Consider the following 71085-nt stretch of genomic DNA (forward strand, 5'->3'; position numbering starts at 1 on the left):
AGCCCCCTGCCATGCCCAGGGTTGCCCTGGCAACTGTTGCTGGCCCCCAAAGCGGAAGTGGGCGGGTTCAGGCCCCCTTGAGCCCCCTGCCATGCCCAGGGTTGCCCTGGCAACTGTTGCTGGTCCCCAAAGCGGAAGTGGGCGGGTCCAGCCCCCCTTAAAGCCCCCTGCCATGCCTAGGGTTGCCCTGGCAACTGTTGCTGGCCCCCAAAGCGGAAGTGGGCGGGTCCAGGCCCCCTTGAGCCCCCTGCCATGCCCAGGGTTGCCCTGGCAACTGTTGCTGGCCCCCAAAGCAGAAGTGGGCGGGTCCAGGCCCCTTAAAGCCCCCTGCCATGCCCAGGGTTCCCCTGGCAACTGTTGCTGGCCCCCAAAGCGGAAGTGGGCGGGTCCAGGCCCCCTTGAGCCCCCTGCCATGCCCAGGGTTGCCCTGGCAACTGTTGCTGGCCCCCAAAGCGGAAGTGGGCGGGTTCAGGCCCCTTAAAGCCCCTGCCATGCCCAGGGTTGCCCTGGCAACTGTTGCTGGCCCCCAAAGCGGAAGTGGGCGGGTCCAGGCCCCCTTGAGCCCCCTGCCATGCCCAGGGTTGCCCTGGCAACTGTTGCTGGCCCCCAAAGCGGAAGTGGGCGGGTCCAGGCCCCCTTTAGCCCCCTGCCATGCCCAGGGTTGCCCTGGCAACTGTTGCTGGCCCCCAAAGCGGAAGTGGGCGGGTCCAGGTCCCCTTGAGCCCCCTGCCATGCCCAGGGTTGCCCTGGCAACTGTTGCTGGCCCTCAAAGCGGAAGTGGGAGGGTCCAGGCCCCCTTGAGCCCCCAGCCATGCCCAGGGTTGCCCTGGCAACTGTTGCTGGCCCTCAAAGCGGAAGTGGGCGGGTCCAGGCCCCCTGCCATGCCCAGGGTTGCCCTGGCAACTGTTGCTGGCCCTCAAAGCGGAAGTGGGCGGGTCCAGGCCCCCTTAAAGCCCCTGCCATATCCAGGGTTGCCCTGGCAACTGTTGCTGGTCCCCAAAGCGGAAGTGGGCGGGTCCAGGCCCCCTTGAGCCCCCTGCCATGCCCAGGGTTGCCCTGGCAACTGTTGCTGGCCCCCAAAGCGGAAGTGGGCGGGTCCAGGCCCCCTTTAAGCCCCCTGCCATGCCCAGGGTTGCCCTGGCAACTGTTGATGGCCCCCAAAGCGGAAGTGGGCGGGTCTAGGCCCCATTAAAGCCCCATGCCCTGCCCAGGGTTGCCCTGGCAACTGTTGCTGGCCCCCAAAGCAGAAGTGGGCGGGTCCAGGCCCCATTAAATCCCCATGCCCTGCCCAGGGTTGCCCTGGCAACAGTTGCTGGCCCCCAAAGCGGAAGTGGGCGGGTCCAGGCCCCCTTAAAGCCCCCTGCCATGCCCAGGGTTGCCCTGGCAACTGTTGCTGGCCCCCAAAGCGGAAGTGGGCGGGTCCAGGCCCCCTGGAGCCCCCTGCCATGCCCAGGGTTGCCCTGGCAACTGTTGCTGGCCCCCAAAGCGGAAGTGGGCGGGGTCCAGGCCCCCTTTAAGCCCCCTGCCATGCCCAGGGTTGCCCTGGCAACTGTTGCTGGCCCCCAAAGCGGAAGTGGGAGGGTCCAGGCCCCCTTGAGCCCCCTGCCATGCCCAGGGTTGCCCTGGCAACTGTTGCTGGCCCCCAAAGCGGAAGTGGGCGGGTCCAGGCCCATTAAAGCCCCATGCCCTGCCAGGGTTGCCCTGGCAACTGTTGCTGGCCCCCAAAGCGGAAGTGGGCGGGTCCAGGCCCCCTTAAAGCCCCCTGCCATGCCCAGGGTTGCCCTGGCAACTGTTGCTGGCCCCCAAAGCGGAAGTGGGCGGGTCCAGGCCCCCATTAAGCCCCCTGCCATGCCCAGGGTTGCCCTGGCAACTGTTGCTGGCCCCCAAAGCGGAAGTGGGCGGGTCCAGGCCCCCTTGAGCCCCCTGCCATGCCCAGGGTTGCCCTGGCAACTGTTGCTGGCCCCCAAAGCGGAAGTGGGCGGGTCCAGGCCCCCTTGAGCCCCCTGCCATGCCCAGGGTTGCCCTGGCAACTGTTGCTGGCCCCCAAAGCGGAAGTGGGCGGGTCCAGGCCCCTTTAGCCCCCTGCCATGCCCAGGGTTGCCCTGGCAACTGTTGCTGGCCCCCAAAGCGGAAGTGGGCGGGTCCAGGTCCCCTTGAGCCCCCTGCCATGCCCAGGGTTGCCCTGTCAACTGTTGCTGGCCCTCAAAGCGGAAGTGGGAGGGTCCAGGCCCCCTTGAGCCCCCAGCCATGCCCAGGGTTGCCCTGGCAACTGTTGCTGGCCCTCAAAGCGGAAGTGGGCGGGTCCAGGCCCCCTTAAAGCCCCCTGCCATGCCCAGGGTTGCCCTGGCAACTGTTGCTGGCCCTCAAAGCGGAAGTGGGCGGGTCCAGGCCCCCTTAAGCCCCCTGCCATATCCAGGGTTGCCCTGGCAACTGTTGCTGGTCCCCAAAGCGGAAGTGGGCGGGTCCAGGCCCCTTGAGCCCCCTGCCATGCCCAGGGTTGCCCTGGCAACTGTTGCTGGCCCCCAAAGCGGAAGTGGGCGGGTCCAGGCCCCCTTTAAGCCCCCTGCCATGCCCAGGGTTGCCCTGGCAACTGTTGCTGGCCCCCAAAGCGGAAGTGGGCGGGTCCAGGCCCCATTAAAGCCCCATGCCCTGCCCAGGGTTGCCCTGGCAACTGTTGCTGGCCCCCAAAGCAGAAGTGGGCGGGTCCAGGCCCCATTAAAGCCCCATGCCCTGCCCAGGGTTGCCCTGGCAACTGTTGCTGGCCCCCAAAGCAGAAGTGGGCGGGTCCAGGCCCCCTTGAAGCCCCCTGCCATGCCCAGGGTTGCCCTGGCAACTGTTGCTGGCCCCCAAAGCGGAAGTGGGCGGGTCCAGGCCCCCTTAAGCCCCCTGCCATGCCCAGGGTTGCCCTGGCAACTGTTGCTGGCCCCCAAAGCGGAAGTGGGCGGGTCCAGGCCCCCTTGAGCCCCCTGCCATGCCCAGGGTTGCCCTGGCAACTGTTGCTGGCCCCCAAAGCGGAAGTGGGCGGGTCCAGGCCCCCTTTAAGCCCCCTGCCATGCCCAGGGTTGCCCTGGCAACTGTTGCTGGCCCCCAAAGCGGAAGTGGGCGGGTCCAGGCCCCCTTGAGCCCCCTGCCATGCCCAGGGTTGCCCTGGCAACTGTTGCTGGCCCCCAAAGCGGAAGTGGGCGGGTCCAGGCCCCCTTTAAGCCCCCTGCCATGCCCAGGGTTGCCCTGGCAACTGTTGCTGGCCCCCAAAGCGGAAGTGGGCGGGTCCAGGCCCCCTTGAGCCCCCTGCCATACCCAGGGTTGCCCTGGCAACTGTTGCTGGCCCCCAAAGCGGAAGTGGGCGGGTCCAGACCCCCTTAAAGCCCTGCCCAGCGGAAGTGGGCGGGTCCAGGCCCCCTTGATCCCCCTGCCATGCCCAGGGTTGCCCTGGCAACTGTTGCTGGCCCCCAAAGCGGAAGTGGGCGGGTCCAGGCCCCCTTTAAGCCCCCTGCCATGCCCAGGGTTGCCCTGGCAACTGTTGCTGGCCCCCAAAGCGGAAGTGGGCGGGTCCAGGCCCCCTTGAGCCCCCTGCCATGCCCAGGGTTGCCCTGGCAACTGTTGCTGGCCCCCAAATCGGAAGTGGGCGGGTCCAGGCCCCCTTTAGCCCCCTGCCATGCCCAGGGTTGCCCTGGCAACTGTTGCTGGCCCCCAAAGCGGAAGTGGGCGGGTCCAGGTCCCCTTGAGCCCCCTGCCATGCCCAGGGTTGCCCTGGCAACTGTTGCTGGCCCTCAAAGCGGAAGTGGGAGGGTCCAGGGCCCCCTTGAGCCCCCAGCCATGCCCAGGGTTGCCCTGGCAACTGTTGCTGGCCCTCAAAGCGGAAGTGGGCGGGTCCAGGCCCCCTTAAAGCCCCCTGCCATGCCCAGGGTTGCCCTGGCAACTGTTGCTGGTCCCCAAAGCGGAAGTGGGCGGGTCCAGGCCCCCTTAAGCCCCCTGCCATGCCCAGGGTTGCCCTGGCAACTGTTGCTGGCCCCCAAAGCGGAAGTGGGCGGGTCCAGGCCCCCTTTAAGCCCCCTGCCATGCCCAGGGTTGCCCTGGCAACTGTTGCTGGCCCCCAAAGCGGAAGTGGGCGGGTCTAGGCCCCATTAAAGCCCCATGCCCTGCCCAGGGTTGCCCTGGCAACTGTTGCTGGCCCCCAAAGCAGAAGTGGGCGGGTCCAGGCCCCATTAAATCCCCATGCCCTGCCCAGGGTTGCCCTGGCAACTGTTGCTGGCCCCCAAAGCAGAAGTGGGCGGGTCCAGGCCCCCTTGAAGCCCCCTGCCATGCCCAGGGTTGCCCTGGCAACTGTTGCTGGCCCCCAAAGCGGAAGTGGGCGGGTCCAGGCCCCCTTAAAGCCCCCTGCCATGCCCAGGGTTGCCCTGGCAACTGTTGCTGGCCCCCAAAGCGGAAGTGGGCGGGTCCAGGCCCCCTTGAGCCCCCTGCCATGCCCAGGGTTGCCCTGGCAACTGTTGCTGGCCCCCAAAGCGGAAGTGGGCGGGTCCAGGCCCCCGTTAAGCCCCCTGCCATGCCCAGGGTTGCCCTGGCAACTGTTGCTGGCCCCCAAAGCGGAAGTGGGCGGGTCCAGGCCCCCTTGAGCCCCCTGCCATGCCCAGGGTTGCCCTGGCAACTGTTGCTGGCCCCCAAAGCGGAAGTGGGCGGGTCCAGGCCCCATTAAAGCCCCATGCCCTGCACAGGGTTGCCCTGGCAACTGTTGCTGGCCCGCAAAGCGGAAGTGGGCGGGTCCAGGCCCCCTTAAAGCCCCTGCCATGCCCAGGGTTGCCCTGGCAACTGTTGCTGGCCCCCAAAGCGGAAGTGGGCGGGTCCAGGCCCCCTTAAAGCCCCCTGCCATGCCCAGGGTTGCCCTGGCAACTGTTGCTGGCCCCCAAAGCGGAAGTGGGCGGGTCAAGGCCCCCTTTAAGCCCCCTGCCATGCCCAGGGTTGCCCTGGCAACTGTTGCTGGCCCCCAAAGCGGAAGTGGCGGGTCCAGGCCCCCTTGAGCCCCCTGCCATGCCCAGAGTTGCCCTGGCAACTGTTGCTGGCCCCCAAAGCGGAAGTGGGCGGGTCCAGGCCCCATTAAAGCCCCATGCCCTGCCCAGGGTTGCCCTGGCAACTGTTGCTGGCCCCCAAAGCAGAAGTGGGCGGGTCCAGGCCCCCTTAAAGCCCCCTGCCATGCCCAGGGTTGCCCTGGCAACTGTTGCTGGCCCCCAAAGCGGAAGTGGGCGGGTCCAGGCCCCTTAAAGCCCCCTGCCATGCCCAGGGTTGCCCTGGCAACTGTTGCTGGCCCCCAAAGCGGAAGTGGGCGGGTCCAGGCCCCCTTGAGCCCCCTGCCATGCCCAGGGTTGCCCTGGCAACTGTTGCTGGCCCCCAAAGCGGAAGTGGGCGGGTCCAGGCCCCCTTGAGCCCCCTGCCATGCCCAGGGTTGCCCTGGCAACTGTTGCTGGCCCCCAAAGCGGAGGTGGGCGGGTCCAGGCACCCTTAAAGCCCCCTGCCCTGCCCAGGGTTGCCCTGGCAACTGTTGCTGGCCCCCAAAGCGGAAGTGGGCGGGACCAGGCCCCCTTGAGCCCCCTGCCATGCCCAGGGTTGCCCTGGCAACTGTTGCTGGCCCCCAAAGCGGAAGTGGGCGGGTCCAGGCCCCCTTAAAGCCCCCTGCCATGCCCAGGGTTGCCCTGGCAACTGTTGCTGGCCCCCAAAGCGGAAGTGGGCGGGTTCAGGCCCCCTTGAGCCCCCTGCCATGCCCATGGTTGCCCTGGCAACTGTTGCTGGTCCCCAAACCGGAAGTGGGCGGGTCCAGCCCCCCTTAAAGCCCCCTGCCATGCCTAGGGTTGCCCTGGCAACTGTTGCTGGCCCCCAAAGCGGAAGTGGGCGGGTCCAGGCCCCCTTGAGCCCCCTGCCATGCCCAGGGTTGCCCTGGCAACTGTTGCTGGCCCCCAAAGCGGAAGTGGGCGGGTCCAGGCCCCTTAAAGCCCCCTGCCATGCCCAGGGTTGCCCTGGCAACTGTTGCTGGCCCCCAAAGCGGAAGTGGGCGGGTCCAGGCCCCCTTGAGCCCCCTGCCATGCCCAGGGTTGCCCTGGAAACTTTTGCTGGCCCCCCAAAGCGGAAGTGGGCGGGTCTAGGCCCCATTAAAGCCCCATGCCCTGCCCAGGGTTGCCCTGGCAACTGTTGCTGGCCCCCAAAGCAGAAGTGGGCGGGTCCAGGCCCCATTAAATCCCCATGCCCTGCCCAGGGTTGCCCTGGCAACTGTTGCTGGCCCCCAAAGCAGAAGTGGGCGGGTCCAGGCCCCCTTGAAGCCCCCTGCCATGCCCAGGTTGCCCTGGCAACTGTTGCTGGCCCCCAAAGCGGAAGTGGGCGGGTCCAGGCCCCCTTAAAGCCCCCTGCCATGCCCAGGGTTGCCCTGGCAACTGTTGCTGGCCCCCAAAGCGGAAGTGGGCGGGTCCAGGCCCCCTTGAGCCCCCTGCCATGTCCAGGGTTGCCCTGGCAACTGTTGCTGGCCCCCAAAGCGGAAGTGGGCGGGTCCAGGCCCCCGTTAAGCCCCCTGCCATGCCCAGGGTTGCCCTGGCAACTGTTGCTGGCCCCCAAAGCGGAAGTGGGCGGGTCCAGGCCCCCTTGAGCCCCTGCCATGCCCAGGGTTGCCCTGGCAACTGTTGCTGGCCCCAAAGCGGAAGTGGGCGGGTCCAGGCCCCATTAAAGCCCCATGCCCTGCCTAGGGTTGCCCTGGCAACTGTTGCTGGCCCCCAAAGCGGAAGTGGGCGGGTCCAGGCCCCCTTAAAGCCCCCTGCCATGCCCAGGGTTGCCCTGGCAACTGTTGCTGGCCCCCAAAGCGGAAGTGGGTGGGTCCAGGCCCCCTTAAAGCCCCCTGCCATGCCCAGGGTTGCCCTGGCAACTGTTGCTGGCCCCCAAAGCGGAAGTGGGCGGGTCCAGGCCCCCTTGAGCCCCCTGCCATGCCCAGGGTTGCCCTGGCAACTGTTGCTGGCCCCCAAAGCGGAAGTGGGCGGGTCCAGGCCCCCTTTAAGCCCCTGCCATGCCCAGGGTTGCCCTGGCAACTGTTGCTGGCCCCCAAAGCGGAAGTGGGCGGGTCCAGGCCCCCTTGAGCCCCCTGCCATGCCCAGAGTTGCCCTGGCAACTGTTGCTGGCCCCCAAAGCGGAAGTGGGCGGGTCCAGGCCCCATTAAAGCCCCATGCCCTGCCCAGGGTTGCCCTGGCAACTGTTGCTGGCCCCCAAAAGCAGAAGTGGGCGGGTCCAGGCCCCCTTAAAGCCCCCTGCCATGCCCAGGGTTGCCCTGGCAACTGTTGCTGGCCCCCAAAGCGGAAGTGGGCGGGTCCAGGCCCGTTAAAGCACCCTGCCATGCCCAGGGTTGCCCTGGCAACTGTTGCTGGCCCCCAAAGCGGAAGTGGGCGGGTCCAGGCCCCCTTGAGCCCCCTGCCATGCCCAGGGTTGCCCTGGCAACTGTTGCTGGCCCCCAAAGCGGAAGTGGGCGGGTCCAGGCCCCCTTGAGCCCCCTGCCATGCCCAGGGTTGCCCTGGCAACTGTTGCTGGCCCCCAAAGCGGAAGTGGGCGGGTCCAGGCACCCTTAAAGCCCCCTGCCATGCCCAGGGTTGCCCTGGCAACTGTTGCTGGCCCCCAAAGCGGAAGTGGGCGGGACCAGGCCCCCTTGAGCCCCCTGCCATGCCCAGGGTTGCCCTGGCAACTGTTGCTGGCCCCCAAAGCGGAAGTGGGCGGGTCCAGGCCCCCTTAAAGCCCCCTGCCATGCCCAGGGTTGCCCTGGCAACTGTTGCTGGCCCCCAAAGCGGAAGTGGGCGGGTTCAGGCCCCCTTGAGCCCCCTGCCATGCCCAGGGTTGCCCTGGCAACTGTTGCTGGTCCCCAAAGCGGAAGTGGGCGGGTCCAGCCCCCCTTGAAGCCCCCTGCCATGCCTAGGTTGCCCTGCAACTGTTGCTGGCCCCCAAAGCGGAAGTGGGCGGGTCCAGGCCCCCTTGAGCCCCCTGCCATGCCCAGGGTTGCCCTGGCAACTGTTGCTGGCCCCCAAAGCAGAAGTGGGCGGGTCCAGGCCCCTTAAAGCCCCCTGCCATGCCCAGGGTTGCCCTGGCAACTGTTGCTGGCCCCCAAAGCGGAAGTGGGGCGGGTCCAGGCCCCCTTGAGCCCCCTGCCATGCCCAGGGTTGCCCTGGCAACTGTTGCTGGCCCCCAAAGCGGAAGTGGGCGGGTCCAGGCCCCTTAAAGCCCCTGCCATGCCCAGGGTTGCCCTGGCAACTGTTGCTGGCCCCCAAAGCGGAAGTGGGCGGGTCCAGGCCCCCTTGAGCCCCCTGCCATGCCCAGGGTTGCCCTGGCAACTGTTGCTGGCCCCCAAAGCGGAAGTGGGCGGGTCCAGGCCCCCTTTAGCCCCCTGCCATGCCCAGGGTTGCCCTGGCAACTGTTGCTGGCCCCAAAGCGTAAGTGGGCGGGTCCAGGTCCCCTTGAGCCCCCTGCCATGCCCAGGGTTGCCCTGGCAACTGTTGCTGGCCCTCAAAGCGGAAGTGGGAGGGTCCAGGCCCCCTTGAGCCCCCAGCCATGCCCAGGGTTGCCCTGGCAACTGTTGCTGGCCCTCAAAGCGGAAGTGGGCGGGTCCAGGCCCCCTGCCATGCCCAGGGTTGCCCTGGCAACTGTTGCTGGCCCTCAAAGCGGAAGTGGGCGGGTCCAGGCCCCTTAAAGCCCCCTGCCATGCCTAGGGTTGCCCTGGCAACTGTTGCTGGCCCCCAAAGCGGAAGTGGGCGGGTCCAGGCCCCCTTGAGCCCCCTGCCATGCCCAGGGTTGCCCTGGCAACTGTTGCTGGCCCCCAAAGCAGAAGTGGGCGGGTCCAGGCCCCTTAAAGCCCCCTGCCATGCCCAGGGTTGCCCTGGCAACTGTTGCTGGCCCCCAAAGCGGAAGTGGGCGGGTCCAGGCCCCCTTGAGCCCCCTGCCATGCCCAGGGTTGCCCTGGCAACTGTTGCTGGCCCCCAAAGCGGAAGTGGGCGGGTCCAGGCCCCTTAAAGCCCCCTGCCATGCCCAGGGTTGCCCTGGCAACTGTTGCTGGCCCCCAAAGCGGAAGTGGGCGGGTCCAGGCCCCCTTGAGCCCCTGCCATGCCCAGGGTTGCCCTGGCAACTGTTGCTGGCCCCCAAAGCGGAAGTGGGCGGGTCCAGGCCCCCTTTAGCCCCCTGCCATGCCCAGGGTTGCCCTGGCAACTGTTGCTGGCCCCCAAAGCGTAAGTGGGCGGGTCCAGGTCCCCTTGAGCCCCCTGCCATGCCCAGGGTTGCCCTGGCAACTGTTGCTGGCCCTCAAAGCGGAAGTGGGAGGGTCCAGGCCCCCTTGAGCCCCCAGCCATGCCCAGGGTTGCCCTGGCAACTGTTGCTGGCCCTCAAAGCGGAAGTGGGCGGGTCCAGGCCCCCTGCCATGCCCAGGGTTGCCCTGCAACTGTTGCTGGCCCTCAAAGCGGAAGTGGGCGGGTCCAGGCCCCCTTAAAGCCCCCTGCCATATCCAGGGTTGCCCTGGCAACTGTTGCTGGTCCCCAAAGCGGAAGTGGGCGGGTCCAGGCCCCCTTGAGCCCCCTGCCATGCCCAGGGTTGTCCTGGCAACTGTTGCTGGCCCCCAAAGCGGAAGTGGGCGGATCCAGGCCCCCTTTAAGCCCCCTGCCATGCCCAGGGTTGCCCTGGCAACTGTTGCTGGCCCCAAAGCGGAAGTGGGCGGGTCTAGGCCCCATTAAAGCCCCATGCCCTGCCCAGGGTTGCCCTGGCAACAGTTGCTGGCCCCCAAAGCAGAAGTGGGCGGGTCCAGGCCCCCTTGAAGCCCCCTGCCATGCCCAGGGTTGCCCTGGCAACTGTTGCTGGCCCCCAAAGCGGAAGTGGGCGGGTCCAGGCCCCCTTGAGCCCCCTGCCATGTCCAGGGTTGCCCTGGCAACTGTTGCTGGCCCCCAAAGCGGAAGTGGGCGTGTCCAGGCCCCCGTTAAGCCCCCTGCCATGCCCAGGGTTGCCCTGGCAACTGTTGCTGGCCCCCAAAGCGGAAGTGGGCGGGTCCAGGCCCCCTTGAGCCCCCTGCCATGCCCAGGGTTGCCCTGGCAACTGTTGCTGGCCCCCAAAGCGGAAGTGGGCGGGTCCAGGCCCCATTAAAGCCCCATGCCCTGCCCAGGGTTGCCCTGGCAACTGTTGCTGGCCCCCAAAGCGGAAGTGGGCGGGTCCAGGCCCCCTTAAAGCCCCCTGCCATGCCCAGGGTTGCCCTGGCAACTGTTGCTGGCCCCCAAAGCGGAAGTGGGCGGGTCCAGGCCCCCTTAAAGCCCCCTGCCATGCCCAGGGTTGCCCTGGCAACTGTTGCTGGCCCCCAAAGCGGAAGTGGGCAGGTCCAGGCCCCCTTGAGCCCCCTGCCATGCCCAGGGTTGCCCTGGCAACTGTTGCTGGCCCCCAAAGCGGAAGTGGGCGGGTCCAGGCCCCCTTTAAGACCCCTGCCATGCCCAGGGTTGCCCTGGCAACTGTTGCTGGCCCCCAAAGCGGAAGTGGGCGGGTCCAGGCCCCCTTGAGCCCCCTGCCATGCCCAGAGTTGCCCTGGCAACTGTTGCTGGCCCCCAAAGCGGAAGTGGGCGGGTCCAGGCCCCATTAAAGCCCCATGCCCTGCCCAGGGTTGCCCTGGCAACTGTTGCTGGCCCCCAAAGCAGAAGTGGGCGGGTCCAGGCCCCCTTAAAGCCCCCTGCCATGCCCAGGGTTGCCCTGGCAACTGTTGCTGGCCCCCAAAGCGGAAGTGGGCGGGTCCAGGCCCCCTTGAGCCCCCTGCCATGCCCAGGGTTGCCCTGGCAACTGTTGCTGGCCCCCAAAGCGGAAGTGGGCGGGTCCAGGCCCCTTAAAGCCCCCTGCCATGCCCAGGGTTGCCCTGGCAACTGTTGCTGGCCCCCAAAGCGGAAGTGGGCGGGTCCAGGCCCCCTTGAGCCCCCTGCCATGCCCAGGGTTGCCCTGGCAACTGTTGCTGGCCCCCAAAGCGGAAGTGGGCGGGTCCAGGCCCCCTTTAGCCCCCTGCCATGCCCAGGGTTGCCCTGGCAACTGTTGCTGGCCCCCAAAGCGTAAGTGGGCGGGTCCAGGTCCCCTTGAGCCCCCTGCCATGCCCAGGGTTGCCCTGGCAACTGTTGCTGGCCCTCAAAGCGGAAGTGGGAGGGTCCAGGCCCCCTTGAGCCCCCAGCCATGCCCAGGGTTGCCCTGGCAACTGTTGCTGGCCCTCAAAGCGGAAGTGGGCAGGTCCAGGCCCCCTGCCATGCCCAGGGTTGCCCTGGCAACTGTTGCTGGCCCTCAAAGCGGAAGTGGGCGGGTCCAGGCCCCCTTAAAGCCCCTGCCATATCCAGGGTTGCCCTGGCAACTGTTGCTGGTCCCCAAAGCGGAAGTGGGCGGGTCCAGGCCCCCTTGAGCCCCCTGCCATGCCCAGGGTTGTCCTGGCAACTGTTGCTGGCCCCCAAAGCGGAAGTGGGCGGGTCCAGGCCCCCTTTAAGCCCCCTGCCATGCCCAGGGTTGCCCTGGCAACTGTTGCTGGCCCCCAAAGCGGAAGTGGGCGGGTCTAGGCCCCATTAAAGCCCCATGCCCTGCCCAGGGTTGCCCTGGCAACTGTTGCTGGCCCCCAAAGCAGAAGTGGGCGGGTCCAGGCCCCATTAAATCCCCATGCCCTGCCCAGGGTTGCCCTGGCAACAGTTGCTGGCCCCCAAAGCAGAAGTGGGCGGGTCCAGGCCCCCTTGAAGCCCCCTGCCATGCCCAGGGTTGCCCTGGCAACTGTTGCTGGCCCCCAAAGCGGAAGTGGGCGGGTCCAGGCCCCCTTAAAGCCCCTGCCATGCCCAGGGTTGCCCTGGCAACTGTTGCTGGCCCCCAAAGCGGAAGTGGGCGGGTCCAGGCCCCCTTGAGCCCCTGCCATGCCCAGGGTTGCCCTGGCAACTGTTGCTGGCCCCCAAAGCGGAAGTGGGCGGGTCCAGGCCCCCTTTAAGCCCCCTGCCATGCCCAGGGTTGCCCTGGCAACTGTTGCTGGCCCCCAAAGCGGAAGTGGGCGGGTCCAGGCCCCCTTGAGCCCCCTGCCATGCCCAGGGTTACCCTGGCAACTGTTGCTGGCCCCCAAAGCGGAAGTGGGCGGGTCCAGGCCCCATTAAAGCCCCATGCCCTGCCCAGGGTTGCCCTGGCAACTGTTGCTGGCCCCCAAAGCGGAAGTGGGCGGGTCCAGGCCCCTTAAAGCCCCCTGCCATGCCCAGGGTTGCCCTGGCAACTGTTGCTGGCCCCCAAAGCGGAAGTGGGCGGGTCCAGGCCCCCTTAAAGCCCCTGCCATGCCCAGGGTTGCCCTGGCAACTGTTGCTGGCCCCCAAAGCGGAAGTGGGCGGGTCCAGGCCCCCTTGAGCCCCCTGCCATGCCCAGGGTTGCCCTGGCAACTGTTGCTGGCCCCCAAAGCGGAAGTGGGCGGGTCAGGCCCCCTTTAAGCCCCCTGCCATGCCCAGGGTTGCCCTGGCAACTGTTGCTGGCCCCCAAAGCGGAAGTGGGCGGTCCAGGCCCCCTTGAGCCCCCTGCCATGCCCAGGGTTGCCCTGGCAACTGATGCTGGCCCCCAAAGCGGAAGTGGGCGGGTCCAGGCACCCTTAAAGCCCCTGCCCTGCCCAGGGTTGCCCTGGCAACTGTTGCTGGCCCCCAAAACGGAAGTGGGCGGGACCAGGCCCCCTTGAGCCCCCTGCCATGCCCAGGGTTGCCCTGGCAACTGTTGCTGGCCCCCATAGCGGAGTGGGCGGGTCCAGGCCCCCTTAAAGCCCCCTGCCATGCCCAGGGTTGCCCTGGCAACTGTTGCTGGCCCCCAAAGCGGAAGTGGGCGGGTTCAGGCCCCCTTGAGCCCCCTGCCATGCCCAGGGTTTCCCTGGCAACTGTTGCTGGTCCCCAAAGCGGAAGTGGGCGGGTCCAGCCCCCCTTAAAGCCCCCTGCCATGCCTAGGGTTGCCCTGGCAACTGTTGCTGGCCCCCAAAGCGGAAGTGGGCGGGTCCAGGCCTCCTTGAGCCCCCTGCCAACCCAGGGTTGCCCTGGCAACTGTTGCTGGCCCCCAAAGCGGAAGTGGGAGGGTCCAGGCCCCGTAAAGCCCCCTGCCATGCCCAGGGTTGCCCTGGTAACTGTTGCTGGCCCCCAAAGCGGAAGTGGGCGGGTCCAGGCCCCCTTGAGCCCCCTGCCATGCCCAGGGTTGCCCTGGCAACTGTTGCTGGCCCCCAAAGCGGAAGTGGGCGGGTCCAGGCCCCTTAAAGCCCCCTGCCATGCCCAGGGTTGCCCTGGCAACTGTTGCTGGCCCCCAAAGCGGAAGTGGGCGGGTCCAGGCCCCCTTGAGCCCCCTGCCATGCCCAGGGTTGCCCTGGCAACTGTTGCTGGCCCCCAAAGCGGAAGTGGGCGGGTCCAGGCCCCCTTTAAGCCCCCTGCCATGCCCAGGGTTGCCCTGGCAACTGTTGCTGGCCCCCAAAGCGGAAGTGGGCGGGTCCAGGCCCCATTAAAGCCCCATGCCCTGCCCAGGGTTGCCCTGGCAACTGTTGCTGGCCCCCAAAGCAGAAGTGGGCGGGTCCAGGCCCCATTAAAGCCCCATGCCCTGCCCAGGGTTGCCCTGGCAACTGTTGCTGGCCCCCAAAGCAGAAGTGGGCGGGTCCAGGCCCCCTTGAATCCCCCTGCCATGCCCAGGGTTGCCCTGGCAACTGTTGCTGGCCCCTAAAGCGGAAGTGGGCGGGTCCAGGCCCCCTTGAGCCCCCTGCCATGCCCAGGGTTGCCCTGGCAACTGTTGCTGGCCCCCAAAACGGAAGTGGGCGGGTCCAGGCCCCCTTTAAGCCCCCTGCCATGCCCAGGGTTGCCCTGGCAACTGTTGCTGGCCCCCAAAGCGGAAGTGGGCGGGTCCAGGCCCCTTAAAGCCCCCTGCCATGCCCAGGGTTGCCCTGGCAACTGTTGCTGGCCCCCAAAGCGGAAGTGGGCGGGTCCAGGCCCCCTTTAAGCCCCCTGCCATGCCCAGGGTTGCCCTGGCAACTGTTGCTGGCCCCCAAAGCGGAAGTGGGCGGGTCCAGGCCCCCTTGAGCCCCCTGCCATGCCCAGGGTTGCCCTGGCAACTGTTGCTGGCCCCCAAAGCGGAAGTCGGCGGGTCCAGGCCCCATTAAAGCCCCATGCCCTGCCCAGGGTTGCCCTGGCAACTGTTGCTGGCCCCCAAAGCGGAAGTGGGCGGGTCCAGGCCCCCTTAAAGCCCCCTGCCATGCCCAGGGTTGCCCTGGCAACTGTTGCTGGCCCGCAAAGCGGAAGTGGGCGGGTCCAGGCCCCCTTAAAGCCCCCAGCCATGCCCAGGGTTGCCCTGGCAACTGTTGCTGGCCCCCAAAGCGGAAGTGGGCGGGTCCAGGCCCCCTTGAGCCCCCTGCCATGCCCAGGGTTGCCCTGGCAACTGTTGCTGGCCCCCAAAGCGGAAGTGGGCGGGTCCAGGCCCCCTTTAAGCCCCCTGCCATGCCCAGGGTTGCCCTGGCAACTGTTGCTGGCCCCCAAAGCGGAAGTGGGCGGGTCCAGGCCCCCTTGAGCCCCCTGCCATGCCCAGAGTTGCCCTGGCAACTGTTGCTGGCCCCCAAAGCGGAAGTGGGCGGGTCCAGGCCCCATTAAAGCCCCATGCCCTGCCCAGGGTTGCCCTGGCAACTGTTGCTGGCCCCCATAGCAGAAGTGGGCGGGTCCAGGCCCCCTTAAAGCCCCCTGCCATACCCAGGGTTGCCCTGGCAACTGTTGCTGGCCCCCAAAGCGGAAGTTGGCGGGTCCAGGCCCCCTTGAGCCCCCTGCCATGCCCAGGGTTGCCCTGGCAACTGTTGCTGCCCCCCAAAGCGGAAGTGGGCGGGTCCAGGCCCCCTTGAGCCCCCTGCCATGCCCAGGGTTGCCCTGGCAACTGTTGCTGGCCCCCAAAGCGGAAGTGGGCGGGTCCAGGCCCCTTAAAGCCCCCTGCCATGCCCAGGGTTGCCCTGGCAACTGTTGCTGGCCCTCAAAGCAGAAGTGGGCGGGTCCAGGCCCCCTTGAGCCCCCTGTAATGCCCAGGGTTGCCCTGGCAACTGTTGCTGGCCCTCAAAGCGGAAGTGGGCGGGTCCAGGCCCCCTTGAGCCCCCTGCCATGCCCAGGGTTGCCCTGGCAACTGTTGCTGGCCCCCAAAGCGGAAGTGGGCGGGTCCAGGCCCCCTTGAGCCCCCTGCCATGCCCAGGGTTGCCCTGGCAACTGTTGCTGGCCCTCAAAGCGGAAGTGGGCGGGTCCAGGCCCCCTTGAGCCCCCTGCCATGCCCAGGGTTGCCCTGGCAACTGTTGCTGGCCCCCAAAGCGGAAGTGGGCGGGTCCAGGCCCCTTAAAGCCCCCTGCCATGCCCAGGGTTGCCCTGGCAACTGTTGCTGGCCCCCAAAGCGGAAGTGGGTGGGTCCAGGCCCCCTTTAAGCCCCCTGCCATGCCCATGTTTGCCCTGGCAACTGTTGCTGGCCCCCAAAGCGGAAGTGGGCGGGTCCAGGCCCCCTTGAGCCCCCTGCCATGCCCAGGGTTGCCCTTGCAACTGTTGCTGGCCCCCAAAGCGGAAGTCGGCGGGTCCAGGCCCCATTAAAGCCCCATGCCCTGCCCAGGGTTGCCCTGGCAACTGTTGCTGGCCCCCAAAGCGGAAGTGGGCGGGTCCAGGCCCCCTTAAAGCCCCCTGCCATGCCCAGGGTTGCCCTGGCAACTGTTGCTGGCCCCCAAAGCGGAAGTGGGCGGGTCCAGGCAGCCTTAAAGCCCCCTGCCATGCCCTGGGTTGCCCTGGCAACTGTTGCTGGCCCCCAAAGCGGAAGTGGGCGGGTCCAGGCCCTTTTGAGCCTCCTGCCATGCCCAGGGTTGCCCTGGCAACTGTTGCTGGCCCCCAAAGCGGAAGTGGGCGGGTCCAGGCCCCCTTTAAGCCCCCTGCCATGCCCAGGGTTGCCCTGGCAACTGTTGCTGGCCCCCAAAGCGGAAGTGGGCGGGTCCAGGCCCCCTTGAGCCCCCTGCCATGCCCAGAGTTGCCCTGGCAACTGTTGCTGGCCCCCAAAGCGGAAGTGGGCGGGTCCAGGCCCCATTAAAGCCCCATGCCCTGCCCAGGGTTGCCCTGGCAACTGTTGCTGGCCCCCAAAGCGGAAGTGGGCGGGTCCAGGCCCCCTTAAAGCCCCCTGCCATGCCCAGGGTTGCCCTGGCAACTGTTGCTGGCCCCCAAAGCGGAAGTGGGCGGGTCCAGGCCCCCTAAAAGCCCCCTGCCATGCCCAGGGTTGCCCTGGCAACTGTTGCTGGCCCCCAAAGCGGAAGTGGGCGGGTCCAGGCCCCCTGAAAGCCCCCTGCCATGCCCAGGGTTGCCCTGGCAACTGTTGCTGGCCCCCAAAGCGGAAGTGGGCGGGTCCAGGCCCCCTTGAGCCCCCTGCCATGCCCAGGGTTGCCCTGGCAACTGTTGCTGGCTCCCAAAGCGGAAGTGGGCGGGTCCAGGCCCCCTTTAAGCCCCCTGCCATGCCCAGGGTTGCCCTGGCAACTGTTGCTGGCCCCCAAAGCGGAAGTGGGCGGGTCCAGGCCCCCTTGAGCCCCCTGCCATGCCCAGAGTTGCCCTGGCAACTGTTGCTGGCCCCCAAAGCGGAAGTGGGCGGGTCCAGGCCCCATTATAGCCGCATGCCCTGCCCAGGGTTGCCCTGGCAACTGTTGCTGGCCCACAAAGCAGAAGTGGGCGGGTCCAGGCCCCCTTAAAGCCCCCTGCCATGCCCAGGGTTGCCCTGGCAACTGTTGCTGGCCCCCAAAGCGGAAGTGTGCGGGTCCAGGCCCCCTTAAAGCCCCCTGCCATGCCCAGGGTTGCCCTGGCAACTGTTGCTGGCCCTCAAAGCGGAAGTGGGCGGGTCCAGGCCCCCTTAAAGCCCCCTGCCATGCCCAGGGTTGCCCTGGCAACTGTTGCTGGCCCCCAAAGCGGAAGTGGGCGGGTCCAGGCCCCCTTGAGCCCCATGCCCTGCCCAGGGTTGCCCTGGCAACTGTTGCTGGCCCCCAAAGCGGAAGTGGGCGGGTCCAGGCCCTCTTAAAGCCCCCTGCCATGCCCAGGGTTGCCCTGGCAACTGTTGCTGGCCCCCAAAGCGGAAGTGGGCGGGTCCAGGCCCCCTTGAGCCCCCTGCCATGCCCAGGGTTGCCCTGGCAACTGTTGCTGGCCCCCAAAGCGAAAGTGGGCGGGTCCAGGCCCCCTTTAAGCCCCCTGCCATGCCCAGGGTTGCCCTGGCAACTGTTGCTGGCCCCCAAAGCGGAAGTGGGCGGGTCCAGGCCCCCTTAAAGCCCCCTGCCATTCCCAGAGTTGCCCTGGCAACTGTTGCTGGCCCCCAAAGCGGAAGTGGGCGGGTCCAGGCCCCCTTGAGCCCCCTGCCATGCCCAGGGTTGCCCTGGCAACTGTTGCTGGCCCCCAAAGCGGAAGTGGGCGGGTCCAGGCCCCGTTTAAGCCCCCTGCCATGCCCAGGGTTGCCCTGGCAACTGTTGCTGGCCCCCAAAGCGGAAGTAGGCGGGTCCAGGCCCCCTTGAGCCACCTGCCATGCCCAGGGTTGCCCTGGCAACTGTTGCTGGCCCCCAAAGCGGAAGTGGGCGGGTCCAGGCCCCCTTAAAGCCCCCTGCCATGCCCAGGGTTGCCCTGGCAACTGTTGCTGGCCCTCAAAGCGGAAGTGGGCGGGTCCAGGCCCCCTTAAAGCCCCCTGCCATATCCAGGGTTGCCCTGGCAACTGTTGCTGGCCCCCAAAGCGGAAGTGGGCGGGTCCAGGCCCCCTTGAGCCCCCTGCCATGCCCAGGGTTGCCCTGGCAACTGTTGCTGGCCCCCAAAGCGGAAGTGGGCGGGTCCAGGCCCCCTTTAAGCCCCCTGCCATGCCCAGGGTTGCCCTGGCAACTGTTGCTGGCCCCCAAAGCGGAAGTGGGCGGGTCCAGGCCCCATTAAAGCCCCATGCCCTGCCCAGGGTTGCCCTGGCAACTGTTGCTGGCCCCCAAAGCAGAAGTGGGCGGGTCCAGGCCCCATTAAAGCCCCATGCCCTGCCCAGGGTTGCCCTGGCAACTGTTGCTGGCCCCCAAAGCAGAAGTGGGCGGGTCCAGGCCCCCTTGAAGCCCCCTGCCATGCCCAGGGTTGCCCTGGCAACTGTTGCTGGCCCCCAAAGCGGAAGTGGGCGGGTCCAGGCCCCCTTAAAGCCACCTGCCATGCCCAGGGTTGCCCTGGCAACTGTTGCTGGCCCCCAAAGCGGAAGTGGGCGGGTCCAGGCCCCCTTGAGCCCCCTGCCATGCCCAGGGTTGCCCTGGCAACTGTTGCTGGCCCCCAAAGCGGAAGTGGGCGGGTCCAGGCCCCCTTTAAGCCCCCTGCCATGCCCAGGGTTGCCCTGGCAACTGTTGCTGGCCCCCAAAGCGGAAGTGGGCGGGTCCAGGCCCCCTTGAGCCCCCTGCCATGCCCAGGGTTGCCCTTGCAACTGTTGCTGGCCCCCAAAGCGGAAGTGGGCGGGTCCAGGCCCCATTAAAGCCCCATGCCCTGCCCAGGGTTGCCCTGGCAACTGTTGCTGGCCCCCAAAGCGGAAGTGGGCGGGTCCAGGCCCCCTTAAAGCCCCCTGCCATGCCCAGGGTTGCCCTGGCAACTGTTGCTGGCCCCCAAAGCGAAAGTGGGCGGGTCCAGGCCCCCTTAATGCCGGGTCCAGGCCCCCTTGAGCCCCCTGCCATGCCCAGGGTTGCCCTGGCAACTGTTTCTGGCCCCCAAAGCGGAAGTGGGAGTGGTGTAGAGGAATAGGGAGTGAATGTGGCACAAACAGGGGGACTAGGGTGTATATGTGAGTAAAGCTTTATAGGGGGTCTGTGGGTGGAACAGGGTGTTTGTGGTGGGGATAGAGGGTTATGGGGTGTATGTTGGGGGACAGGGTGTTTGTGGTGGGGATAGAGGGACGTGGCAATGAGGTCTCTCCTCTTATATGGAATCAGTATGGGAATTCTGTAAGGGGCAGTAATATGGGCAATGTTTAAGGGGCACTACGAGGGGAATTATGTGTAAGGGACATTACGCCGGAAGCTGACTGGCTGCCGCACGGAGCCAGAGAGGTGAGGGTTGGGGAGGTGATTGTGGGCTCCTGGGCAAACTAATTTGGGGGGGGGGTCCAGTGAACTAGGTTGCCCAGGGGCCCTTCCTAATGTTAAGACGACCCTGCCCGGGACTATGTAAAAACTGGACCCGGACTAAACCTCGGACCACCGGCGCTTGTAGTGTCTGGTCTGGGGGTGTCTTGTCCGGGGGGGTCCCTGATATAGCTATCACCAGGGACACAGGGAAGGGGAGATAACCAGTGGCGTATCTCTAAAAATTTTGCTCCCCCCTGCCAAAACGTTTGTGGCGTCCCCCCCCCCCCCCCGCCCCCCCAGCTCCTCTCCAGCGTGTTTTCCCAGCGTGTGACGTCACACACATAACGGAGAAGCTGAAGCAGGAGTGAGGAAGAGAGACCAGCAGACACTGCTGCTTCCCTTGGCTCCGACGCATTCCAGGCCACCCTAGCACGCCCATCCGCCCGCCCTTCCTGTACACAGTAGCCAATAACTGGCTCTGTGTACAGTCAATTGAATCAGTGGGGGGATTTGTCGTCTCTGCCATGGCCACACCCACACTGCAGGTGACTAGCCTCCGGTGCTCAGTCAATGGGTCAATGGGCAGCGGCAGGCAGCAGCATATCAGTGCATTGAGACAGGTGCCGGCGCCCACACAGACCCCGCTGCTGCTTGCTCCCCCAAGCGGCTTCTGGGGCTGCCTTAAAGTGGTTACGCCACTGGAGATAACAGCCATTTTTGCTACATGCCCAGACCACACAGGGAGGCTTTATCCTACCCCTCCTCCTCTCCCTGGTGACAGGTGTCACAGGCAGCCCCCCAAGACAGGACACGCCCCCGGACCAGACCCTACAAGCTCCGGACTGCAGATTTTGTCCGGTCCGGCGGTCATGTCCTGGTCCGGTTTTTAACCCATACCCAATTGTTCCTGATGTTATGCTCTGTCCAAGCAGATGCATTGGCTGATATTTGACTTCTTCTTTTTACTATGAAACAAATGAGCATGGTGAGAAAAAGCAAACGTGTCACTACATATGGCAGCAGATTGTCAGGGCCGAAATAAAAACCGGATCCGGACAAGACCCTGGAACGCCGGATCGGACATCAAACTCTGCATTCCGGAGCTTGCAGTGTCCGGTCCAGGAGGTGTCTTGTCCGGTGGGATGCCTGTGATAGCTTTTGCCAGGGACATGGGGAAGGGGAGATTACAGCCTCCCCATGTGGTCCGGACCATTCCGGTTTTTGCTACATGCCTGGACCATACAGGGAGGCGTTATTCTCCCCCTCCTCCTCTCCCTGGCGACAGCTGTCCTTGCCATTGAGAAAATGTGGTCCTAAATCATGAAGATTATACAGTTGATTTTACAGCTGTGATATTACACTGCAGTGACACCCTGTGGACAAGCATTGCAAGTGCTGCTTGTACTCATCATATTGAGCACTGTGCTGTGAGCTGGCATGTGTCCTTCAAAAAGTGGCAGAGAGCGAGCTGCACTAAGCCAACACTGGAAAAGTACTGAGGTCAGTTGCGGCAACTGTAAAGTACTGTGTCCAAAGCAGTGAAGCAGACTTTATGTCATACCTCTGCTTTCTTTTTCAGAGTAAAGAAATGTTCTGTAAGGAAGAAATTTTTTACTTTATATATATATATAAGGCGGCACTCGTCAGACTTCGTTTGCAGTGAAAAAAAATGTAGTTTATTCCGACATATGTTTTGGGCTGAGCCCGTCGTCAGGGACAAACAATGATACAAACAGTGCACATATATATACACATCCCACAACCAAGACACCTCCCCTCATTAACCCCAACAGATCACAGCTGGGTCCCGACACGCCGATCACCTCCACGTCCGCCACTATGCGTCCAATCCTGACGTCAGAGGCTAGCAGCGTCACTAATTTGTCACTATTGGTTCACGAAGTCACTTTTCAAGTTTACCATTTTTTCTAGTTATTATTGCTTATCGCTAAACCCATTGGAGTAAACCAGTACAGACGTTGGGTATTAGGATATTTGGATGCGGCCTAGCAGTAGTAGTGTCTTATTTGTGTAGTATGTTATCTGTGTTTTTTGTACCATGTATGTTGTTTTATATGCACTTTAATAAAGACTGAATTAAAAAAAAAAAAAGAAAAGGTGACCCAGGCAGCAGTTGATATATTAATTACCGAAGGGAAGAGAGAAAGGTGGGGGATAGAGCAAGAGAGCAGAGTGAGAGCATTATATTATATTAAGCAGTCTTCAACAAAATGGCCACAACAGCATACAAAGACAACAAAATTATACACCATAACACCAATGTGAGTAAAAAGAAAAACACACTCCCACAATTTGATAAAAAGTAATTATTTTAATGCAATTCCAGAGATTATATGTATATGAGCTTCATTGTTACAGGTTGCATAATACTGGTAATAAATGAATACTACACCCAAAAGGGTGATGTGCAGCATAAAATGATCCTTCCCACTTCCTATTCTCCCCCCTCAGTTCCCATACAAATAGCTGTGTGACATATACACAAAGTTCTGTCATGCAGCCGTTCTGCATAATGAGAGTTTTCACAGAAGAAGAGCATTATGGGTAAATGTTACCCTTTCATACCAAGGGGGTTGTGCTTTACCTATAATCACAATGAGGGTCTATGATTTGTTCCAGCAAATAGCCCTCATATGGAATGTGTCTGGACTGTACCGAGGGCGCATGCATTGCAAAGCCAAGTGAGCGATATGCTTGCTGCTCTAGCACCACCTGTACCCAGTTTGTGTGGCAACATGACTGGCACTCAGGCACATTTATTGGGCATGGAGAAGTGATAGTGTCCAGTGATAATGCATTGGACACTATCAGCTCTTAACTGGCAAGTAACAGGCTAGTTTGATCATGACAGTAAGGAGCTGATTGGCTGTGTGTTATCACAAGACACCTTATCACTTCTACAGGCTTAATAATAAATCTGCCCCTCAGTTTCCTGCATCTTGCCTCATCCCCTGCTGTAACGCCATGGCATCACATGCGTTGGGGATGCCCTGGCACGGCATTGGAATATGTAACATAAGTCTAATAACTACACAGGTAATAGTTTACACAATCACATGCATATTCTCATAATATAGAGGAAGCAACCTGTGGCTTTTAAGCTGAGTTCCAGTTCCACATAGCTGTATAGCTGCAGGTAGGGGTATGGGGGAAAACCCGGACTGGACAGCACCCCGGAACACCGTAGTGTCCAGTCTGGGGGGGGGCTGCTGTGACACCTGTCACCAGGTAAGGGGAAGGGGGAGAATACAGCCTTCATGCATGGTCCAGGGATGTAATAAAAACTGGAACGGTCCGAACCACACAGGGAGGCTGTAATCTCCCCTTCCCCATGTCCAGGTGAAAGCCATCACAGGCATCCCACTGGACAAAACACCCCCGTTCCGGGGTCTTGTCCGGGTCCAGTTTTTACTTAGTCCCCTGCAGGTAGCTCAGAGTAGGTAAAACCAGAACGGAACATCTCCCTGCAGCAAACTCTGCCATTCTGTCAGTTGTAGTGCTTGTCCCCATCCGTCTGTGTCTGTAGGGTGTCCTGTCCAGGGGGGGGTGCATGTGACATCTGTCAGGGAGGAGGAACGGAGGGAGAGACTACAACAGTGGTTCCAAACCCTGGTCCTCAAGTACCCCCAACAGTGCACGTTTTCCAGGTCTCCACACAGAATCGCAAGTGACATAATTAGCTCCACCTGTGGATCTTTTCAAATGTGCCTGAATTATGAGTGCACCTGCAGTGACCTGGAAAACGTGCACTGTTGGGGGTACTTGAGGACCAGGGTTGGGAACCACTGGACTACAACATCCTTATATGGTCCGTACTGCTCCAGTTATTACCCCATTCTCGGACCATGTGAGGGGGAAGTAACCTCTTCCTCCCTGCTTCCCCACAGACACCCACAGGGACAGGACACTGGTCGGATGAGGATGAGCACAGCACAAGCTCCGGAATGGCAGAGTTTGCTGCGGGAGCAGATCCGGTCTAGCGTTCCGGGGACCAGACCATTCCGGGTTTTACCCAATCCCCATGTTGCTTAGAGATGGTCCATATATATCATGTACTAAAGCAGCCTTAGGTGAGATTAGTCTAGCTGTGGTTGAATTACAAGTCTCAATATAAGAAACCAGGTTAAAGGTCTCTTCTCTACATTATTATATATCGCAGTGTATGCAACAGTATTACAATCATCCAATAAAATATGGCACAACACTTTAGTTGTGATAATAACAGCTACAACACTCTTGTACGGAGTCGGCAGACTTCCAACTTTCTGATACATAACATACAGACGGAGCCATGGTTATCCCAATGCGATTAAGCATAATGAAAGCCATCTAAATCCTATTCTCATCCAGGAGTTAGGCCAGGGCTGTTCTGAAAGCATTGTGGTTGCTGAGCAAAGCAATGCACCTGGGACCCTACAGATCCATTCATGGAAATAAATATATATATATTTTTTAAATCCTTACTCCTCCTGCACCCTCTCTCCACATGCTTCCAGCGATCAACCAATCAGCATGCTTAAAGCCATTCACTGTCTGGCTGCAGGGAGTGTGGCAGGTAGAGAACTAACTCGACACTCTGATGCAGGGGCACCGACAGGTTGGAGTCCAATTGAATATTCATGTGCGTTAAAGCCTGAGGCTGCCTCCTGTTTTCACCCATGGTACTTTACTCCGGATAACTGAATATTGCCCTCTGTGGCATATCTAATAGCCCGTACGATGCAGGTATTGGCAGCTTACCAGTGAGTCTGTCCATCGTTTTAAAGCACAATCTTTAAAAACAGAGTCACCGTAAACTTGACATCTGCATCCGACAGGCTACAACCTTTACTGCTATGTGTATTGTACAAACTACACTATAGGGATGAAAGATCCCCATCTTTAGAATCGCACATGGTTGAAGACCTTATTCCCACCTATGTCATTTACATACTTTCTCCCTCAATGAAAGCTCATGAAATGTAATAAAAACATTGCATTCAAATAATAAGCAATGTGCCCATTCACAGTGTCCTTTGCATTTAGCTTGTGAGACCTTATTAGAGTGCATTGTAAGTATGTAGACATATTCAATAACTGCCTGTGTTTCATTTCATTACAGAAAACATGAAAACCCATAGGTGGGTATAGACTAGATTCACTTCAGTATGGCTTGATACGCACTATGTGATATATCAGTTGTTACAATCACTGAGCGATATATCGCTTGTGTATTGGCTCATGCGTCATTCCAGACATATCGTGTCGGCCCTGCAAGATGGTAGATGCCGACATATCTTGCATATATAGTGGTACAACTGCCTGCATGTTTGGGTAGCTGCTGGACTGTACCATTATGCTTGCTGCAGGGAGCGTCAACAATCACAAACAGCTGGGAAGGTCAATTTAAATGCCCTCCCAGTTGTTATGTTTGGCCAGATACATTGAGCAGGCGATTGGTACGTTTGTATAGCTTACCAATTAGGTCTGTGGTTTGGTTAGTTGGCCTGTCAGGGATGTACCAAGCATATGTGAAGACTGGAGTGTATATAGTAAGGGTGGACAAAGCTGGAGTGCAGTCAGCAAGTGCAGTTGAAGGAATGCTGCAGTCCCTGCCCTAGAATCAAACATTCCAAAACCTCTACCATGTAAGGTAAGAGAAATGGAAGGTACAGCCGCAAATTGTCCCCTTGCTTATTAATTGGTATCTACCAATGAGGAGGAAGGGGTGTGTGCAGACATAAAAGCACTAGGGCCCACTGTCATAAGTAAATGCAGGTGGGGTTTACAGTTGCCCTGAAACCACTCGCAGAGCTGGGAACTTGATTGTGGAATGGTGCCCACATCCGAAAAATAAAACATTCAGCTCAGGTGTGATTGCCCTACTGTTGCACCTAGCGGCTTGCTGTCATCACTATATATATATATGTATTACATATACTACATTATATGAAGTGTGACGTATGCCCGCTTCCTGCGCTGTTCACATTAAAAGCAAGCATTTGCCCCTTTCTGTTATATGAGTTCTACTGAACTGATATAATGCCCAAAAGGGAAATCACTGCCCAAAGCTTTTAGTTTAGTTGCTCCGCCCAGGGCCGCCGAGAGGGGGGGAATTACTCTGGCCCGGGCTTGCTGGAGGGGCCCAGCTGGGGTCCTGGTCCACCCCTCTCCCCGTCCCTCCCGGGCAGCAGCAGCACACACCTCTACAGCATGTTCTGTGCTGACAGCAGGCTCAGCATGTGCGTCTCACTGACAGCGTGAGTTTATGCTGAGCCTGCTGTCAGCACAGCACATGTTGTAGGTCTGTGCTGCTGCTGAGGTGGGGACAATTCACCCCCCTCTAAACATTTTGGGGGTGTGGCCTAACTAGGGAAGTGGTCACACCTCCAGCAATTAGGCCACCCCCCAAAGTTTTAGCGGGACCCGACATACCTCTCGGTGACCCTGGCTCCACCCACACTATGCCCATGGTTGGGTTTGTCACATATGCAGCTGTTACTGAATGATCTCTAAGGAGTTAAGTATTCTTTATGCATTGTACATATTTATCACTGAGAACAATAATATTTGTACCATATAGAAGGCGCTAAGTCCACATAGAGTAGCTATAACCTCAGGTCCAGTTGTATTTCCACACGTACACCCACACATTGTGCTCTCGTATATTCACTAGACCCCCACAGCAGGAACTTGAGTGGTATCAGTCGTTCTGGAGGTCCTGGTTATGAAACTGCTAGGACTCATTGGGATAGAAGCCCAGTTTGGCCACTGACATCTCACGGCGGAGTCTCATGATCTCCCAGAAAATTAGCTCCGCTATGGGGGTGATAAAAAGGGTGATTTTTAGCATGCATATATTTTATATAATATAATAATAATAACAACAGAAAAACAATTCTATATCATTATTTTGGTAGTCCCCCATGCCCACGGAAAAGTGTGTACTTCTACTGCATCCCAACCCAGTGAAGCAGACAGGTCGTGTAGAAAACCTCCTTATGAAGGAGATAGGTCAGTAAGCCCCGCCCCCTGCCACCGGACCTGCAAGTCTTGGCATGTGTTCCTAGGTGGGGGTGGAGCTTAATGACGTGTTAGCTCAGCCGCACCCCAAAGTGGCTAGCATCACCTCTCCGGGGCATATTATAGGGAAGGATATCTTTCCTCATTACTGCCCTGAAGCAAGCAAACGTGTGTATTTCATCATAATGACCTGTAATGTTTACCTTATACAGGAAATATCTTTTCTTACATAACATTTTTTATTTGAATTTATATAACAAATGTGAGTGATGCTGGCACTTTTTGTGGATATTTTGCCCATCTCTCACAGAGTTAAACTATTTTTACAGCTTACAAATACTGGACTGTATCCTATATGCAGGATAAGTCGTGGTAATTTGCAGCTATAGTTACATACAGGATACTGGGAATTATAATCAGCATAATTATGATTGGCTGAGTGCTTCCCAATGATACAATTACTATTTTATATCCTATTGTGTTACAGTCAAACTGCGAATGGCTCATTAAATCAGTAATGGTTCCTGTAGTGAACTGTACTTTTGTGTTATGGAAAATGTCATCTATTTACATTAATACAGTGATATTTGCAATTGATCCGCAGAAAGAAAGCAACGGATGTTTGATCTTAATTAGTCATTTCATTTTCTATTGCCACCTGGTCTTAATTTCCTTTCACCTGGTAAATGAGGCTTTATTCTTTAATAATAATAAGGATACTGCCCAGCCTAACACAGAGGGGGACGATTCAGGATTGCTCATTGCGATCCATATTCGTCTCTAGTCCTGATGGTCAGATTTTGTGCATGCGCATTTCTGCGCATATGCAAACCTGACACCCAATGGCTTTGTCGGGTTACACACTGGTCGGGCTGTTTGTTGCATGGAGGGAGGCACAGGGGCAGACGCTGGTGTGCCGGTGCCTGCTGGGGGTGGGCAGCTGATGTCACATGATCAACACCCTCCCCCTCTTCACGGACACCTGAATTAGGTTCCAGAGTGTATTAATTTTTTACCATAAGTTTAGCATTTATTACTACATTGCATAAAGCGCAGTATCTGGGGATGGCACCGTCACTCCCCCACAGCCCTTGTTTTTGGGTAGAAGGGTGGCACAGCCAGTATTGCTACTGCAATGTTGCCCTGGATACTCCAAGCACTGCAGGCATCCTGCATCCGTACAACCACTTGGAGTATCCTCAGAACGCTCCGGCCAGTGCTAAGCCTCCCAGTGCTAATGGCCCTGCTGATGTATTAGAGTGGCCACTGGGAGAACTGCATATCCCAGCAGCCTTTGCAACACCCAGCACCCCCCAGAGCCTCAAATCAGCCTCCGGGACTCCAAGCAGCTCCCTCCACAGTCAGAAGATGGAGGGGAGACCACTGGGAGCCATGGAGATGACTGGAGAGTGATGGACAGGTATCTTTAAAAAAAAAAAAAAAATTTGGTGGGAGGAGCACTGGGGCCACTTACTGTCTTGACGCACCAGACCTTGCTGTATGTAACGGATGTAGGTGAAGAAATTGCACACAGCTGTTATCTATAGGAAGGAAAGGACATCATGAGAGAACTTCAACATGGGCAGCGGATGAAAGCCAGGTTTCAATGAGGACAGAAGAGGAAGCAAATTTGGGGAGTTGTGACCGTGAAGAGGTTAGTGGGATGTAGGATGGGAATTCTATTGGAGATGGAATATTGCTATTGCTATGATTCTATCAATTATCTTCCAGAAGGTGCTAAAAAAATAAGTAGATTCTGATTGGTTGCTTTGGGCAACATCCCATCTTAGTAAATAAACCCCTACATGTAGGATACGTGAGATGAGCAATCGCGCTATGGCCTACTTCATGTTTGTATGCACTGGTCGATTATCGCCAGACTGCACATGTGCCGTGATCGCAACATGCTTGTGCAAAGCTGCAGCTGTGATCCCGCTTGCAATGAGGGTTTGACAGGAAGTGATCGTTTGAAGGCGTTAACGGGTCGTTTATGGGGAGTGGTTGGGAAAAAGAAGGGTTTCATGACCACATTTGGGACGTGTATATGTTAATGGATGCAAGTCCATATATTCAATAAACTTAGCATGTGAGACATTGCTGCTGTGTCCAGCCTGAGTAGCCATACGCCAACCCTTAACCCTTTGCAGTTCAATTTTTTTTTTTGCAATTCAAACAGTCTGGTTTAAATGTTTTAATTAATTGTCATTTTTTATTATTATTATTATTATTATTATTATTGGTACTGCTTTCCTAGCACGGCGCCCGTCTCATTGATTGTATGCCTTAAGTTTAAGGTACTTAAGGCATACAATCAACGCGATGGACCCGATTTTTTAATCTCATGGATCTTATGCATCCATAAGATGCATGAGATCCATGAGATAAAAAAATCGTGAGCCCCCAATAACCATTGTTAACGCCACCAGCACTATCAACGCCAACCCAAAGCGTGGCGAGCGCAGCGAGCCCGCGTGGGGCGGCGGTACGCGTCCTCCGACCTTTTCATACCCCCACTATCCACGTCAGCTTGGAGTTGATTTTATATAGTGTGTTGAGCGCAGCGAGCCACCGAGCCCGAAGCGTGGCGAGCGCAGCGAGCCCCGCGAGGGGACGCGGACTACTTTACATGTATTCTGCGTCCCCTCGCGGGGCTCGCTGCACTTGCCACGCTATATAAAATCAACTCCACGCTGACGTGGATAGTGGGGGTATGAAAAGGTCGGAGGACGCGTACCGCCCCGCCCCTCGCGGGCTCGCTGCGCTCGCCATGCTTCGGGTTGGCGTCAATAGTGGGGTGGCGTTAACAATGGGGGGGCCATTTCACCCATGAGGGGGGTTAGCAATTAAAATTGGGGTTTTGGGGCCTTTTTACATTGATTCCAATGTAAAAATCTCGTTGATTGCGTCGATTGCATCATCTCATGCATCTTATGCCGCAAAAACACATAAGATGCATGAGATGCTTGAGATATCAGCCCCACACATACAATCTAGATCGGGGGCGCCGTGCTAGGAAAGCAGTACCTTATTATTATTATTATTATTATTATTCAAAAATGGTTTACATTGAATGCTGAATGATGTTAATGTTCTTATTTTAAAGTGGCTCACCATTGGATCTGCTACTAGCGCTAGGACTGTTGAGCCTGACTAGATGTTAGACTTGAATGGGTTAAAGTGTATGGGGATACACTATGCAAGTCGCATAGTAATCCTATTCCCTGTTACTGGGAGAGGATCCGACTCACAGGTTGGACGTTCAGCACAGTACCACACATCGGATCTGTTATACACATGCGATTGGGGCTGATTGCACCCAATTTCTCAGCCCGATCCGCTGGAATCAGGTGAAATCGGCCCAAATCGCATTGTGTACATTCCTTGTTTTTGCGTATAGCCTGCAAATGTGTGCGCAGTTGCGAATGGGTTAGCAATAGCTCCAGGGGTGGCTAGATTCATTTCTGGGCAGCAGCTTCACCTGCTAACATTAGCGATTCCGTAGCCTAGACATACGCCCTACCTAATGCATTAGCATACAAACATGATTTAGATGCTATGACCAGCCTTACATATACATTAACATGCGTGTATTCAGATGCCTGTTAGAGGAGTAGATCTATCGCAGCACTTACCCTGTACCGGCAGGATGGTGAAATGAAATAATAATTCCCAGAATCCCCTAGTTTTATTCGGTGGCGGCAAGGACGTGACAAACCACTAAGCGCGCACTTCCTAAGATTAAATTAAAGAACAGAGAAGAATATAATTGGCACCAGTCATAATCTTAAATGATCCGTTTGTTCGAATTGTACCCCAAAAAAACATGGGCATAAGGAGTACCTGTCACCATAGCATTTTTTTATTAAATTGTATTTAAAAATACTGATTGTAAGGGACAAACCTTGTGTCATGGAGGCACATAGTGAGATTTACCAAGCAGTGCATGTACATATGTGAGTTTATGCATTCTTACCACTACATTCCATTCTGATTGGACAGATCTTTGCCAGGTTTTGCTTTCTGTAAAATGGTCTGAAACTGGATGCAACACATAATAAATGTGTATTGTGGGAGTGTCATATGCATGTAGCTAAAATCCTCAGCCATTCTAAGTCGCACACATAGAGAAGGAATGACTTGCAACTAGCATAGGGCTGGTGCAATTGCCACTATTTATTTGATGATGGAGGCTGCAACAGTAAGTGGGGGTTATTCAGACCAGATCACTGCTGTGCGAAATTGCAGTGGCCTGCGATCGGTTAGCTGCCAGAGTTATATCCCATACCTCCCAACCGTCCCGATAACCGCGGGAACGTTCCGGTTTTCGGGAACGTTCCCGTGTCCCTCCTGCAGCCGGCAGTGTCCTGCTGCAGAGGGGGGGGGCAGTTGGGAGTCCACCCTGTTAGTGGATGGGCAGCGGTAAATTGATGCCCATGACCCGACAGGGTAAATGGGGGGTTTGGCCTCGTGGGACGATGCACTTATAGGCCACGCTCAAGCCACACACCTGCACCTGAGTCCCTCTTCATCTAGATGCAAATCCATTTGCAACTCAGTAAGCATCTACTGATTTTTCCAGTCTGTGCAAGTGTGCGTAACTCTGACCCTGCCACAAGTCTACGACAGAATCAGACTGATCGAGGCCGCAGCAGACGTCACAGACCCTCCCTGAAAATGCTTGGACATACCTGCAATTTTCCTGTCACTCCCCAATGCCACCCTGTTTCCACCCACAAACCGCTGGTGCCATCATGCACGGGCACTGCGGCCCAAATGCATGCGCACAGTCATTCGATAATCGATAGTCTTGCGAAATCACACAGCAGCGTTCAGGTCTGCATAACCTCCGGTGTAAGAACAGTGAGCGGTGTGGCTTCCCACAGATTGTAGCATTAGCTCCAGTGGTGTAACAATAATTTATGCCCCGTGCCGGGGAAATTTGACGGTCCTCTAGCATCCTCAAAAACTGCCTGCTTTAAGAGACAGCCAGGAGGAGCGCCGGACCAGGCAAGTAAATCTGCGGGTCCACTCTCGACTCCCTGCCACAAGCAGCATAGCAATAGCTCCCGCAGACCCCCGGGCGCCCACACTTGGTCAGCGCCTCCCCGCCATTGCGGGGTCTGCAGGGCTATTGTTAGCTCAATGGAATCACGCGTTAATAAAATAGTAAATCTGACTACTGTGACGTCACACAAGGCCGGTCACCTTAAGGATCAGTCCCAGTAGATCCATTTTACAAACTCTTAACAAGATAACACATCTTGTTTTTTGCTGTGATATCTATTATTCTAGCCAACTGGTCTGATGCCCATGGCAGTCTACGTACAGTAGCAGAGGATTACATTCTGATGCCCATGGCAGTCTTTGTACAGTAGCATGGGATTACATTCTGATGCCCAGGGCAGTCTACGTACAGTAGCATGGGATTACATTCTGATGCCCATGGCAGTCTACGTACAGTAGCAGAGGATTACATTCTGATGCCCATGGCAGTCAACGTACAGTAGCAGAGGATTACATTCTGATGCCCATGGCAGTCTACGTACAGTAGCAGAGGATTACATTCTGATGACCATGGCAGTCTACGTACAGTAGCAGAGGATTACATTCTGATGCCCATGGCAGTCTACGTACAGTAGCAGAGGATTACATTCTGATGCCAATGGCAGTCTATGTACAGTAGCAGAGGATTACATACTGATGCCCATGGCAGTCTACGTACAGTAGCAGAGGATTACATTCTGATGCCCATGGCAGTCTACGTACAGTAGCAGAGGATTACATTCTGATGCCCATGGCAGTCTTTGTACAGTAGCATGGGATTACATTCTGATGCCCATGGCAGTCTTTGTACAGTAGCATGGGATTACATTCTGATGCCCAGGGCAGTCTACGTACAGTAGCAGAGGATTACATTCTGATGCCCATGGCAGTCTACGTACAGTAGCAGAGGATTACATTCTGATGCCCATGGCAGTCTACGTACAGTAGCAGAGGATTACATTCTGATGCCCATGGCAGTCTACGTACAGTAGCAGAGGATTACATTCTGATGCCCATGGCAGTCTACGTACAGTAGCAGAGGATTACATTCTGATGCCCATGGCAGTCTATGTACAGTAGCAGAGGATTACATACTGATGCCCATGGCAGTCTACGTACAGTAGCAGAGGATTACATTCTGATGCCCATGGCAGTTTACGTACAGTAGCAGAGGATTACATTCTGATGCCCATGGCAGTCTACGTACAGTAGCAGAGGATTACATTCTGAGAATATAAAGCAGGAATTTCAAATACAGTAGAATATTTTTCTTTCATCACTTAACATTAAATGCAGACATGGTAATCCTGTAATGATTGGCCATGCCTAATACAGACTCATGTGACAACATTCATCATGAGGGGAAAGTGACGGAAGTGCCAATTAAAGAGACCTAATTACTACGTTTTTCCCTTCTCTGCTCCAAACTATACATATTAAGATCTTTTAGTGTTTCCTGGTAAGTTTTGTGATGTAGGCCATGCACCATTTTATTTGCCCTTCTTTGTAAAGTGCCTAATGTATTTATATCCTTCTGGAGATATGGCCTCCAGAACTGAACACAGTACTCTAGCATACTTACTCTAATCAGAATTTCGCCCTGTCATTTCCTTAGCCAAAAACAGTCATATTAAATCTGGGTTGCCTACTTTCTGGCTGCCCCTCCGGGAGAGGACAGCCAGTTCAGTGAAGAAGGGGGGCGGGGGGGGGGGGGCGCTGATGGTACGGGATAGGGGCGGGGCGACTGGTGGATCATCCGGAGTGGGGGTGTGGTCAGCGCGATCGCATCCTTGTGGCCACACCCCCCACCTTTCAATGCCGGTATTTCAGGCATTGCAGAGCAGGGGCAGGGCTACGATTTGCGTCATTTGCTCCCACAGACCATCCCCCCCCCCTTCCCCCCCCCGCCGAGGGGAGGTCGCGGGAGACTGTCCACATTTCATGAGGCTTGCCCCCCTTTCCGGGGGTCGGAAGGGGGACTGATTTCCGGGAACCCTGTATTATATACTATGCTGGAAGGTAAAGCTTTGCTTCCAGGCAGACAGTGGATTCAGAAGTATGTCTCTAGCTATGGAATCTGGCTTCTGTATATGTAGCATGGTCTTTATATAATCAGACAGTGCTGTTTATTATCATTGCAGTAGTACATGATAGGGTTGTTTTAATTCAATGTAGAGCAAAGGAGATCTGTACATCATCCAAGGTACTTAAATATAGAATAAAAGAGCTTATCTCCATAACACAAGATTGGACTGGAGTGGGCTTTATATGGAAAGGGTGCCAGGGAGGGGAAGGGGACAAGGGAAGGGGGATGGGGGCAGGCAGGCAGGCAGTTAGGTGCCCACGCCATCTCGCGGGGAGGACAAATGTGCAGTATGCATAATGGCCCTTATTCTGATTGACTCTCAAGGCTGCAAATTTCGCAACCTTGCGAGTCCCCCAGATGCCCGGATGCGGGACCATATGATTTGTCTACAACAAGAAGATAGACATCCATTAGGTCGAAACCATTAGTTCGACAACTCAATAGGTCGACATGCCATTAGGTCAACATGTTATTAGGTCGACATGCCATTCGGTCGACATGCCATTAGGTCGACACTGCCATTAGGTCGACAGTGTCTAGGTCGACAGTCAAAAGGTCGACATGGGGTTTTTCACTGGGGTTTTTTACCCAGATGTCGACACAGTCGACATGGACACAGTTTGAAGTGAACCGCAGCCCCTCACATCGCTCGCAATGCTTCGGGCACGGTGCCTCGCTGCGCTCGGCACACTATTTGATTCTCACACCTCGCCCTAGTGGATGGTAGGGCATGAAATACCGCCTGTCGGCACATGTCGGCTCAAAAAACAGTGAAAACCCCATGTCAACCTTTTGACTGTCGACCAAGACACTGTCGACCTAATGGCATGTCGACCTAATGAGTTGTCGAACTAACGGTGTCGACCTAATGGCTGTCTATCTTCTTGTTGTAGACAAATAGTCTGGATACCCAGATGCCCCCAGGTATGCGAATGGATGATTTTCATAATCATCCATCCGCAGCTTTGGGTGCAGGGGAGAAATCGTTCGATGGCCAGTGACCATCAAATGATTTCTTCAGCGCTCGTAGATCTGAGACACTACAATGATCACCTCTATGATCACCTCTATGGTGTCTCTGATCTGCGGGCGCCCTGTGTGAGGACAGAGCGGGCAGCTGACATCCGGTGACGTCAGACACCCGCACCATCAGGGAATTACCATGGGAACACCCAGCGTATTAATGGGAACACCCATAAAACATTTGGCATTCCCATAGGCAAATTCCCCGGCCCGCCTCCCCATGCCCCCGCCCAGACTTCTGTGTGCGAGTGCTGTGGGTGCTCTCAGACAGAGGCTGCACACGCGCATAAAAACCTATGCGCATGTGCAGTCACAAACAATCGGTCCCCCGGGCGAACGTGCCGGGAACTGATTGATTTAGAATAACCCCCAATATCCATATTATATCCATGTGTGGAAAATATTATTATTATTATTATTATTATGCACATTTAGAAATCATCAAGCATCATAGGAGATTTAAAAGGGGTGTAAAACGAATTCCATTAATGCCCACACAATCAGAGAGTCTGAAGCATGCGTAATAAAATATACAATGCAAATGTTTTAAGAAAACCGTATTGTTAACACTGAAGCATGCGGGAAAGGAGGTAGATTATTGTGGAATCCGTGTGATTCATGGTGAAGTCCAAGTTCTTCTCCATGTCCTAGTACAAGCATGGCCACACTCACATCACACAGAGTAGAAGCAACATATTAGTACTGCAGTTACTAGATCTCAGAAAGTCCCATAAGCCATTCATTAGTGGATTAATAGGGGTTTTTGTGTTGCACTTACGTTACGACCTCCACCCGACACCCGCTGAAAGGAAGACAAAACAAAAGAACATATCTGTGGTCACAGGTAGCCTAGATAATAACAATAGCTGGGCCCCACAGTCAGGGCAGCAGAGAGCCTGGCTGGGCCCAGGTACTTTGCCGGAGGCGTGGTCTATTTGTGGGAGGAGTGGTCAAGCACCCTTAGAAAAAAATAGTACTTTCAGCACCATACTGCAGCCCAGCATACAGAAGCATGTGCATTTTTGAGAAGCGCTGCCAGGTAATGGGGACCCACTGGGCCCTTCCATCAGACCTGGGCCCGGGTAAATAGTACCCCATCCACCCGTCTCGGTACCACAGTCCACAGTAGCATGGAGCATACAGCAGACTAATCTTTTGCAGATCTTATCTCCAATTTCAGTGCTTATTTATTTTACCCATCAAGTATTTACCTGGGCCCCCCACGTTCCACAGCTGATGCTTTCACCACTGGCAGAACAGGCTGTATCACCGGCTCCACTGACAGGGTATTGTCTGCTACAGCAGTAAGGACCTGTTCCGACAACTATAATAACATAAGACGTGGATGTTGCTTATTAGAAAACATTCACAGCTTAGATAGTAATGTGCTCTATAAGATGTTTAGGGTGAAATGTAATAGGATGAGAGATTCAGAAAGTGAGAGATTTGGTCAGACATCTGCAGTTTTTTTAAAGCAGCAATCATTTACTCTTCAACATCAAACTGGTTTTGTAGTGTAAATGATTGCTGCTTTTAAAAAAAAACTTGAGATGTCTTACCAAATCTCTCACTTTCTGAATCTCTCATCGTATAAAATTTGTATCCACATATGCACAATCAGGCTTTGTACAGGGGCTTAAACTGACATACACATTTTAATGTGGTATAATATATATATACTGGGAACACTAGAATGTTACATAATAAAAACTGAGGCACTCATACCTCCCAACTGTCCCGCTTATCGCGGGAATGTCCCGGTATTTTGGGACATTCTCACGTCCCTCCCACCGCCGGCAGTGTCCCGAGGCAAGGGGGGGGGAGTTGTGAGTCCCCCCTGTCGTCCGTGAATAGACGTTGTGCGCATGCGCACAGCGTCTATTCTTGCAGGCAGAGGGGCTGGCCAGCAGCTCATAGAGCTGGTGGGCATGCCCCCACAGTGGCAAAAATGGGGGCGTGGCCTCGCTGTAGCGCTGCGACTATAGGCTACTCCCCTTTCTGATAGGCCACGCTCCCAAATTGTGTGCGCCTCCGCCGCGCATCCTGTCCCTCCCCGGCATCTGCAAAAGTTGGGAGGTATGGGCACTGCAGTATGGCACAATTTGAACCTTAAATGTCACTAATTCTTGAATGAATGATTGAATGAATGAATGAATGAAGTAATTATAGAGCCATGGTGGGATTCATGTCCTGTGGCTTTATATATAAATGAGTACCGGTGATCATGTACAGCTTTGAAAGAAATGCAGCTTGTTACAGGTGCTAATAAAGCCATAGGTACTAGAGCGCTTATCACCTGGCTACAGGTATTTATATAGTGCACACATATCCGCAGCGCTGTACAGAGAATATTTGAACATTCACATCAGTCCCTGCCCCAGTGGAGCTTACAATCTATATTACCTACCGCATGTACACGCAAACACATTCATTCTAGGGTTATTTTGTTGGGAGACAATTAACCTAACAATGGGATTGTGGGAGGAAACCGAAGTACCTGGACAAAATCCACGCATGCATGAGAGAATATACTAACTCCACAGTTAGAGCCACGGCGGGAATGGAACCCATGACCTCAGTGCTGGGAGGCAGTAATGCTAACCATTACACCATCTAGTTTCAGTGCCTGATCATGTGTTGCACTGAGGGAGATGACATCGGCCAGTTGACCAATAGGTGCAGGGCCGGTGCTACCACTAGGCAGCTTTAGGCAGCTGCCTAGGGCGCTGGCCACTAGAGGGCGCCCATTGTTCAGCCCAACATTTAAAGGAAACAGCAGGTCACATGAGTGGCTATAACATTTCTCCCAGCACCATGCTTTAAAGAAAAATGATTTCTGCGGTGCCTGGGAGATGTGAGAGGGGAGATGTGGAAGCAATTAAGCAGACGCCCGCATCCACTAGCTGCTAGCAGCAACCCCACCAGCGGCGCTCTAATACCCTCTGACGCTACAGTACAGTCCCCGTCTACATCATTAAGCTTCCCAGCCCCTGTACCTTTCTCAGAGGCAGGGCGCAGCTGGCAGATCTGCCATGCTGCAGGTCGTGCTGCTGTCACTGTGCTGCTGTGCTTTTTAACAAGAGACACTGTGCAGAGCAGGGACACTGCGTGCTCCCGCCCCTCAGTGGTGAACTGTGCGGGGGTATGCCTTCAGGTGACAGGTCCACAGAAAACAACTAGTGTCTGTACAGGGCCAACTACAGAGCCCTGTATAGAGAGCTGTAGTCTGACAGGGTGTGCTCATAACTGTCAGCACTGTGACTGAACTGTCACCGACTGTGTGTGCACTGCAATTAGAGGTGAGGGGAGGAGACAGAAGGGGGTGCACTGTAATAGCATAAAACACTCACAGTACGTACAGCACCTCCTTGTCCCTCCTCTGTCACTGAGAAATGTATAAGCCCTGCCCCCTGGAGGCGGAGTTCCTGAGGCCATGGGACTACCTTATTGCCAGAACCAGAGTGCAGCATGGACAACACTGCTGGAGGGCTGTGAGCCAGCCCACTAGCCCAGTGCCTGATCCCTCCCTCTGACACCATGGTGAGTTGTTGCACGTGTGTATGTGTACAGGGACTTGTGTGATGATGGAGCTGTCAGTGGGGACAGGGGGGAGGGAGGATTTGTGTGAAAGAACTGGGCAGGTGGGAGTTAGAGGGGCGATAGGTGTGTGCTGTGCACTATATTTGTGAGTGTGAGGGTAATACATATGCTTGTGAAAGCTTTATTTGCAGGGGCACTGTGCATGCAGTAATTGTTTTAACATGGAGAACTACATCTCCCAGCAATCACAGTGTGCTGTATATGTTCATTATTTTATTTAAAAAGTTTAGGCAACATTGCTTTGGAGATGAATGGGAGCACTGTACATCATTTTACCAGGTAATGATATGTTTATAGTTTTAGCTGTACATTTTACTGCGCACCTTTTAGGTAATGGCTGGCACAGGGAGAAAGAAAGTAAAGGATTTACATCAATAGTGGGTTGTACAATGTTGTTCAGCAATCACTATGTCGACACAGCAACAGTGATTGGTGATGTCGTCGGGGGGGGGGCACTAGGCAAATGTTTTGCCTAGGGTGCCAAAAAACCTTGCACCGGCCCTGAATAGGTGGCCTAAAAACAATAGGCTCTTTATTGAGCATATTGATAAATGTGATTGGAATATGACTGGTCTCCACCATTATCCCTCACCTACATTAACAGAACCCAGTGATGACAAGATGATGAGGGTGCTCAGGCTGATGGGGTGAGCCAGGGCCCGTGTCCACAGCACACAATGCACGCATTACAGAAACGCCTATAGGGTGAGCAGACAGAACTTGTCCCATATGAGCAGACATGTGTGACCATATTGGACACAAATCTTGTTGTACGTTGTTGAATGCCCATGTTTGGTGAGCTAGGACTGGTGCAATTGTAACTCTGCCTTTACCAGGTAATCCCTCATTGTCACAATTAATCACATTTCACATTGAATCTAAAGTGTTCACTGACCTCTCTTTTTGCAAAGTCCAAGCATGGCCTAATGTCCTCTTGATAAATACGTGACAGGAAGGGGCAGGATCTTTCTAGAGTCGGGCTCTCCTTCCACTCCATGAACTCAGAGAATAGAAGGGTGTCCACCTGGCGGGACAGCACGAGAATCATCATCAGTAATGCGCCTTATTATCCGATTATTGTGTCTACACCCGTAAAAAGCCCAGAGTAACAACATGACATACGTCGGCCTAGTTCACAAGGTATGGCGAAACTCTATAGCAGCCTATTAGATTTGTAAAATAATAATTTTGGGGGGTTTCTATTCAGCATTCCTGTATATATAGATGTAGTATAAATGGACCTTTGAACTTCTGGATACCCATCATCTGGTTAGCTTGATGCATTCCTGCAAAGCCTTGTTATTGTGAATAATGACACTAAGATAGAACTATGGGGGTCATTCAAACCTGATCGCTGCTCTGATAAATTACAGAGCCCTGTGATGGACAAGCCCAGTAGGCGGTGATGGACACGCCCCTCCAGTGGTGCACCCCCTAAGAAAATGGGCAGCGCACGCCTATGTCACTGCTTCATACCTCTACCACATACTCTCTAAAGGTAAATGTACAACATAAGAAAATATCTCAGATGATGCTTTAAAGAAGAAGACAATTAAGAGCTTTAACATTTTTTCCCTTTTGTTATCAGTTTTGAGTATTAAACAGCGCGACCAGAGAATGTACAAATGTAAATCACACACGTGAGTATAGCGGTGTACTCTTGTATTACAGTCACACATTAGTCTCCATATGAAGTGGCAGTACCTGGCGGGAGGAAGTAGAGGAGGAAGACTCATCAGAGAGAGGCCACCCAGGCTCGTAGGTTATATGGACAACCTTTCCCGGGACAATACAGAGAAGCAATGAAAGGAGAGATGGAACTGCAGAAAACTGAGAAACAAGAGGAAAAAAGAGAGAATGCAGGAAAGGGGTGAGAGACACAATACAGACATAGAGACAAAGAACGAGACACATACAAAGATATGGAGAGAAAAAGATGATAAAAAAGTGAAATAAAGAAAATGTCTACAGAAATGTATATGTGGAAAATAAAAACAGCAGAGAGGATAAGATGAAGGGAAGATTAAAGGGAAGATGTTGGGAGATTAAACTGTGCTGTGACCTAGACACAAAAAGACATTTTGAGGCTGGATATTGTAAATTCAAGAGGAACCAGTAACATTGCTGAGAATGCAGCATATCCAACCCCTAGGAGCCAATGACATCACTGAGAATACAGCCTATCCAACCATTAGGAAGCAGTAACATAGCTAAGAATACAGCCTATCCAACCACTAGGTACCAGTGACTTCACTGAGAATGCAGCCTATCCAACCACTAGGAAGTAGTGACATCACTGAGAGGGCAGCCTACCAACCACTAGGGAGCAGTGACATCACTAAGAATGCAGCCTATCCAACCCGCTAGGAAGCAGTGACATCTCTGAGAATGTAGCCTATGCAACCATTAGAAAGTGGTGACATCACTGAGAATGCAGCCCATCCAACCACTGGGAAGTAGCGACATCAGTTAGAAGGTAGCCTGTCCAACCGGTAGGAAGCAGTTACATCATTGAGAATGCAGCCAATCCAACTACTAGGAAGCAGTCACATCACTGAGAATGCAGCCTATGTAACTACAAGGAAACAGTGAAATCACTGAGAACGCAGCCTATTCAAGCACTAGGAACCAGTAACATTGCTGAGAATGCAGACTATCAAACCACTAGGAAATAGTGACATCACTGATAATCCCATTTTAAACCATCACTACCATTTATATTTTTGAGTATGCAGCCTATCCATTCACTGGGAACCAGTGACATCACTGATAATGCAGCCTATCCATTCACTGGGAACCAGTGACATCACTGATAATGCAGCCTATTCATTTACTAGGAACCAGTGGCATCACTGAGAATACAGCCTCTCCAAACACTAGGAACCAGTGATATCACTGAGAATGCAGCCTATCCAATAACTAGAAACCAGTGACATCACTGAGAATGCAGCCTATCCAATAACTAGAAACCAGTGACATCACTGAGAATGCAGCCTATCCAATCACTAGAAACCAGTGAGATCACTGAGAATGCAGCCTCTCCAAACACTAGGAACCAGTGACATTTCATGGCTAAATATATTTATTTTGCTGTATTGTCATAATAATTGTAAGCCTCCAAATTTGCTGCCTCTACTGTTTGCCAGTTATGTAGAATCTATAAATATAGAAAAATGTAATGATGCAGCACAGATTACAAACAATGTAACTATACTGTGAGGATGAAAGAGATATTTTTATTTTAATGTTCAAAGCTTTGTAACTATTCCCACCACAGTAAACTTTGCATGCAACTCAATTTGTTCCACCCTTATAATAACCCACTTGTTGTCAAAGACAGCTATGCAGTCTGTGAACAGGGGATTTCTTCAGCAGGGCACATTCATGCTTGAAGAAATCGTTCCAGAAAACCAGAAAATATTTGTTTTATAATTACTATAATTTATTAGCGTTCATGAACAAGTGAATGTCTACTTAGTGCCAGTAGTTACGGATTTGTTAACATCGGGCAGATCAGGGGTAGAAGGTCTGATCAAATTCAGATCGATTTAAATCAATCTTAATCATCTTAATCGATGTTGGGCTTCCAGGGCTAGAATTTTCTAACAGATAATCCTTTTTTTCCCCATATGTTAGTAAATGTGTATTCTAGACCTGAAAGCCCAATTAAGATATATTCTAATAGATTATTTCTTTATTATTTAATTATTACCAGTTACTTATATAGCGCACACATATTCCGCAGCTCTGTACAGAGAATATTTGAACATTCACATCAGTCCTTGCCCAAGTGAAGCTTACAATCTACGGCGGTGATACTGATTGGCTCGCTAAGCAGCGGTAATTCGCTGCGTAGCAAGTCTTCTAAGGCCGCCTGCCGGGCGTGTGAATGCCCACCCCCCGCCGACATGTGAATAATGGATGTTTTGCATACCTAGGGTTGGTGTGGCTGAGTTGCCTTCAGGGTGGCACACACTAACATTTATTTAGGACTATTTATTTTCCACTAATATCATACCTCCCAACATGACCCTCTCCAGGAGGGACACAATGCTCTGCTCCTGGGCTTTCCTCCTATTGTATGATTACCCTCATCCGTGTTGAAACAGGTAAATTGCTAAGAAAGGTGCTTCAACACAGGTGATGGTAATTATAAATTAAGAGGAAAGTGCAGGAGCAGAGCAATGTGTCCCTCCTGGAGGGAGAGGGTCATGTTGGGAGGTATGCTAATATTATACTTCCTAGCACTTCACTTTTTAACCACTTATAGCTTAGTTTTTCACTTGTGTGCTGCCCTGGGGTGACTGGCTTATGTCGGCCTTTTTAGGGTTCCGCGCCCCAGGCTCAAACTTAGAATTAGGGACCCACCAGAAATGAGGTCACCGTAAAGCTGGTTGGTGGGCAAATATTTCTTGGCCAATTAATATACCAAGATCCTCTATTATTGATTAATAATATGCAGTGTGCATCTGCACCATGTGTTTTTTTTCTTTTCAGAACTACAAGTCCCAGCATGATAGCACCTCATGTAAATAGGGTGTGCATTCTAAGACCCCCCCCCATAGACACGAAATTGATCAGAAATCTTTAAAGATTGACCTTTAGTAAATACAGTATATCAAGAAAAATGTGCATTAATCAGGTTTTAAAGGGTTAAAAAATAAGGTAGTCCAATAAACAAAATAAATATTTCTAGAAAAAATGGCCCTGTAGTGGTTCTGTTTTGGGTAGGGACTTTCGAGACTTTTAAAGCGGTAACTTTTCCCAAACAAGTGGTCCCAAATCTTTGTGGCACTGGGACATATTTGACTAATTTTATGATTTACATATGTTAATATATTAAAACAAAGTAAAATAAATGATAAATATACATAACTTGCCAAACTGTAATATATTACATTATTATAATTAGTTTGTTTAATTTACTATTGAAATATATTTCTCCCTCTAACCCAGTGGTTCCCAAACTTTTTTGAATAACGGCACCCTAGAGTATCAGAATTTTTTTCACGGCACCCCTAGGCCAAAAGTTAGATACCATGAGCTTCAGAACAAAATATTAAATTAAAAAAGTTGCACTTATATGTCATCCTTAGGTCCAGTTATGTGGTGAGGAACATGATTCACTTCTGTTTACCCACATATTTTATAATTGGAAGTCACAAGCACTGATTTTCCTTATTACATTAACTATATATAATTTGAATTTGTCCTGGACAACCAACCCAGGGCACCCCTGCAACTACTCCGTGGCACCCCTGGGAGCCACGGCACACAGTTTGGGAACCACTGCTCTAACCCATACATTCTTGCAACATTCCGGGCCTGGCATTGTTACACGCTAGACAAAAATCCTTGGTGTAAATATATGGGGCCTATAGCAACCAATCAGATTTTGGGTCCGATGCACTAAGATTCAAAAGTGATAAAATGGAATGTGATAAACAACCAACCAATCAGCTCCCACCTGTCATGTCACAGGCTGTGTTTGAAAACTGTCAGGCAGGAGCTGATTGGTTGGTTGTTTATCACTCTCCCTTTTATCACTATTGAATAATAGTTGGGCTTCCAGGGCATCTGGCCCTTTATTATCTTCTAGAAGGTGCTAAATAAATAAGTAGTAGAATCTGATTGGTTGTTATGGGCAACATCCCATCTTTAGTGGAACTCCCATCTAAATGTACCCAATGGGTCCTAAAACCTCCATGTTTATTGGAAGGCGGTTGAAGACTCACAGTAAGCTACGGTATGTCCACTCTTTCTTTTTAGCCGTCTTTTGGGCAAATAATAATTCCCTATCAGAGTGAGTATTCTGAATTGCGGCAACACCCTATTTCAGCAAATTTAGTAGCGTTCCTCTTTTTTTGTACATACATTTGTAATTTGGGTAGAACTAATGATGTAGTGAGGTGATAGGACTAATATTTGGGGGACTGAATACCCTTCAATGCAGTATGCAGATGCAGTGAGTCTACAATCAATTAATTATATCCTTCATCTTACTGAAGCTCCCTCTAATGCTCAATGACCACCTTTACACCAAAGTTATGGGTCTTACCTGAGTTTTGGAACACAGCCCCCATTTCCACCATCACTCCACAATGGATAATTCCCAGGTCTGAGCTGTTTACACCACACATACAGTAGATGCTGTAACAGCCAGAAACTGCTTTGCCCCCTGACCCCCTCCCCCCAAAACCCCCCTCCCCCACCCCCCAGCTCCTGTCCTGATCGGGCAGACACCCAGGTCCTGGCCCCTTGGGGAAAAAAAGAAAAAACTATGCTTGACATCGATGAAGGAAAACCATCTGGTACTCCGTCATCGATGGCAAAACTATTCTACTTCGACCATGATTTATTATTATTTTTATTAAAAGCCATCGATGATTTAAAATCATTGATGGACGATGTTTATTCCTAATCAGTAAAGGAAGCTTCAGTTATAGCAGGTGAGAAGCTGTCTCCTTGTTAATGGCTAGTTAGGCCCTTGATTACTTATATAATTGGAAAGCAAAAAGATGAATGAAGGATACTGAGAGATAAACACACTGAGGGGAAATGGAGAGGGGAAGAAGGACAAGTACAAAGGAGAAGACAGTAAATGTTGCAGAGAAAAGGATACACGATGAATAGATTGGAAATACCAGAACAGGAAAGTATAATGGAAGACTGTAACACAGAATGGAGAAAATCAGAGAGAGTTAGAAAATACTGAGAGGACTTTAGAGGTTCTACTTCCTGTCCACGCGTTATGCATCATTCCTATTCTACAGTGAATTGCAGGTCAATTTGGTTATATAGCCAAATGACCAGCATGTTCAGCGGGTCCTGGTGATGTCACTGAACAATATTGTTTACGATGATGTCAGGTGTGTATGCAAAATATCAGGACTCGCGGCTGATATTCTTAATTATATCAGCCCCTGTCACCTAGTGTGTTTGGGGCTTTTGTCCTCAAGGCACGCCAACAGTATACTGTTCTGCCCCTCTTCTGTGAAGAGGCAGCCTGGTTGCACAGCCAGTGGGAAGATGCAATATGGGCTGGGTGGGGGAGGGGGTTTGACATAATTGTATAATCGTAGCTCCGCCTCCACTATACAATGGCGTAAAACCAGCATTGTTTAGCGGGGGGAGGGGCTATGATGATGTAATTTGCAAACCATGTCATCGGGTCCCCTTGGTCCTTCCACTTGTGTTTGTAAGTATGCAGCAGAGGGTGAGGGAGATTTGGGGGTGTGGGGATCCAAGGGGATGTGGAAGACTTGAGCCCCTTTCTGGAGGCATGGGAGTGCCATCTGATTTCATTAGCCTCCTGGCCATTTCAGGAGGGTAGGCATGTATGACTAGCAGTCCAGGCTTAAGTGATAGCCATGCTTGAGCACAGGTGACTTGATAAGTACCTCAGTTATTTGGATTTAGCCACCTGAACTGTTAAGGTGCCTTGAGGACTGAGATTGGGAATGTCTCTAAAACACAAAACAGAAATAAGACGACTTATAGACCCTCTGACATGACCCCTTCCATCAAGTACAAAGTCCCGGAACTCTTCCTAATTTATGATAGCCCTCATCTACGTTCTCATAAATTGAGTAGCCCAATGTAGGTGCCAGCTATCCTAAATTAGTAGGGAAGTCCAGGAGCAATGCATATTGCGTCTAATGAAAGGGGGTTCATGGTCGAGGGTCTTAATTTACTGTATTTGGGTGCAGAGCTAACTTTTAATAACTCATTTTATTTGAAATAAATATGATCTAGTACATGGGTCCTCAAACTGCGGCCCTCCAGATGTTGTGAAACTACAAATCCCAGCATGCCTTGCCACAGTTTTAACACTCCCTTATAGCAAAACTGTGGCAAGGCATGCTGGGATTTGTAGTTTCACAACATCTGGAGGGCCGCAGTTTGAGGACCCATGATCTAGTAGTAAAAGTAAACATGAAATGTGGTAGTTATTATTTAGAATTTACCACTACAATAAAATGCAAACTATGTATTCAATATGTATTTCTTCCCTTACCTCTTTGGCCTCGGTGCTGATTGGCTGGGCCGGAGGAGCCAATGGCATGACAGCAGCACATCCTGCACTCTTGTTGCGAGCATGACCTTTGCGCAGTGCGCTCTTAGATGGGCTCTGGAGCTGGGGGTGCAGCTCACGGTTTGGGGAAGATGGTGTGGAAGTGATGACCAAGGTTTTCAGAGCTGTGACTTCAGCCTGCAGCATGTCAATCTGCGCAGACAGGTAAAAATCAATTTGGGAGCAACTCTACAGTGGGGCCTGCAAAATAGTTCCACCCAGCGAATGGGCCGTTACCTTCCCATGGGCCTCCCGGAGTTGCTTCTCAGATGCCGTCTGCTTGACGTTAGCATCACGCACCATTTTGTGAGCCTCCTGCAGTGATAGTAAATAGAGATGGACTAGAGATATGAGAGAGACAGTACTTCCCATGTCATGTTGGGACTTTGGCACTCTCTGTTGTTGAACTACACATCCCAGCATGCCCTGCAACAGTTTTCCTGTTTTGCCATGCTAAAACTGTTGCAGGGCATTCTGGGAAGTGTATTTCAACAGCTTGAATGCCAAGGCTCTCCATCACTGCCTTATAGGATATGTCTGATATGGGATGCATTGCGTGAGGCAGGAGGGTTTATGTAGTCATCTGGGGGATGTAAGTAAGGAAGTTGGTAAGGTCTAAGCAGTGGGGGTTTTTACCTATGGGCTGCAGGGCTGCAGCCCCCCCCAGGTAAAATCCGCCACTGTAGTGAAGCCAGATGCAGTCTGTGAGACTGCTCTGGCTTCACTGTGACTGGCAGTGACTTCCTATTGGAAGTCTGACCTGCCAGTCACAAAGGCAGTCCCATTGGGAGGTGTTAACTCCCTCTGGGATGCCATTGTGTGGACTGCCATGCAAAAACGGCAGATGCCCATGTGCAGTACCTATATAGGTACTGCGCACGCATTAATCCCGGTGCCTGTAACTTACATTGTACAGGCGCCGGGACCAAGATTGCTTCTATGGGCTGCTGCCCAAGCAGCCTATAGAAGTTGGCTGCATGTGCGGTACACGCGTGTACTGCGCATGCGCCAGTCTCGGCGCCTGTCAATCATCACTGCACACAGGCGTCGGGACGGGGACGGGAGGCAGCAGCAACTGCGGCGACAGGGTGAGGGGGGTGCCTGAATCGCGGCACCCCCGCTGTGGCCAGAGGCAGCCCCCCTCCCCCAATAAGGTACGAGCCGCCGCTGGGTCTAAGCCAGGTATGTCCAAACTATGGCCCTCCAGCTGTTGTGAAACTGCAAGACCCATCATGCCTTACCACAGTTTTGCTATTAGGGAATGCTAAAATTATGGCAAGGCATGCTGGGATGTGTAGTTTCACAACAGCTGGAGGGCCACAGTTTGGACATGCCTGGTCTAAGCTGTTTCCCAGTAACACAGCTGTGGGAATTTATCAGATAGTTTTATAGGTATGTCCAATGCCATATGTCCAGTTGCATATGGCAGTGACGTACACTCCCCATTTAGGGATGGGGGTTACCAGAAGGGGTAATGTAAGGAGATATGGGGCAAATATATGATACTTAGCACGGCACATGCTGCCCCCAGGATTTAGTACAATTGCCTCTGATTCCCAAAGAAACTCACTGCAGGCTCCCAGCATTGTACAGTGCAGTATAATGTGAATACCGATTCACAGGACCATTGTAATCGCTTTTACACATACGGGAAGTGATATTGTAAATGTACTTATATACATATCTTCTACAAAGCCTCACACATTGTAATAATACGGGGCCAGATGCAGTAAGCTTCAAAAAGAGATAAAGTGGAGAGTGATAAACAACCAACCAATCAGCTCCTGTCTAATATTTTTCAAACACAATCTGTAACATGACAGTTAGGAGCTGATTGGCTGGCTGTTTTATTACTCTCCATTTTATCACTTTTTAAAGCTTGATACATCTGGTCCTTAGAGAGAGAGAAAGAGAGAGAGAAAGAGAGAGAGAGAGATAAAGCACCAACCAGGCGCTCATTTTTCAATCACAGCCTGCGCTACAATTAGGAGCTGATTGGTTGATACTTTTCTCTCTTACTCTATCACTCTCCAAGCTTTGATGAACCCCCCTTAGTTATGCGTGTGGAGGTAAATGTACAGCTGTACCTCAAATAAACTAGCCGTCAGCTCCTCCAGTTCTTGCTCCAGTTGTTCTCTGACCTTCGACAGCTTCTCGCATTCCTCATCTCTCAGCTTTAGCTCCTAGGAGTAGGACAGGGAGATTTGGGATAAGCTTTGCAATGCCACCCATCGCTGACATTATTATATGATATGACGACACCAGCAGGTTTCCTTATGCCGTATGTAGGAGATAGAACATACAACAATATCACATAAGTGCAGCAGACAGTCAAAGTTCTAGAATTACCTAGACTAGAGCATACAGTAGGAGAGGGATGCAGTTAAGATCCCGGCGGTCGGGATCCCGGCGTTCAGAATCCCGACGCCGGAATCCCGACCGCTTCTCCCTCCTGGGGTGTCCACGACACCCCTGGAGGGAGAATAAAATAGCGTGCCGAGCGTAGCGAGGCACCTGGCCCGCTGCGTGGCGAGCGCAGTGAGCCCGCAAGGGGGGGCGATCCACGTCCCCCCCTTGTCGGCATTTCGGCTGTCGGGATTCCGGCGTCGGGATTCTGAACGCCGGGATCCCGACCGCCGGGATTCAATACTGAATCCGTAGGAGAGGGGTCCCTGCATTCTAGAGGGGTTGTGTGTCGGCAGAAAACACAGACATCAGATGTATTTGTGTTGGTGTGTTGGAAATGGTATGTGGTCAATGGGGAGATAATGTCTAGTTCGACAGTTACTATGGCGACCACTAATTGTCGACAGTGACTAGGTCAACACCTTGAAATGGTCAACATGCCCAAGGTGGACATTGGCATTTATGGTCGACAATGTCAACATTTATGGTCGACACGTTCCACATCATTCGATGGTCGTCGACCATTGAATGATGTGGGTGTTCCCCTGCACACTTCGAATGGATGTTTATGTAAAACACTTGTTCGCAGCCAGTGCGAAGGAATGCGCCTTGCGAATGGTGGGCCGGCATACCACCATTCGCAAGGCGGGGTTAAGTTGACTCACAAGGATGCGAATACGCGTCCGAGCGAATCAACCAGAATAATCCCCATAGTGTGTGCCCACCTTTAGATTGATCATTTTACTTCTGGATTTGAGATCTGGCCTTAATACTGTACATGTGCGGTCCTCAGGATGCGCATGTGTGAGCGAATTCTCTAGATTTTTTGAGAAATTTAGCCAATAGGTTACAGTGGATAACATTTTATCTCCCATAGGGGTACATTTATCAAAAATTGTATTGCATCAAAAATTGCATTTCCAATGTGATCTGGGTGCAATTTAGTGCCCAAGATCACATTGAAGGTTGTGATTTTACTGGAGCCATCTATCATCTTATACCTGCAAAGAGGACCATCCCTACAACATGCTCTAAGTGCTGGCTTGCCGACTGCCAGTGCTTAAGAGAATCCCTCTGCCAGCTACATCTGCAATGTATAGCCCTTAGACTATGAGGGCAACTGCCATCTTCAGATAATGGTAGCTACGGGGGCCAATCTCCAGAATGCATTGCCCTTTGTAAATATGGCTGCATTGCATTCCCCCATAGAAAACTGTGGGGGTTGCAGCTGCTGGTGGGAATAGGTGTTTTCATTGGTTATGAAATATTTTATATGTGAAGCAGCTTTTACGTCCACACAATAATGACTTAGAGATCTGTGAATATAAGAGAATTGCAGGGCAATTTTTCTGAAAACCTAATCTATCTGAACTTTCCATGTTTAAGTGAATATGAGCCCCGGCTAAGGTTTTTCTGCCAGATTCAGATCTCAAAATTAGAATTAATTCATTTTTTCCAAACAAACCAAGCACTACAACCACAGAATGGCAGTCACTGTCCCTGAAGTGCTTGGTTTGTTAAACTGTGCACGTCCTTTGTAATAAACAACATAAGTATAGGAGGGCCCAAGGACAATTCCATCTTGCACAATTTTTTTTCCATTATGTGCTGCATTGAGGCGGGAGTTGTGCACTGGTATAGTTTTTTTTATTATTGGCATATATAAATATTTTAATTGGTCATGGATAATATATTACTAATTCAAAAAACATTTTTAAACATAAATAACTGCCATGTGTATGTGCTGCTGCTTTGTCACTTAGTTTAGCCAGCTAGCCTTTGGCCAATATTGGTGAACAATATTGTGAGCTGTGAGGTGGTCAAAATTGACTGAAAATGACAAAAAAAAAAATAATATTGAGGCTTTGGTGCTTCAAGCACACTCTTGTCAGTGTTGAGATACAGACCAGAATAAGCTAGAAGTACCAGAGCAGAAAGTGACACCCCAGGCAGGAAAGAGGAACTGGGGCAGCACGGACAGTGTAATGATTAGCATTACTGCCTCACAGTACTAGGTTTGATTGGGATACGGTCATTTGGTCTACAGCATGATGGTCAACAGTCATTTGGTTGACACCATTAGGTCGACATGGGAAACGGTCGACTGGGGTCTAGGCCGACATGGGAAAATGTCAACATGGTTCTAGGTGGAAAGGTCATTAGTTCTACAGATAGTTAGTTCTAAAGGTCATTAGTTCGACAGTGTCTAGGTCGACCGTCTAAAGGTCGACATGGGGTTTTTCACTGTTTTTTGAGCCGACATGTGCCGACAGGCGGTATTTCATGCCCTACCATCCACTAGGGCATGGTGAAAGAATAAAATATTGTGCCGAGCGTAGCGAGGCACTGCGCCCGACGCATAGCAAGTGCAGCAAGCAATGCGAGGGGATGCAGTGCACTTTAAACTGTGTCCATGTTGACTTTGTTGACATTCAGGTCAAAAAAACAGTGAAAAACCCCATGTCGACCTTTTGATTGCCGACTTAGACATTGTCAAACTAATGACCTGTCGAACTAACGACCTCTCTAACTAATGACCTTTCAACCTAGACCCATATCGACCTTTTCCCATGTCGACCTAATGGTGTCGACCTAATGACTGTCGACCATCATGCTGTAGACTAAATGATCCCAACCCGGTTTGATTCCCACCATGGCCCTATGGGCTATTTTACACACTCCAGCTTCTGCCGGGCGGCGAAAACCCGCACGGCCAGGAAGCCGTGCTGCACACATCAGTTTGGAATGGCAGCTGTCTCTTCCAGTGGCGGGATCCGGCTGTAACCGGACGGCCTGGCCGTGGCCGTCCCATGTGAATGGACACAATAGTGTCCATTCACAACTACTGTGCACGGCACGGCTTCCTAGCCATGCGTGATTTCGCCCAGTGGCGTAACTACATTTTGGGCGCCCCCCCGCCGTTAAAGGGAGGGCGCCCAGCCACTAACCCGCCCCTCCGCCCGCCGCCCCCCCCCCCCGCCTGCCGCTCCCCCAGGTAGCCGTCAATGCAGGTGGGGGGGGGACGCTGCGAGGCGGCTGAGGGGATGGACGCTGCGGGGGACACAGAGGCGGCAATTACTTACAGCTGAGCCGGGCAGGGGGAGCCGGGAGCTGTCACTGTCAGTACGTAAGGAGAAAGAGAGCGCTCAGCAGCCAATCACAGGCTGCCCATTCATTGTATTTGCTTTTTTTTTCTTCTTCAGTACAGACAGCTCCCGGCTCCCCCTGCCTGGCTCAGCTGTAAGTAATTGCCGCAGCTGTGTCCCCCGCAGCGTCCGTCCCCCCAGCCGCCTCGCAGCGTCCCCCCCACCTGCACAGGTAAAGACTGGGGATGGTGCGGCGGGCGGCGGGGTGTAACGTAACTATAGCACTGCAGCCCCCGGCGCCCGCACATGCATAGCGTCCCCCCGCGGTCGCGGGGGCTGCGGTGCTATAGTTACGCCCCTGATTTCGCCGTCCGGCAGGAGCCGGAGCGTGTGAAACCGCCCTAATGCTTGCATGGGTTTCCTCCGGGTATTCCGGTTTCCCCCCACAATAAAGAAATATACTGTTAGGTTAATTGGCTCCCAAATTAAACTAACCCTAGAATGAATGTGTGCTTGCTTGTACATGTGGTAGGGAATATAGATGTGAATGTTCAAATATTCTCTGTAAAGCGCTGCAGAATATGTGTTCACTATATAAATAACTGGTATAAAATTATTAAACTGTGCGAGTTGTGACCGGTGTAAAGCCACATGCACACGATGTGATTCAAGCCATTATCGTCGGGGATATGATCGCTGAGCAAGCGAACACATGAGCAGGCCCCAAACATCGGTCCAATAGCGTATCAACAAGAATCAGGCCCACGGTGTGTTTTAGTTTACTCAACTAACTTACATGTAAGTAATACCAATCCTATGATAGTTGTACATTTACTCTGGCTTGCTTAATATGTATGCGACTCTCCTTCATATGTGGGACCTTTAAGCTAGTGATAGCTGGCAGGGTGGAATTATCTGCACAAGCACACCTCCTTTGTAGCGCCACACCCTGCGCAGGACACAGCGACAGACACCTGATTAGGAGACGTTACTCAGGGCTAAATAACAGAACTATATTTAAATTGCAACTGGAAACTGCTCTGAGACACACACACACACACACACACATATATATATATATCACACAAATTTACCTTCTGAGCCTTCAGAAGCTCCTCTCTTAGGAATTCCGACCCCTTTTCTCTGATTTCCACCGAGGAGCTGCGTAAGCGTGATAGATCGTACGAAGGGGTCTCGGTAGAATGCTCAGTCATGGGTCTCGAAGCTTCAGGTCTGGGGGAAGAAGACCAATCCTCAAATGAAGGAGAGTGGTGGAGCTGGGGACCCCCATCTAACAGAGGGTTCTGCCTGTGGTAAAAATAAAACAAATGTTGGTCTCGAGGGAACTATATCACATAGAAAAGAAAGCTAATATCCCTGTGTCAGGAAGCCGTCCTTTCCTGTCATTCACACAGGGCTGTCACAGGAGCGACAGATCGACATCCTCAATCAATGGGAAATACACATTGCCTAGAAATCTGTGTAACATTCGGCTCAGTCTAATATTACTCTCCTGACTGTACTAGAGTGCCAGCAACATTCTAAGTCCACAACTGTAGTTCCGCTACTATTTACAGTATATCATTAGTAAGTGTACAGTAAGTGTACCTAAATTATGTATATACTATATACTAAGAACCTTCATTTTACTCCATGTTCAAAAACAGAGGTTATTCTAATTGTTCTGATTACCAATGTCCTTAGTGTTTAGAGTGTGCACCTGCATTCGCTTTTTTTGTTCTGGGTGGCACTACAAGTCTCAGCATGGTAGCACCTTATATTTTATTCAGAATTAGGATATGCAATCCAGCCCCCCTCCCCCCCTATATATCCTATATAACTTAATCGTAGAAAACCTGCCAGTTACATTGTTGAGCAACTTTAAGTATGAAGAGGATTAGCAGGGGCTTGCTGGGACTTGTAGTTCCACTACACATGAAGTGCCACATATTCTCTACCCCTAATCCAGTTGTTCCCACACTGGGTACTGCGGCACCCTGGGTTGCCTCAGGTACTTGCAGGGGTGCCACGGGTTGGTGGTCCAGGACTGAATCATTCTTGGGGATCACGGATGGTGTTATGGTTAGCATTACTGCCTCACAGCGCTGAGGGCATGGGTTCGATAACCACCATGGCTCTAACTGTGCGGAGTTTGTATATTCTCCCCGTGTTTGCATGGGTTTACTACAGGTACTCCGGTTCCCTCCCACAATCCAAAAATATACTGGTAGGTTAATTGGTTCCCAACAAAATTAACCCTAGAATGTCTGTCTGTGTGTGTGTGTGCACATGTGGCAGAGAATATAGATTGTAAGCTCCACTATAAAGATATAGATTGTAAACTCCACAGAACCAGGGCCGCTTGCGGGCAATCATAAAACATGTGGAAAAAATGAGGCAAATCCTGGTTACGCCACATACCTGCAGCCGAAGATGACAGGTAAGCACAATTTACTTCATGCTTTAATTTTTGCTGCATTTGTCAATGAGAAACTTTTGGCCTCGGGGAAGGGGGGCCATAATAAAATGATGATACTCTAATGTGCCGTGATTCGAGAAAGTGTGGGACCCACAGCCCTAATCTACACTGACCCAAAGGGCAAAATCCATATGCGTTGATGCAGTGACAAAAGGTGCTACGACAATACACTGAATGGCTTACTCCATCACATTATACAGTCCAGAGCAGTGTCAATTATTAAACTTATTAACACAGTTCTAAGAGCTCGTCCATGGTGAAAATGTCACCATTAAATAAGGAATCTACATGACTGATGTATACGTCTTCTGATATTGATTCAACGTTTATCACATTACATTACAGAGAAGGCCACCCTATATATATTTCTCTACATAGACCCACAATAGTTTGATCTTACCCTGCTCTCCACATTCCACCAGCTGGACACTCTCTCCTCCAGGCTATCTCAGGGAGGGGACATCCAGAAAGGACAGTGAATAGAGGCGAATAGAAGAGGGGGGTGGAAGAGCCAGAAATGCAGCCAAAATAGGCGGATGCTTTCAACAGGGAAAAATAAGTCGGATACAAATGTTGTACCGTAGAGTTTCAGTGCATCCCACACAAGTATGTGTGGCTCTCTCCTGCCTGTCACTTCCTCTCACCCCCCCTTCTCTGCGGCACTGAAAGGAAACACTTCCAGCTGCAGGGAGTGAGAGGACAGGGGAGAGGGCAGGAGTAAGGGGGGGGGGGGGGGGGGACAAATAAATGCCAGGAAATAAAAAGGGGGTTAAAACAACAGTGAAAACAGATGGGCAAAGATGAAAATAAAACATTTCCATATATATGCATTAAGGAATATCTATAAAAATGTGCATTGTGTTTATTGAGCTCAAACACACCTATATAGTTATATATAGATGAATATATCATTATATTTGCTTAATGTTCAGTTAACCGTGCTCCGATACCAATTACACATGGATTTTGTCACATGACCTCCATCTGTTTCCCATTGCAGCAGTGTACACCCCCTACTATGTGACGTGATTATCATGTGACGCACCCAAGGGATGTTTCGCATTTAAGTGAATGTAAAAATCTCCAGTTCCTTTTGTGAAAGCTGCTGGAATAGACAGACTTTCCCTGGAAGCATCCTGCGAGCAGGGAACGCCTCAAACAAAGGCGTAATTACAGATATAATCCGTGTCACGGCTTTGTGGCCCTGCAGCACACGGGGCCCCATGCCGGAGGAAAACATTGGGCCTATTTATTAAACCACATTTGTTATCAGGGAAATTAACAGGAAATATCAAAGATATCTCCTGGGATCAGCGAAGTGCAGCAGTCCCCGTAATTCTTAGTGGGGACTGCAATCTCCACCAATCTATTATGCTTTTAATGATAAATTGCCCACTTCATTAATCTGTTATAGTTGCAAATAGAGGCAATAACAGATATTAATATATGGGGCAATAAGACAAACTTTAATAAATAAATCCCATCAACTTCTTAAAGCATTTGCTCATGAATCCAATGCAGATGAGTTGCATGTTGTATAGAAGAGCTACAGTTATTATTCATTAGATTACCCATATGGCCAAGATGGATTCGATTGACAGGGTCAAAAGGTCAATGGGGTCAAAAGGTCAATTTTTAATGGTTTTTGGATGTCATTATCTATGTTTCATATTTGACCACAATTATTGAAAAAGTATACCCTCGTAGGCTTGCGCGTAAAAAAAAGTATGTGACAACTACAAAAAAGACTTGAAGACCATTGCCTTTTGAATCTGTCGGCCTTTTCTACCTGTCGACCTTAAGCACTGCCTACCTTTTACCTGTTTTACCTGACCATGTCGTCCTCTTTAGCTTGTCGACATGATGCATGTTGACCAAATGGTGCTGACCTATTGACTGACTATCTAGACACTATTTATATATCGGAATCCACTTATCTGCATAGACATTTATACCCAGACTGATATGGAGTAGAACTTTCAGCCTGGAGGGCAAACACAAGCTAGTTGTGCAATTGCAATTCAAATATGGGTGTGGCAAATCCCTGTAGGCGTGGTTTATCTATTCTTTGATAAAGCTACAGCCAGTAGTGAAACGCGTTAGGTGTTTCCCACCCCAGGATTTGGATTTGGACTCTTTACAACTGCCATACCACCTTCCTTCAATTGGATCACTGCTCCGACTTTGTAATTTTTATGGGACTTATTGTGACTCCCTTCCAACTCCCACCACTTGGATATCCCTTGGTGAGAACTCCCAGGTGAATTCTTCCACCTAAAATACTCTCCCAGGAAGACTTTACATCACCAATTGTACTGCCCCACTACCTCTCCTCTAGCAGTTGGGGTCTCAAACTCCCTGATTCCATCATAGACTCCTCCAGCGACACGAATCCTGTGTTGTTCCAAATAAAGTCATCCGAGCAAAGTTGGGGTCCTAAGACATCTTGATCCCCCCCACAGATTCCTCCAGCAGCAATATTTCAAGACACCGTATATATAGAGACCTGTGTTGTTCCACATTTTTGTCTCCATGGAAGAAGGGATCTGAGTTTTGCTTTTCTCTAGTGCTGTTGCCTCCATCTGTCACCAACAGAGCTCTAGAAGGTAGACAGTGGATGACAGGGCCGGGGGGCAGAGTGCCATGTGTCCCCCGGGCCGCTTTACCAGTTACTGCTGCGGGCCGCACTGGATCCGGCGCAGTGTTCACCTCCTCCAGGCCTCCTCCTCTCAACTGAGCTGGCCGTGGCTAGAGGAAAATGGCCGCCGGCCCCCTGCACTGAGGACATTTCCTCACAGACTGCGCATGCGCGATTCTTGAAGTCCTGGAGGCAGGACTAGCATGCGCGACGTCTTGACGTTGACGTAAAAAATCTCGTCCAGTTATTTAAATGCCTGCCACCGCGGAGAGCGCCGGGAGCATGAGCGACGGCAGTGGAAGCGGTGCGGCTGCTAGATAATCAGGAGGAGGCGGCGGCGGCAGCGGCGTGACCAGGAGCGGCAGTAAATATATTGTAATGTAAACTGTCCCCCACCGCTAAAGTGTGCATCATCAGGGCCGCCAGCGCTACCCGCTCAGCAAGGTATGCAGAGCAGGGAGGCGCCCGCTCTGCTACCTTAATGCGGTGCGCTATCAGTGCTGGCTGCCACAACCTGTCAAACTATTTTACAGGCAGCAGCGGCACTGGCATGAATAAGAGAGGGGCCTGCGTACCCCTCGCTGACTGCCTGGCCTGTAATAAAGGGACAGTGTGCATTCAACAGGAGGCACAGCTTAAGCAGGATCTCAGGCAAGGGACAGGGGGATCTATTCATAGCATAATCGGCATATAAAGTTCTTCTCAGTAACCCCACACATTTATTTACTCTATTAATGCTTTTATTTATATTAGACACACATTTATTTACCATCAGTGTCCCTGCCCTTACCCTCCCTCTCCGCGTCTCTGCCTTCACCCTCTCTCTCTATCTCCGCCCTCAGTGTCTCTAACCTCACCCTCCCTCTGACTCCCACCGCCCCTTCAGCATCTCTTCACCCTCCCTCTAACCCCCCCCTCAGCACCCCTAAGTCACCCTCCCTCTAACCCCCCCCCTCAGCACCCCTGTCACCCTCCCTCTGACTCCCACCGCCCCTTCAGCATCTCTTCACCCTCCCTCTAACACTCCCCTCAGCACCCCTAAGTCACCCTCCCTCTAACCCCCCCCCCCTCAGCACCCCTAAGTCACCCTCCCTCTAACCCCCCCCCTCAGCACCCCTAAGTCACCCTCCCTCTAACACTCCCCTCAGTACCCCTAAGTCACCCTCCCTCTAAAGCTTGGCATTCACTACTGTGATTTCTTGCAGCAGAGTATGCTGCCGTCCGGGACCTTCCCGAGCGGAAGGGTCACTTGATCCATCTCATGCGGTCCTAAACTTGTGACGGATTGCATGTGACCCCTGTTCCCCGCTCAGCCCATCACTGGGAAGTTGGAGCTGCATGCTGGGACCGCGCGTCGGACCTGAGGGAACATCACACTGACCCGATTTGGGTCGATTTCTTGGCCCATGCCGTTGGGAATGGGTAAAATCGTCCCAAATCTCCCCTCTTAGTGTCTCTGCCCTTGCCTTTCTTCTAACTCCCCGTTAGCATTCCTGCCCTCACCCTTCCTCTAACTTCCACAGCATCCCTGCCCACCCCTCTAACCTCCTCAGTGTCCCTGACCTTGCCCTCTTTTAAACTCTAGTCGTGCTGGAATGCTGCTCTTTACCTACTGGATATATACTTGCATGAGCTGGGCCCTGCTTTTGTTGCTGGAGATCAGAGTGTCTAAAGCAGGTATGAATCCAATAGGTATAAAGTGGCACTTCCGCAAACTTAAGGCCCCCATACACTGGGATAATTCACCTGCTAAAGAGCCTAAACTGCATGTGAATGACAGCATTACACGCGCATTGCCCCGGAGCCTGCAAGTCAATCTCTTGGATTGCTTCTATGCCGGGCAGGATTGCTGGGATTGCATACCATATAATTCATGTGATCCTGCTGCCCAGGAAGGTCCCAGGCAGCTCAAGGGGTATCGCCGGTGACTTCTCCGATGGGAGAAGTCACTGTAGTGTTTGCCAATATGAATCCTATCCCCTATTTGCCATCGCAAACATGCAGGAACATGGGCTTCAAAAAGAGCCAATCCCTGCAATGTGCTGTAGCAGCTGCCTGGTGGTCTGTGCAATGTGCGCTATCAGTATATACAGTATATATGGCTGAATACTTTACGTAACAGCACCCTATCTATGAATACTGTAAGTGCAGCACCAGCTGCTGTTTAATTGTTGCTGCATACTAGGGCGGAAGGCAGAACGGCAGCGGTGGTGGTGGGCCACTTGCTTATGTTGCCCCCCAGGCTGAAAGTTGCCAGCCAGCCCCTGCAGCTGACCTGCGGGTCTGTAATTACTTGGAGCAGCCAGAGAGGTGAGAGGTGCAGGGAGATGTCCCGTTTAGGCTCCCCAGACAAATGGCATAAATCCCAGCAGAGGTGACTTCTCCATACCTCCCAACTTTTGAAGCTCTGCAGGCGGGACGATGCTCCTGTGCGCCGGAGGCGTGGCTAAATTTTCGGGGTGTGGCCTAATTTGGGGGCGTGGCCTATACTTGCGGCTCTCCCACGAGGCCACGCCCCCATTTTGCCGCTATGGGGGCATGACCCAGAGGCTCTGTGAGCCTCAAGCCATGCCCCCAGTCCCCTGGCTGCGGGAATAGACGCTGTGCGCATGCGCACAGCGTTTATTCCCCGCTGCTTAGCAGCTGACAGGGGGGACTCCCAACAGCCCCCCCCACACCGCGGGACACTGCCGCCCGCGGGTGGGACATCGGGACAGGCCCTGACAATCGGGACTGTCCCGATAAAATCGGGACTGTTGGGAGGTATGCTTCTCCAGCCGCCATTCTGCTTCCCTCCAGCGCAGGCCGGCTTCTTACATAATTACTACAAGGGGTAGGGGTGGGCCCTGTATTGGGATAAAGATCATCTGTGATATAGCGCTTGGTATAATTTATGCCGCCCATACATGGTGCAATGTGCACCATGTGTTTTGAAATCAATACAAAGCGACATACATTTTGGACTTTAAGATGTGACGTGTGTGGGAGTTCCGTGTATGGACAACTTAAGACAATGGGCCAGATGCACTAAGCTTCAAAAGTGATAAAATGCAGAGTGATAAACAGCCAGCCAATCAGCTCCTACCTGTCATGTCACACACTGTGTTTGAAAAATGTCAGGTAGGAGCTGATTGGCTGGTTGTTTATCACTCTCCATTTTATCATTTTTGAAGCTTAGTGCATCTGGCACTTTGTGGGCCCACATGAGGAGGGGGTTAGATGCATACATGGGGAGGGAGGTCAGGGGAACATGTTGGGAGGGTGGGGGGCAGAGGAACACATGGGTAGGGGAGTCAGCAATCAGTGATCTCTGGCTTCCTTCTACTGCCCCCCCCCCCATCTGCGGGACACTGTGGCCCATGGGAGGGATAGCGGGACAGTCAATTGTTTGATATGGGGATATGGTGAAATTAGAGTGGTGGGCAGAGTTTAGCCAAGCTGCTTGTTTACAGCATTACCATGGAGCCACGGCGGCCCAGGGTGACATCAGTTCCGGGTGACAAGGAACACATGACCGGAAGTCGGGGAAGTCCTGGACAGCCAGACTACAATATGCACACTGGGGTACAGTAAGGAGGGGAGGGGGTAAGTAATTACCCTGTATATGTTTGGTATTTAATGTGCTCACTGCATACCTCCCAACTGTCACGATTCCGTCGGGACAGTCCCGATTTTCGGGTCCTGTCCCGACGTCCCACCCGCGGCAGGCATTGTCCCGCTGCGGGGGGTGGCAGTTGGGAGACCCCCCAATCTAGTAGAATAGACGCTGTGCGCATGCGCACAGCGTCTATTCTCGTATGAAAATGAGGTCGCGGCTAATTAGCATAAGCCGCGCCCTCATTTGCATACGCCCCGCCCCCTTTTCGGACGTTGGGAGGTATGTCACTGTGTGACATGCATTTGATAGTCCTGAGGAAGTGGATGCGATCCACAAAATGAATCCCGGGATTGAAAAAATGGCTCGGGATTGGCATTGTATATATAATGCAGTTCATGGCAGGGCAGCCAAGGGAGTACTGCACTGAACATAGAGGCAGAGCCTACTGAACTTGCCTTTACAGCCTCGGTCAGTGTCTACCCTGGATTTCAGTTGCCCCATCAGGCTGGCAAGGAACTAAGCTGTGGCCGGGTGATGTGCTGAGGGGGGCGGGGCCACATGTGATGGACAGCTCCTGCTGAGAATGTCTTCGTCGTCTGACCGCCCATTTCAAATGCGGTGCCATTTCATTAGCCAATGAGAGCTCACGGCCCAGGGGCCAATCAGAGTGGCTGCCAGGCCGCGAGCTCTGATTGGGCTCACGAGCCAGCACTGTATTTGAAAGGGCCCTGCTGCCGCCGGAGCTAAACGCAGCAGCGGAAGGGGATCCCTGCTGTGTGTGTGCTCTCACCAAGTGGAGCGAGCAGCCACCGAGCACATTGCGCACAGCCGGCCTGGGGCTCCTTAGCCTGTGCACCCAGCGCCCCACAGACCCCATTGGCTCCTCCAAGCCGCCTCGGGTTCTGCGGCCCCATAGTTATGCTACTGGGATTGAGCCAAAATTCACATAATGCCACACGGATTGAGCCAAATTTCACATAATGCCACACGGATTGAGCCAAATTTCACATAATGCCACACGGATTGAGCCTAAATTCACATAATGCCATACAGATTGAGCCAAAATTAACATAATGCTACATGGATAGAGCCAAAATTAAAAAAATGTTTCACAAACAGGGACATTGCGCGCCAGAGGCGCGCATTAAAAAATGTCACCATAATGCCCCTTACATGTTAAGCCACACACCATAATGTCCATTACGTGTTATGCCAAACACCATAATACCTATTAAAAATTATGCTACATAAGTGCTGCTTACCTACATGCTCATTGCCAAGGGTTTCATGCTCATTATCCAAGGGTTTCATGCTCATTGGCAGGGGTTCCATGCGCTTGCCATGTAAGATTACATGCTCATTTCCAAGGGGGATTATATGCTCGCGTAACTGGAGCACAGCCACTGTCGGGCAGAAGTAACAGCCATTGACAGCCGGGCAGAAAGCGGGAGGCTGCCTGGCTGTATTCAGAGCACTGCAGGTCCTGACTATATGAAATAATACCCCTTTCACACCAGAAAATGCAGGGACTTCCCTGGGAATAAGGTCCCAGGATCATGCACGGACATTCCCAGGTTGGCCCCTTTTACAACAGCCTTATCCCTGTATTTTCTGGTGTGAGGGGGAGAGAAAGCCCCCCCTTTAACCAGCTATATCGTATAACCTACTATATCTTCGGAATCAAATGACCCATTTACCACTATCATATTGAAGAACTTTTGAGTGGACTTCTAATGATTTTTAGTTCCAAAGAAATCTGCCCTCAAAGAACATGAACAGCCATAAAATTACATTTCAGAAATATGAAAATCAGTTTACCCACAATAGCTCCGGAACCAATTGACCCATATGGACCAGCCTGGTATTAGATTGAAGGCCCAGCGATTTGGGTTAGAATGAGATCAACCATGAGCTTCTGTGATGCCAGCGGTATCTCCAGTTCCCAGAGGGCTAGCGACGCGGGGCTATGAGATAATGAGATATGTCAGAAATGACAGAGGGGGGCCCAGGTAAACCCCCCCCCCACCCTGAACCTGCCCATGTATGACATTGCCCCTATACAGTATGTTCATTTTCAATTTTAAGGTCACTCTAAATCAAATCAGTTTTGTGCTGGCTTCTGCTCAGCTCTCTGCTTCCCCCATGTGGTAATGGCTGTCTATTACATTATATTTTATAGTTATTTATTTACAGTTTCTTATATAGTGCAGCAGATTTTGTTGCGCTTTACAATTGTAGACAGTGATAAAAACAAACTGGGTAACAACAGATAGACTTAAAGCCCTGCTGCAAGCATACAATCTATAGGGATAGATACAATCTATTTTATATGTTTCCTTTAGATGACTATGGGCCTTATTCTGCTTGGTACGGTGGGACCGTATACGGGCGGATCGGGGTTTTTTTCATCTGCGCATGCGTAGCTTTCCCAATGCGCAGGTGCAGCAACCGCACACCGCTCACGGACAGGTCTCTCCGTGCGAAAAAACCTGTCTGCAAGAGTACGGTCATTGTGGGCGGCATGTGGGCGTTTTTATGGGAGCGGCCGGAATAATGAGGAAAACTGGGCGTAAACATGGGCGTACACGGGGGTGTGCACACAAAATGTACGGTGCCACAACCGCCTCGATCGGCGAACGCACCGTGCATTTTGGACCAAAAACAGGCGGACACCAAAGATAGCTCCAGTTCACCCCTAGAGATACCGTATGAGAGCGGAGGCCTGGGTCTGCTAATTAACGCTGATTACCACACCTGAATGTAATAAGCAATGCTGCAGCCTATTAAGTGAAACCATGATTTCACTACCTGCAAGCCACAAACAGCCCTCAAACACATTGGAAGCTTATCTTTCTACACTTTTCTACATGTAAAGGTTGGTTTAATTTGAGGTAAGATTCATTCTAAGACCTGCTTATATATGTCAAGGTAGTTATTTTATAACCATCTACACCCACTCAGAAAGTGTTTTGGTATACTTTAAAAAGCAGGACACTTAATTCACAGAAGTCGACATGTGTCAACTTTTTCACTGTTACACAAACATAACAGTTTTTATATGGAAAAAGACACATAAACCACATCTAAGAGCAACAAGGATGTTTTTGCACTCAATTTCTACTTGCACTGTGACGTACGCTCAGATATACGGAAGTTGTCAGTGTAAAAACGGACAACATCCGTCCGTACACGGTGGCGTATGCTCTGATGTACGCCAGGTATCGGTGGCTAAGAAGGAGATCCGTCCGTACACGGTGGCATACGCCATTGTCGGTGTTTGTGACCGTCCGTGTGCGGCTGTTTTGTGGGCGGACTTTCGCTCACCGTGAGCGTATGGGAAACGTACGGTGAAACGGACCGTACGTACGTTTCACCGACCTAACCAGAATAAGGCCTTATGCAGTCCAAATGTTTTTGTGTTTTTTTTTTTGCAATTCACACAGTCTGGTTTAAATATTAAAATGAATTGTAATTTTTTAAATTCAAAAATGGTCTACAATGAATGTTGAACAATGTTAATGTTCTTATCACCATTGGATCTGCTACTAGCGCTAGGGCTGTTGAGCCTGACTAGACATTGGACTTGAAAGGGTTAAAAAAAATAGCCACAAAAGAATCCACTACAGAAAAACTCAAATCCCATTCTTCTCCACTACAAACAGCTGAACGCACTTCCTACATTCTCCGCTCCTGTTAAAGGTGGTTCTTATACAAGGTAAAAAATAAAAGGCAGCTCACAGGGGCTTTGATTCCGAGTCGCACTCAGTAGCATGCACAGCTGTATTTCCACTGCTAATGACTTAGCCGTCATCTTGTGCATGGAGACTCCCACTGCCAGCATCTCACCTTTGACATTCACGCACATAAGTAAGAAACATTAGGCACATCAGTTGATCTCCAGCACTGGGGTTGCCAATCCTGCGGCATTTTTTTGATCCTGGTATTTGGGATTGAATACTCAATAGCAGGATTCCCGGGATACCCAGGATTGAGCCACCCTACTATATATAAGGAAACATCCACCCCGCATGTTTATCTTATAAGGGCTGGCTGGTGATCGGTGCGGCAGTGGAGAGATGCGGCGGGTGGTGGCAGATGGAGAGGTGAGGCGGGCATTGTGGTGGTCGGTACGGCGGGTGGTGTGGATCCGGTGGTCGGTGGAGAGGAACAGAGCTGTGGAGGGCTGGGCAGCGTGACCTCTGACATCACACTGCGCAGCCGGGCAGCTTCTGAGTGGGTGCTCAGAAGCTGCCCAGCATTAGATTGTGAATGTGCGGGCTAATCCCAAAATTGGAGCTTCCAACTGAAAATCCCAGTGATTTTAGGGCCAAATCCCACGACCCCAATCCCATTTCCATCCTAATCAGCACAAAGAGAAGAGAGAGAAAAAATTTGTCTTGGTGTGGAAGAAAATGAGTCCTAAAATCTAACTTTTAATTGTTTTAATTGTAAAACAAGAGAAATATAAAAAAAACCATATAAAGCATACAGATGGGGGAGGTACTTATAAAAATGCACGTGCGAGCGTGCCGCGTGTGATGAAATTAATTTTAATTATGTTATTCGTCAAGTGTGAAGCCAGCCTCCTATATACAAAAAATGACCAGTCAAGGTATAGCTTAATTTCTGCAGTTTAACTGCTAGGTATTTGTGTCAATTTGTAACAGGGAAGAAATGTGTTACCATTAGTACAGGATGTTACTTTGTATCTTTCATCAAGTGAGTGAAAGTGCGTGTTTTACAAGCCCCTCTGAGAAACTCTAGTCCTTATATTCCTCTTAGCTGAATTTGCATAAGAGGGAACTGAGACCTTATTGCGTATTCTATCAATCACAGTATCACACACACTCGGCACATGGGCTCAACTTTATCTCGGTGAGCCCTCTTTTTTATACATAGGTCAAAGTTCAATACTGATTATACTTGCTGCAAGAGCTAATAGTATCCCGCAGCAAGTGAGTGGATGATACAAATATATCAGCAGTAATGGTGGTTATATGCAATATTAGTATATTTCTCAGGGTGTTAATGTATATATTTCCTGCGGTTAGGGCTGAGCTCAGGGAGTATCAGGGAATGCTGATTTGTAATTTATTGATAGCTGACAAATCGTCTTAACATATTGGAACAGATATATCTCCTAGTCAGCGTCCCTGATTACTGTATCTAGCAGTGAAACTGCAGAAATTAAGCTATACCTTGACTGGTAATTTTTTGTATATAGGAGGCTGGCTTCACACTTGTCGAATAACATAATTAAAATTAATTTCAGTACACGCGGCACGCTCGCACGTGCATTTTTATAAGTACCTCCCCCATCTGTATGTTTTATATGGGTTATTTTTTTATATTTCGCTTGTTTTACAATTTAAAGTTAGATTTTAACTCATTTTCTTCCACTGGTGAACCACACCAAGACAAATCCTTTTTTCTCTGTTCTCTGTGAATTATTCTATTTGTCAGTGGTAGCACACCCCTTAATTATACAAGCTACAGGGCTGTTATAACTAGGGACAGGGGGTCACTCTTGTATCTATCCAAACAAGTGTAAGATACACGGTCTTGGGCAATTGTACCCAAACCCCCCTTTGAATCCTAATAAGCACCCTATGCTGTCTCAATCCGAATGGTCCTCCTAAGAAGTGCTTGACTATTCAATGCTGAGAAAATGGTCTGGACATGTCTGCATATTTTTAGCAGAGGTTTGGCAGTTTATCGCAGATGCATCAAGATGCGGTGGGTATCCTTTGCATTTCCCCGCTGAGATCCAATCAGATCCCATCAGCACCACTGCAGCATGTGGGCCACTAGAGAAATGTGCAGAAGAGCTCCCAAGCCAGGTCCTAAACCCCGGAAATCTTTATATCTTACCGGGGGAGCCGCCCTTTGCAATATTTTTGCAAGCACACCACATTAATAAATGCCATTATGCAAAGAGTGTTGGGATTCGCAATGCGTTGTCATACATCTTACCCTTAGGGGGGTATTCAATCTTTGTTGACCTCCCGCAGCCATCTCCCGACGGGGGAGATGGCTGCGGGGCCCTATTCAATGCTGTCTTCCCCGACAGCATTGAACAGGGTTTCTCCGCAGAACGAGCCTGACATCACAAGCTGTTGGGCTCGTTCTGCCGAGAAAAGCCGGAAATAGGCGAGCTCCCAGCCGGAGCTCGTCTATTTCCATCATCAACTCGTGGCCACGCCCCCTTCTCACCGCTCGGCGGCCGGGACATTGAATCCCGACTGCCGAGCTCCAGGCGAGCTGACCGAGAACGGGACAGGGGCACGGCTGTCGCGCTAGCTCGACAGCCGTGCCCCTGACATTGAATACCCCCATAGAGTTAAAGTTTAAACAGTAAATGAAGGGGTATTTATTAAGTATTAAATGAGAAAGGTGCTGTTTCAAGGGTGATTCAGGTTGGTTTGCTAAAGCAAACTGCTTCTTTAAAGGACAAAACAATGGCCCTTATTCTGGTCGGTGCGGATATATCCGCGTGCGTTCGGGCCGCCGATGTTTTGTGTCTGCGCATGTGCAGAGGCGTCTCTGCGCATGTGCGAGCGGGGCGTACGGCCAAATCCCGCATGATATGTGAACACTCCGAACAGGGGGTGGAGAGGGGCGTGAAGGGCTATTTGGGCTCATTACCATATGCATACGCCCCGCGTTTCATGGGCGTTCCCATGCAAATGCTGGGCGTACGTATGGTAATGCGGCCGTGACGCACGTGTAGGGGGCGGACATATGACATCGCCGGATGTCAGCTGCCCGCCCAGATCCCTGCTTTTGCACGGAAAAATGTCCGTGTGGTCTGAGGTTGCGGGAGCTGGTGGAGCACTCGGTCCTGCATTCGATGGTCTGCGACCATCGAATGATGGGGGAGGTTCCCTTAGATGGAGGAGGCGTATTCCGTGTAAAATACACGTGCGGTCCGTTCGGCCAGCTTCTTACCGCGTACGGACGGAGTTAGCGATCCGTATGGAAGGCGGGGTTTCGCACGCACGGTCCTGGCCGCATAATCGGATCCGGCCGCACCGACCAGAATAAGGGCCAATGTGCACTGCAGGTGGGGCTGATGTAACATGTGCAGAGAGAGTTACATTTGGGCGTTATTTTGTTTCTGTGCAGGGTAAAAAAAAAAATATTTCAGTCTGAACAGACCCCACCCAAATGTAACTCTCTCTGCACATGTAACTCGCTCTTCGCATGTAACATCTGCCCCACCTGCAGTGATGACCCCAGATGAACTGCGTTTGATGTAGCAAAGTCTTTTTCTGTAATCCATGCCTGTCAGCATTTGGAAATAGCTTCTAAAATCATTCTGCTATTTGGCAGGTAAAACTATACATATTAGGTTTGGAACACTGTACACACATTGGGACTACCTCTGCCCAAAATGCATTATCCACTTGACATTATAATAATTATATTACACTCTGTGCCCGATTCAGAGATTTTTGCACTACGTAGAGAAACATGCGTAGAGACAGGCATGAAAACAGATGCCCATCGGAGCATCGGAACTCATCCGCTATTGCGTACATATTTGCAGCTTTATCGATGTCACATGCATAAGAGAATTGTCTGTTCCTTCCCTCCCTGAGGTTCTGCTAAGGTTCCGGAGCATGAACAGAGCTACAGGAGTGGTGTGGTGAGACCCCCTGCAGCAGATCCATACTTAACACTGGCTAGTGATGATAAGCTTTATATGTTTTAAAAATGTGTGAGCACAATGTATGAATAAATGCACTACCTTTTTTTCTTTTTTAGAGATATCAACTAACACTGTTTTCAGACCGCATATGCCATGTTGCACCCGGGATTAGGACACGGGTCCCATCCCCAGAGCGACACGGCATATGCCATATGAAAGCTCCGTCACTGACCCGGTTTATTGCCGGGTCGTGACGTCACACGGGGCGGAGCTGAGCGGCGGCACGTCACCGGGGGCTTGGGAGGAGGCAGCACTTGGAGCTGACAGCGCTGCCTCCTCTATACTGTGTACGGACCTGGGTCTCTCGACCCAGGCACCTGTTAACACTGCACTTGACACAGGTAAGAGCCGTGTTCAACCCTGGTCATTACCAGGGTTGAACTCCCATGTTGAACGCGACCCGTGTTGAGGCCGCAAGGACACGGCAATAACCTGGGTCTAGAGTGCGGTCTGAAAGCGGTATAAGTGTTTTCTTTTAACCCTCCATAAGAAATCACATACTGTAGGAGAAGACCTTTTAAGGATATATAAGGATTAATATATATATGGATTAAGTATATATACTTCATCAAAGTCTGAGGTTTTTTTTTTATCGATTCTAAACTCTTAACAATCCTGCTGAAAACACTGGCTGCCTTTTCTTTCTTGTTAAAACGTTTGGTGGAATTTTTTTCACCAGTGTGAGCTACTAAGGTATCTAGCGCAACATGTATAAAAACTTTCTACTGAATGTTGACATAGTCGACATGGACAACGTCTAGGTATAGTCGACATGGACAACGTCTAGGTGTACTGTGTCCCACTGCACTCACTATGCTTTGGGCACGGTGCCTCACTGCGCTCAGAACACTATTAGATTCTCCCACCATGCCATAGTGGATGGAAGGGAATGAAATACCACCAGTCAGTACAACTCATGTCGACCTAATGCGACCCTGTCAACCTTAGCCATGTCGACCTATTCCAGGTGTAAATCTAAGCCCTGTCTACCTTCATAGCGTCAACTTAGTGACCATATTTTATTTATTTATTAACAGTTTCTTATATAGCGCACACATATTCCGCAGCGCTGTACAGAGAATATTTGTACATTCACATCAGTCCCTGCCCCAGTGGAGCTTACAATCTATATTCCCTACCACATGTACACGCACTCATTCTATGGTTAACTTGTTGGGATCCAATTAACCTACCAGTATATTTTTGGATTGTGGGAGGAAACCGGAGCACCCGGAGGAAACTCACACAAGCACGGGGAGAATATACAAACTCCGCACAGTTAGAGCCATGGTGGTAATTGAACCCATGACCTCAGTGCTGTGAGGCAGTAATGCTAACCATTACACCATCCGTACTGCCCTGAGGGTTGCCTACCCTCCCGGAATGGCCGTCAGGCTCCCGTAAATCGGGTCCCCCGTCCGGCCCCCAAAAAAATTGGGAAACCCTCCCGGATACTGCCGATACCCCACAATCTCCCTGGCCACAGCGGTAAATTACAGCGATTCGCACCTTGTTGGGGGCAGAGCTAAATATGCAAATCACCTCAAAGACCCATGAATTGCGGGATTTCCAGTACTGGGGGCGGGGCTTGATTACCCAGAGAGGAGCTGCTGACAGTCTTCTCTCTGGGCTTCTCACGGAGAGGAGATTTTAAAAGTAGGCAAACCTGCCCTATGCCCTTTAGCTAGGAGTTGCAGAAGAACACTTAATATTTTAAAAATGTAAAAATAAAGTATCAATATTGACTACATAAAAACAAGGGTTTGGCTAATAAACCAAGGTTGAACTAGATGGACACAAGTCTTTTTTTCAGCCTTAACTACTATGTAACTATGTAACAGTATTTCTCTTTCAATGGTCCTGGTGACACAGCTCAACACTGGGATGTAGGAGGGTCCGAAGGAGCCAGGCACCTATCCTAAAGCTTTAGAGGGTAGGCTCCTCCCCTACTGCATCCCTGGACTCTTCAGTTCATGTTAGGTGCCCACTGGAGTGGGTGCTATTCTAAAGGGCTGCGGGAGCAGCCGAAGAAATAGAGTAGTTAGGGAATTTTTTATTGTTTTATTAATTTTCACCCTAGCTAGGTAGGCACAGTGTGAGGATTCTCATAGTGAATCCTCACACTGCTAGCGCAGCAGGAGCTGACAGAATCGCGTCCTGTCAGCTCACTGTGCACAGGGGAGACGCTGTCTGGCCTCCCTGTGCAGCGCTTTCAGTCTCTATTAAGAGGCTGCCTGGGCTCCGGAGTATCCTGAAACCGGCTCCACGTTTAGGTGGGGATCATGGGGGACAGGCGCTCCGTGATGGCGGCGGCCATTTTATGCGGAGCTTACACGCTGAGCTCCTATATGAGAGGACAGCAGCGTTGTGACAGGCATGTTCCAAGTGGTCCCCAGTCGAGGGGGAGACACTGGAACTAGGAAATCCTACCTAAGGAGCGGCTGACTGGGGGTGGTTGGCGCCAAAAGTCACGGACCCCGCAGCAGCAGGGACTTTTGGTCTCTTCCTTCACTCTGACTTTGGCGCCTTTCAGAACGCTTGCAGCGGAGCTGAGCTGGCTTACTGATCCTGGCAGAGTGACTTGGATTTCCTGGGCATCGTTTCCCCGCAGTTGAAACCAACAGACAGCTAAGTGATTGGGTGCATTGACTCTGTATAAACGCTTGTACATTGTTTGCACTGTGTATATTGATATATATATTTCACTTGCATCATGTCTGAGCATCAGGCTGTGGTTTTGGGGGAGGGAGCCCTTAGTGCACTGAGCACGTGCAATGTTTGCACACAAAAGTTTGTCCCTGAGCAGATGGCCAAGGGGGGCTTATGTATTACTTGCGCTGATGTGAGACCCATGGGCAGTGAACCCCATAGGGCAGAGCAGAGTGAACCTGCGTGGGCCAGTGCCCTAGGCAGGTCAGTAAACGCTTTGGTGCAGCTTCTGGACAGGCAGAGTGATGTGTTGGTAGAATCACAGAGACCTATGCCATCATCTCAGCAGTCTTCTGGCTCCTTGCCTCTTACCCAGGCAGATCCTGCTCTTATTCAGGTGATGCAGGATACTGCTAAGGGGATCAACAGGTTTAGTGAAATACTGGACAAAATGGATGTTGATGTTGCAGGGACCCCAAAAGGTCTTATGCTATGCCTACTGTGGTAGATGAGGAGGAGGGAGCGTATTCTGATATCCTCTGGGATCAGGGTGATGATTTTGAAGAGACCTCTTCTGCTGGTATAGAGGATCTT

At 52.4% G+C, this 71085-nt stretch overlaps 1 protein-coding gene across 5 annotated transcripts; it reads right to left on the minus strand.

Moving 5' to 3' along the window:
- Nucleotides 1–21387: 21387 nt before the first annotated feature.
- RAB3IL1 (RAB3A interacting protein like 1) lies at nt 21388–54572 on the minus strand. Of its 5 annotated transcripts, none has more exons than XM_083165722.1 (12): nt 54296–54572; nt 52511–52649; nt 48012–48107; nt 46162–46239; nt 45868–46077; nt 39555–39680; nt 38746–38874; nt 35462–35574; nt 35029–35052; nt 29731–29830; nt 27573–27639; nt 21388–25894 (listed from the first exon to the last, which is right to left on the minus strand). In XM_083165722.1, exons 1-12 carry the CDS (start codon nt 54307–54309, stop codon nt 25812–25814), a joined length of 1179 nt encoding a protein of 392 aa, XP_083021848.1. In that variant the 5' UTR covers nt 54310–54572; the 3' UTR covers nt 21388–25811. The 5 variants fall into 5 exon arrangements, with proteins under 5 accessions (XP_083021848.1, XP_083021846.1, XP_083021847.1 ...); XM_083165720.1 differs by having other exon boundaries at nt 52511–52724; nt 54296–54570; XM_083165721.1 differs by lacking the exon at nt 35029–35052 and having other exon boundaries at nt 52511–52724; nt 54296–54570.
- Nucleotides 54573–71085: the final 16513 nt, after the last annotated feature.

Source organism: Crinia signifera, chromosome 11, assembly GCF_055691185.1.
Source record: "Crinia signifera chromosome 11, ASM5569118v1, whole genome shotgun sequence".
Taxonomy (NCBI): Eukaryota; Metazoa; Chordata; class Amphibia; order Anura; family Myobatrachidae; genus Crinia; species Crinia signifera.

Coding starts and splice junctions, on each gene's coding strand:
- RAB3IL1 (XM_083165720.1), bottom strand. Junction 46,240..48,011: donor TGACGGCTAGTTTATTTGAG/GTACAGCTGTAC, acceptor CTATCACTGCAG/GAGGCTCACAAAATGGTGCG. Junction 39,681..45,867: donor TCAGCACCGAGGCCAAAGAG/GTAAGGGAAGAA, acceptor CTTGTTTCTCAG/TTTTCTGCAGTTCCATCTCT.